The sequence below is a fragment of the Salmo salar genome, chromosome ssa13, assembly GCF_905237065.1.
Source record: "Salmo salar chromosome ssa13, Ssal_v3.1, whole genome shotgun sequence".
In the NCBI taxonomy this organism is placed as follows: Eukaryota; Metazoa; Chordata; class Actinopteri; order Salmoniformes; family Salmonidae; genus Salmo; species Salmo salar.
In genome coordinates this window covers 23,472,881-23,544,969 of record NC_059454.1, presented here as the reverse complement: position 1 = coordinate 23,544,969, position 72,089 = coordinate 23,472,881, and the positions used below count along the sequence as shown (strand labels likewise).

The 72,089-nt window shown below is 41.0% G+C and overlaps 3 protein-coding genes across 7 annotated transcripts in view; 2 read left to right on the top strand and 1 right to left on the bottom strand.

The window, feature by feature from the left end:
- Positions 1-13,893: 13,893 nt before the first annotated feature.
- LOC106566756 (transcription cofactor vestigial-like protein 4) lies at positions 13,894-27,152 on the bottom strand. Of its 2 annotated transcripts, none has more exons than XM_014135116.2 (6): positions 26,738-27,152; positions 26,249-26,401; positions 20,034-20,217; positions 16,968-17,193; positions 16,755-16,866; positions 13,894-16,623 (listed from the first exon to the last, which is right to left on the bottom strand). In XM_014135116.2, exons 2-6 carry the CDS (start codon positions 26,328-26,330, stop codon positions 16,418-16,420), a joined length of 810 nt encoding a protein of 269 aa, XP_013990591.1. In that variant the 5' UTR covers positions 26,331-26,401; positions 26,738-27,152; the 3' UTR covers positions 13,894-16,417. The 2 variants fall into 2 exon arrangements, with proteins under 2 accessions (XP_013990591.1, XP_013990592.1); XM_014135117.2 differs by having other exon boundaries at positions 20,034-20,199.
- Positions 27,153-29,315: 2,163 nt separating this feature from the next.
- Positions 29,316-44,761, top strand: LOC106566755 (synapsin-2). The gene is made up of 11 exons (XM_014135114.2): positions 29,316-30,494; positions 39,125-39,182; positions 39,383-39,474; positions 39,808-39,964; positions 40,063-40,152; positions 40,265-40,327; positions 40,409-40,551; positions 40,784-40,858; positions 41,193-41,295; positions 41,718-41,867; positions 42,196-44,761. Exons 1-11 carry the CDS (start codon positions 30,142-30,144, stop codon positions 42,322-42,324), a joined length of 1,413 nt encoding a protein of 470 aa, XP_013990589.1. The 5' UTR covers positions 29,316-30,141; the 3' UTR covers positions 42,325-44,761.
- Positions 44,762-48,544: 3,783 nt separating this feature from the next.
- LOC106566754 (peroxisome proliferator-activated receptor gamma) overlaps positions 48,545-72,089 on the top strand; it is a 23,638-nt gene continuing 93 nt past the window's right edge. The window contains exons 1-7 of one of the 4 annotated variants that reach the window (XM_045693068.1): positions 48,545-48,633; positions 54,555-55,278; positions 55,701-55,894; positions 56,213-56,351; positions 65,355-65,551; positions 66,067-66,544; positions 69,364-72,089. The exon at positions 69,364-72,089 is cut by the window's right edge and continues 93 nt beyond it. In XM_045693068.1, the coding sequence (XP_045549024.1) occupies positions 54,606-55,278; positions 55,701-55,894; positions 56,213-56,351; positions 65,355-65,551; positions 66,067-66,544; positions 69,364-69,611 (1,929 nt within the window). In that variant the 5' untranslated portion in view covers positions 48,545-48,633; positions 54,555-54,605 and the 3' untranslated portion in view covers positions 69,612-72,089. Of the gene's footprint in view, positions 48,634-48,674; positions 49,117-54,554; positions 55,279-55,700; positions 55,895-56,212; positions 56,352-65,354; positions 65,552-66,066; positions 66,545-69,363 lie in introns of those variants that run through there. The other 3 variants (XM_014135112.2, XM_045693069.1, XM_014135113.2) reach the window with 3 other exon arrangements.

Genomic DNA, 72,089 nt, shown 5'->3' with positions numbered 1-72,089 from the left:
TGACCTTAGAGATCCTTATTATTCTCTATGTTTGGTTAGGTCAGGGTGTGACTCGGGTGGGAAAGTGTATGTTTTGTATTTCTTTGGGTTTGGCTGAGTGTGGTTCCCAATCAGAGGCAGCTGTCTATCGTTGTCTCTGATTGGGGATCATATATAAGTTGGCATTTTCCTTTTGGGTTTTGTGGGATCTTATTTTCTGTTTAGTGTCTGTGCCTGACAGAACTGTTCGCTTTCGTTTTGTTGCTGTAGTTATTTTGTTTTAGTGTTTCTTGAATAAACGAATCATGAACACTTACCACGCTGCGCCTTGGTCCACTTCTACCACCAACGAGAGTCGTTACACAGGGCCACAACAGGCAGTCTCCGCAGACCAAGCCCCCTCTCCAGGGGCAGATCATCTCCAGCCCAAGCCTTTCCTAGAGCTACGCAGGAGCCAAGACTCTAATTCAGGAGCACACTGGAAACTGCAGGATAACTGGACCCACTCCAAAGTGGGGAATGGGAAGCCAGGCCAATGTTTATATTTGTATTTGTATTTATTAAGGATCCCTATTATCTGTTGCCAGGGCAGCAGCTACTCTTCCTGGGTTCCAAACTAGTTAAGGCAAAAAATACAATAAAATAAAACAGTACATTTAACATTATTACACCACTACATATTTAAAATACAACACTTTTAACACCACCATACATACGTGTGTGTAGAGTGCGTATGCTGGTGTGTGTGTGTATATGCATGGGTGTGTATCTGTGTCTATGTGTTTCCTCACAGTCCGCATTGTTCCATAAGGGGGAGTATCAGTTGTTTTAATCTTTACTGCTTGCATGAGTTACTTGATGTGGAATAGAGTTCCATGTAGTCATGGCTCTGTGTAGCACTGTGAGTTCGTTCTGGACTTGGGGACTGTGAAGAGACCACTGGTGGGATGTCTTGTAGGGGATGCATAGGTTGCTTTCAACATGTAGTCAATACCTCTCAAAAACGAGTTATGATGCAGTCAATCTCTCCTCTACATTGAGCCAGGAGACATTCACATGCATATCATTGATGTTAGCTCTTTAGTCTTTTGTTTTATTTAGGACTAACTTATTACTTGCCACCCATTCTGAAACTGACTGCAGCTCTTTGTTAAGTGTTGTAGTGATTTCACTTGCTGTGGTAGCTGACGTGTGTAACGTTGAGTCATCAGCATACATAGACACACAGGCTTTACTCAGTGCCAGTGGCAGGTCATTAGTAAAGATTGAAAAAAGTAACAGGCATAGACAGCTGCCCTGGGGAATGCCCAACTCTACCTGGATTATGTTGGAGAGGCTTTATGTGTGCTGGCACTAAAACACACCCTCTGGTCACTCTCGATCCACGCTATAGCAGGGAATGTAAAGCCATAACACATGAGTTTTTCCAGCAGTAGATTATCATTGAAATGTCATCAGCTGCACTGAAGTCTAACAAAACAGCTCCAACTATCTTCTTATTATCAATTTATTGAAGACAATCATCAGTCACTTGTGTAACTGCCGTACATGTTGAGTGCCCTTCCCTATAAGCGTGCTGAAAGTCTGTTGATCATTTGTTTACTGTGGTCAAACACCATTTTCCCCGAAAGTTTACTCAGGGTTGGTAGCAGGCTGATTGGTCAGCTGTTTGAGCCAGTAAAGAGTGCTTTGCTATCCTTGGGTAGCGGAATGATTTTTGCTTCCCTCGGAGGGCATACACTTTCCTGTAGGCTTGATTAAAGAGATGTAAAATAGGAATGGCAATATCATCCGCTATCATCCTCAGTAATTTTCCATCCAAGTTGTTAAACCAAGGTGGCATGTCGTTATTGGTAATTTGGTCAGTTATGCATGGATGAGTAGGTTCAGCATTTGTTGTTGGCATGTCATGCCCAAGTTTGCTAATCTTGCCAATGAACATTACGAGCCCACAAAGACGGACCGAATTACAATAAACAATCACTGACAAACACAACATGGGGAACAGAGGGTTAAATAATAAACAAGTAATTGGTTGAGTGAAGCCAGGTGTGTAAGACAAAGACAGAACAAATGGAAAATGAAAAGTGGATCGGCGGTGGCTAGAAAGCCGGTGACGTCGACCGCCGAACGTCGCCCGAACAAGGAGAGGGACCGACTTCGGCAGCAGTCGTGACAGAATTTCAAGTACAGATTCAACGACAAAGACCAGGGATGTTTTTCAGGGCTTCGCAAAGAAGGGAACCGATTGGTAGATGTGTAAAAATAAAAAAAAGGACACAGTGAATATCCCTTTGAGCATGGTGAAGTTATTAATTAGGCTTTGGATGGTGTATCAATACACCCAGTAACTACGAAGGTACAGGCATCCTTCCTAACTTAGTTGCCAGAGAGGAAGGAAACTGCTCAGGGATTTCACCATAAGGCCAATGGTGATTTTAAAATGTTGTGATATTAGAAAGGAGCCTAAGTAACAGAGTGAAAAGAAGGAAGCCTGTACAGAAAATGTGGCAAAGAAATGAACTTTTTGTCCTGAATACAAAGCATTATATTTGCAGAAAATCCTACATAATATACCGCTCAAAAAAATAAAGGGAACACTTAAACAACACATCCTAGATCTGAATGAAAAAAATAATCTTATTAAATACTTTTTTCTTACATAGTTGAATGTGCTGACAACTAAATCACACAAAAAGAATCAATGGAAATCCAATTTATCAACCCATGGAGGTCTGGATTTGGAGTCACACTCAAAATTAAAGTGGAAAACCACACTACAGGCTGATCCAACTTTGATGTAATGTCCTTAAAACAAGTCAAAATGAGGCTCAGTAGTGTGTGTGGCCTCCACGTGCCTGTATGACCTCTCTACAACGCCTGGGCATGCTCCTGATGAGGTGGCGGACGGTCTCCTGAGGGATCTCCTCCCAGACCTGGACTAAAGCATCCGCCAACTCCTGGACAGTCTGTGGTGCAATGTGGCGTTGGTGGATGGAGCGAGACATGATGTCCCAGATGTGCTCAATTGGATTCAGGTCTGGGGAACGGGCGGGCCAGTCCATAGCATCAATGCCTTCCTCTTGCAGGAATTGCTGACACACTCCAGCCACATGAGGTCTAGCATTGTCTTGCATTAGGAGGAACCCAGGGCCAACCGCACCAGCATATGGTCTCACAAGGGGTCTGAGGATCTCATCTCGGTACCTAATGGCAATCAGGCTACCTCTGGCGAGCACATGGAGGGCTGTGCGGCCCCCCAAAGAAATGCCACCCCACACCATGACTGACCCACCGCCAAACCGGTCATGCTGGAGGATGTTGCAGGCAGCAGAACGTTCTCCACGGCGTCTCCAGACTCTGTCACGTCTGTCACATGTGCTCAGTGTGAACCTGCTTTCATCTGTGAAGAGCACAGGGCGCCAGTGGCGAATTTGCCAATCTTGGTGTTCTCTGGCAAATGCCAAACGTCCTGCACGGTGTTGGGCTGTAAGCACAACCCCCACCTGTGGACGTCGGGCCCGCATACCACCCTCATGGAGTCTGTTTCTGACCGTTTGAGCAGACACATGCACATTTGTGGCCTGCTGGAGGTCATTTTGCACAACAGCATGTGAAATGTATTGTCAATCAGTGTTGCTTCCTAAGTGGACAGTTTGATTTCACAGAAGTGTGATTGACTTGGAGTTACATTGTGTTGTATAAGTGTTCCCTTTATTTTTCTGAGCAGTGTACATCACTGAGTACCACTCTTCATATTTTCTAGCATGGTAGTGGCTGCATCTTGTTATGGGTATGCTTGTCATTGGCAAGGCCTGGGGAGTTTAAAAAAAAAAAAAAAAAAATTTAATACAGCTATAAGCACAAGCCAAATCCTAGAGGAAAACCTGGTTCAGTCAGCAAGAGTTGAACATGGCTGTCTAGCAATGATCAACAATCAACTTGACAGAGTTTGAACATTTCCTTAAAGAATAATGTGCAAATATTTTACAATCCAGGTGGGAAAAGTCTTAGAAAATTACCCCAAAAGACTCACTCAGCTGTAATCGCCGCCAAAGGTGCTTCTAGAAAGTATTCACTCAGGGGTGTAAATACTTATGGAAATTAGATATTTCTGTATTTAATTTTCAATAAATATGACATTTTTTTCAAAAAACATGTTATCACTTTGTCATTATGGGGTGTTAATCAATTTTTAATTTAGGCTGTAACACAACAAAATGTGCAATAAGTCAAGGGGTTGAATACTTTCTGAATTCACTGTATATCGTATCTTAAAAAAAGGGGGAAATTATATTATTTTATACTAACACAATTGTTCAGAGAAAGACATATTTTTGTATTATTCTCAAAAAGATAGGGGAACAATATTGCCACCCCTGTTTTCAATATCTCACCTTGCGAGGATAACAGCACTGAGCCTTTTTCTAAAATGTTTTATGAAATTGGAGAAGACATTGGGAGGGTTCTTAGACCATTCCTTCATACAGAATCCTTCCAGATCCTTGATATCCTTTGTCTGTGCTTATTGACGGGCCCAATTCAAACTACAGTCCGGAAACTGAAATGTCCATTGTAAAATATTGCTTTTGAGGTCAATTAACCATTTCTATGTGCATTTTGATGTGTGCTTGGGGTCATTGTCTTGCTGGAAGATTCACTTGTGGACAAGTTTCAGTCTCCTGGCAGAGACAACAAGGTTTTTGGCTAACATGTCCTGTTTTTTGGGGTAAAGTTCCTGATGCCATTAACCTTAACGAAGGCCTCAGTGGAAGAGAAATAGCCCCATAACCATATTTTACAGTAGGTATTGGGTTATTTTCTTCATATGCATCCTTATTTAGACGCCAAACCCACCACTGATGTACGTGGCTAAAGAGTTCTATTTTCATGTCATTTGACCATAGCACCGGTTCTAATCCAGGTGCCAATGTCGTTTAGCAAACTCCAGGCATTTACATTTGTAGGATGACATGAAAATAGAGCTCTTTAGCCACGCACACCAGTGATAGGTTTGGAGTCAAAATAAGGACGCATAAGCAGAAAAGAACAGTGTTGGCAGTGTTGTCCATAGCGCAGGCGAAGGATATCAATGATCTGGAAAGATTCTGTATTGAGGAATGGTCTCCCAATGTCTTTTCCAATCTAATAAAACATTCCGTGCCATTATCCTCACAAGGTGAGGTATTGAAAGGTATTGAAAACAGAGGTGCCAATAATTTTGACCCCTATCTTTTTGAGAAAAAAACATATTATTTGTTAAACAAAATAATACAATTTTCACATTTTTTGGAGCATACAATAGGTAACTCAGTATTTGTATTATTTATTTTATACAGTCTTTTTTGCTCATCTGTGCAAATAATTTTGGACCTAAGTGTACATCTCCCTGTGCGGTGGAAGCAGGGCCGTCAAGTTCCTGTGGGCTGTCAAACACATCCCCTCTGCGGGCGTAATGCAGAGTGTGACGCGTCAGACCCTATCACTCTGCCTTGCCACTGACCAGCCACTTACGTATGCTGTGTGCACCACTGGATGCCAAAACAGACACTGTGAGGTGGGATAACAGCTCCAGCTCTGAAACCTTGCCCTCACCCATTTCCCCACGACCGGTTTGATGCTGCTGCACAGCCCACGGACTACAATGCACCACTTCGAGTGCCGTGTCCTGAAAAAACTTTTCCTGGTTCACCTGTAGGTACACTGCGGAAACAGCCCCCCTTGCTGAGGGCCAAAGACAACCCTGCTCTACTCCATTCAACTGGACCATTACCGCGCCATTAGAGGAGAGACTCCACATAGGGGTTTTAGGAGAGATTAGAACTGCTACCATACCACTGTTCTGTGCAGGGGATCAAATACCTTTCCTCTCCTTATGGCATATGCAAGGTTCACTGTGAGGATTCTGGAGCTCACCAATTTTAAGGTGAATGCATACTGTGCAGTATGTCAATAAAAAAACTACTACCCAAAGGTTAATGGTTGACTGTATATGCAGTGTTATTTTTTTATTTTTTATTTTACCTTTATTTAACTAGGCAAGTCAGTCAGAGGGTCTGGGTTTTTAAAAAAAAAGAAGAGAGAGACACCACAACACTACATAAAGAGAGACCTAAGACAACAATATAGCATGGCAGCAACACATGACAACACAGCATGGTAGCAACACAACATGATAACAACATGGTAGCAACACAACATGGCAGCAGCACAAAACAAAGTACAAACATTATTGGGCACAGTCAACAGCACAAATGGCAAGAAGGTAGAGACAACAATACATCACGCAAAGCAGCCACAACTGTCAGTAAGAGTGTCCATGATTGAGTCTTTCAATGAGAAGATAGAGATAAAACTGTCCAGTTTGAGTGTTTTTTGCAGCTCGTTCCAGTCGCTAGCTGCAGCGAACTGAATAGAGGAGCAACCCAGGGATGTGTGTGCTTTGGGAACCTTTAACAGAATGAGACGGGTATACAGAGATTCCCAGTTTACAGAGGAGTATAGAGTGCAGTGATGTGTCCTATAAGGAGCATTGGTGGCAAATCTGATGGCTGAATTGTAAAGAACATCTAGCAGCTCGAGAGCACCCTTACCTGCCGATTTATAAATTACGTCTCTGTAATCTAGCATGGGTAGGATGGTCATCTGATACAGGGTTAGTTTGGCAGCTGTGGTGAAAGAGGAGTGATTACGATAGAGGAAACCAAGTCTAGATTTAACCTTAGCCTGCAGCTTTGATATGTGCTGAGAGAAGCACAGTGTACCATCTAGCCAAGTACTTGTATGATGTGACTACCTCAAGCTCTAAACCCTCAGAGGTAGTAATCACACCAGTGAGGAGAGGGGCATTTTTCTTACCAAACCACATGACCTTTATTTTGGAGGTGTTCAGAACAAGGTTAATTGGTTTAACTGATTGTAACGGTCCTGTAGTGCACTGTATGTTTCCTGTATAAGTATTCCGCTCCATTCAAGAGGACCTGCTCCCTCTGAATCATGTACTGGAGTGGAAATGTCAGTTTTTTGTTGATTCTATGTCCTCTGGCGTCCTCCATGCCCCTTGGTCCCAAAAATGTGCTGCCTACATTTGCCATTGGGGGTAATATTCCCCTGCACATGATCATTATTTCAATCCTCATGAGCCTGCGGACAGGCACAGCCTCCCTGACAGCGTTTGATGCTGTTTCTCTCTCTCTATCTCTCTTCTATCTCTCTTCTCTCTCTCTTCTATCTCTCTTCTCTCTCTCTCTCTCTCTCTCTCTCTCTCTTCTCACTTCTCTCTCTTTATCTCTCTTCTATCTCTCTTCTCTGTTCTCTCTGTCTTCTATCTTTCCTCACTCTCTTCTCTCTCTTCTCTCTCTCTTCTCTCTCTCTCTCTCCTCGCTCTCTTCTCTCTCTTCTCTCTCTCTCCTCACACTCTTCTATCTTTCTTCTATCTTTCCTCACTCTCTTCTCTCTCTTCTCTCTCTCTTCTCTCTCTCTCTCTCCTCGCTCTCTTCTCTCTCTTCTCTCTCTCTCCTCACACTCTTCTATCTTTCTTCTATCTTTCCTCACTCTCTTCTCTCTCTTCTCTCTCTTCTCTCTCTCTCTCCTCGCTCTCTTCTCTCTCTTCTCTCTCTCTCCTCACACTCTTCTATCTTTCTTCTATCTCTCTTCTCTCTCTCTTCTCTCTCTCCTCTATTTTTCTATTTCTCTCTTTCTCATCTCTTTTTCTTTCTCCCTCTCTTCTCTGTTTTTCCCCATCCGTTTCTCTCCTCTCTCTATTTTTCTTTTTTCTCTCTCTCCTTCATTCCCTCTCTTTTTCTCCCCTCCCCTCCCCTCTCTTCTGTTCTCTTGATGATAAAAACCTGTAGAAATAGCAAGGGGGGAAATAGAGCAGCAGCAAAAAAGGCTTTTGCTGTGCATCAAAATTAAACTGTCTGTCTCTCTTGGCTCATACTTTTGGAGAAAATGTTAGACATGTTTATTTAGGTAAGGAAGAGTGTTTGCACGTTGAGTCACACAAGGTAACTCCTCTACAATCTCCAGAGACCATCCCTTCATTTGAACATACAGTATAAGTACATGGAAATCAATGGGAGAAAAAGACCACATGAGGAGGTTTAAGATCTCAGCATCCTAGGCCTCTTTATTACATCTCATCCTGTCCATCACGTCTCAACCTGGCTGGCTGTTTGCTATAGTCAACCTCTGATCGTTTCCCTTTTGTTCTGTTTGGTTTGCAACATGAAGGGGAATGATAGAGCATATACTGGAGCAGCCTACTGTATCGTCTCAGGATTCTGGAGTCTGATAAAACAATGTAGCGCTGGACGAGGAGAGGAAAGGAAGAAATGGGGAAGAGAGCGATGTTCTGTGGCAGATTGTTCTCTTTGATCTGGAGTGCAGTGAAAGGAGGTCATTATGTAACCGTCTTCAGCACACACATGGCTGAGTGTGTGACTGCCAAACAGAGAGAGAGAGCGAGAGAGCGAGAGAGAGAGAGAGAGAGAGAGAGAGAGAGAGAGAGAGAAAGAAAGAGAAATAGAGAGGGAAATAGAGAGAGAAATAGAGAGAGAAATAGTGAGAGAGATGGAAAGAGAGAGAGACCGACAGTGAGGCAGAGGAAGATGGAAGACATGAGAGGAGCAACATTTCTGCTCATATTGGCGTTGGGTCACTTTCCTTATTAAGGTTGTTTAGTGGAGCAGCTGTAACATGGCCCCTAATGAGCCTGATAATGAGACATCAGAATGCCCCTTAGTGATTCGTTCAACGTTAAGTCCCACTGTTTCAATACAGCATCCCTTTCTGTGGCAGTCTTTACCAAATAATAAAAGATCGTAGAATTACAGGGGAGTGCTGATCTTGTAAGACATGAAAAATATATGGTTTCTGGCTAATAACAAAAACATACTGACTGATCATGATGATTTGTTCATCTTAATTGGGGACAATTCATTATCTTGGAGGGGGGGGGGGGGACGGTAAAGGCCAAATCATGCTATTGTATAGCAGATGGGTTTCGTAATCAATCATTCAATAATAATGAATAATTCTAAATCTGAAAATTGTGTGTCACTTTTATCCTTTGGAAATGGCCTTTCCCAAACACCATATGGTCCATAAACCTCTATCAATACAGGCTGCTAATTGGCTTGTCTAATGTACACTACAAAGGAGGACAGAGATGTACAGTACACAAGTGCTGAACTGAAACAAGCTGACACAGTAAGACTTTACATTGAGCTTCTTCTCTCGGGTTGGAAATTACAAAGGTATTAATAGATCCTGACAAATCAATGTTACACTCTCACCATACAGAGAGGATAACAAAGGGAAGCTGTCTTCACTGATGGAGGAACGAAATGAGGGAGGGAAGGAGCGATTGGCAGAGTGTGGTGGTTGTGGTGTATGGTGGTGTCTGGTGGTGTACGGTGGTGGTGTATGGTTGGGTGGTGTATGGTGGTGTACGGTGGGGGTGGTGTATGGTGGTGTACGGGGGTGGTGTATGGTGTATGGTGGTGTACGGTGGGGGTGGTGGTGTACGGTGGTGTACTGTGGTGGTGTATGGTGGTGTATGGTGGGGGTGGTGTACGGTGGTGTGTGGTGGTGTATGGTGTATGGTGGTGTATGGTGGGGGGTGGTGTACGGTGGTGTATGGTGGTGTATGGTGAGGGTGGTGGTGTATGGTGGTGTACGGTGGTGGTGTATGGTGGTGTATGGTGGTGTACAGTTGGGGTGGTGGTGAATGGTGGTGTATGGTTGGGGTGACGGTGTACGGTGGTGTATGGTGGGGTGGTGGTGTATGGTGTACGGTGGTGGTGTATGGTGGTGTACGGTGGTGGTGTACGGTGGTGGTGGTGGTGGTGGTGGTGTATGGTGATGTATGGTGAGGGTGGTGGTGTATGGTGGTGTACGGTGGTGGTGGTGGTGGTGGTGGTGGTGAATGGTGGTGTACGGTTGGGGTGACGGTGTACGGTGGTGTACGGTGAGGGTGGTGGTGTACAGTGGGGGTGGGGTTGTACGGTGGTGTACGGTTGTGGTGTATGGTGGTGTACAGTGGTGTACGGTGGTGGTGTACGGTGGTGTACAGTGGTGTACGGTGGTGGTGTATGGTGGTGGTGTACGGTGGTGTACGGTGGTGGTGTATGGTGGTGTACAGTGGTGTACGGTGGTGGTGTACAGTGGTGGTGTATGGTGGTGGTGCGTGGGGGTGGTGTATGGTGGTGTATGGTGGGGTGGTGGTGTACGGTGGTGTACGGTGGGTATGTGGGTGTACGGTGGTGTATGGTGGTGGTGTATGGAGGGAGTGTACAGTGGTAGGGTATGGTGGTGGTGTAAGGTGGTGTACGGTGGTATACAGTGGTGGTGTACATTGGTGGTGGTTGTTGGTGGTGTACGATTGTGGTGGTGTATGGTGGTGTACGTTGGTGGTTTATGGTGTTGTACAGTGGGGGTAGTGGTATACGGTGGTGGTGTATGGTGGTGGTGTACGGTGGTGTACAGAGGTGGTGGTGTGTGGTGGTGTACGTTGATGGTTTATGGTGGTGTACAGTGGTGTGCGGTGGTGTATGGTGTGTACAGTGGTGTTGTATGGCTGTGGTGTGCGGTGGTGTTTGGTGGTGGTGGTGTACGGTTGTGTACAGTGGTGTGCGGTAGTGGTGTACGGTGGTGTATGGTAGTGGTGCTGTACGGTTGTGTATGGTGGTGTATGGCGGTGGTGGTATACAGTGGTGTACAGTGGTGGTGGTGTACGGTGGTGGTGTATGTTTGTGTACAGTGGTGTGAGGTGGTGTGCGGCCCACCGACACTGAGACGGCCTGACAGGTTCTGTTTCTGCTCATTGGAGGACTGTTATCCGGAGTGACCGTGTTGTCTTCCTTTCCCTCCACCGAGGTTATGCTATTGCCAGCAGTCCACATGACACAATGAATGAGTCTCCAACATGGTTGGCTGGGGACAGGCAGAGGCACAGAGAGACCCTCATCAGGTCAGCCTACTGAAGGTAATTCACAAGTCCTCTCAACCCCCCTGTACTGAACCTATACACACATCACTCATCACACATCCCAGTGACGTGGGGTTGGGATGGCGGTAAATCACAGGGTTAGATCTCCATATATTTCCCCATTTGTTTGTGACCGATAGGGACCGCTTCTGTGGCCACTGCGTTTGGAAGATGACGTGTCTTGTAATCGGGTGTGTTGGGCTGTCAGCTCAGGGTGCATGATCTTGCCAGCATGACTCAAGTCTGCCCGTGAGCCGCTTCCTGCGCTTGTGCATCTACTTCAGTTGCTTGTATGATCTATTTTAGATTCTCTAGCCCAAGGATGTGTGCGCATCCTCACAGCAGATAGCCACAGAAAAAAGAGGGGTAAGGGGGATAGATAATGTTCAAATCATCTACAGGCAATCATGCAAATTACCCATCTGTGGTGCACTCAGGGATGCAGATAGCAGAGCAGCCCTACTTCCTCATCAGCCACAGCAAACGTTTAATTATGCAAACGAGTGAGATCTCTATCAGCCCTTTGAACACGCCAACATGTAGGCTACACATATGCCAACGAGTCATTTTAACCTTTAGAATTTCAACTGATGTATGTCTTGACCATGTCTGAGAGCGGGAGTTCATGGTGGTGCAGCGATAGTAGGAGACAGGGTCAGAGGACCGGTCCTCTTTGTCTCTACTGCAGATGTCACACACTATGCAGCCTTCGCACACTGAAGCAGCCAGGCCTGGGTTTGGCTTGACCCTGAAGTGTCATTCTGATTTAGACCCTATTCTCTGTGTCTGCTACCAATGTGGCCTGATGGCTGTGCCACCATGCAGGGGCTTCGCCATACTCTGTGTGTCTGCCATTTGGGTTTTTACATAAAGCGGAGAAATGTGGATCTTCCTCTTTTTCCTCTCCTCTTCTCGCAGTAATCCCTGGGGAGCGGGCTTCCTTGGAAGGCTTGGTGTAGTGGGAGCACTGCGGTGACATTGTGCTGTTTCTATGGTTGGGTCTAATCTCGAGGAGGCAGGGGTCTGTTTTTTTTGTATTGTTTGAGGGGCTTTAGAGCAGCTTTGAGCCTGAGGGGCGAGAGCACAGAAATCCCAGGGATCTTCTCCCTCTCCCAGTAAGAAGATGTGGGTTACAACGAGGGGTGTTGGGCGAATTCAAAATTGCCATAACTAGAGGGGCTTTGGTTTCTAGGCTACATAGTACTGTCTAAATACATTGCCTCCCAAAAAACGAGGCCATCAGAAAGATGCCGCTTGAATTATAAAATTGAACAATAAATGTTCGCTTGCATCGTTGTTTGACAAAAACATCAGCTACGATTTCGAGCAAAATTAAACAATCTGTCCAGCAGCATCAAACGCAACCCCGGAGCCAGGAGAACGACACCTTCGGTTCTCTACCTTCCCCTCATGCAATTATGCTTTGTCACCTGCATTTGTTTCAGTGGAAACCACATGTAAGAATAAATAACATGGGAGATGTTTCATTCAAATCAGCCTTCCCAGTGACGTACATTTTCTTTGTTTAGTCTCTGGGGAGTGGAAGGAGTTTCATGGTGACGTCTGTATCGTGGTTAATTACTGCCATCTGGTGGGTGAAGGTAGAATGTGTGTTTGCTCAAGTCAACACCATATATATTATTGAGTCAGGAATAAAGAAAGATATCATCATTTAGAAGCAGTCATGGAAATCCTATAAAACAGTTTTACTACGATTGCCACCCGAGTCAGCGACCTCACAGGGAAAACTTATGAGCCAATTTGACCTTTTTACTGGGAAAAATCCCCCAGAGTAGCTTCTCCAAACAATTGCAAAAGACAGAACCATTAAAAGGGAGGGCGTAACCCCACCAACAGTAAGAGGATAATACAAACCAGATGTTGTGGTTGTGTGACACGCTGTTTTGGCCTTTCAGCCAAAGCCTACAGTTATACATAACACTCCTGAGATGTAAAATGTAGTCCATTTCATGATGTATGTCTCTGTGATCCCTACTAGCATTTGAAGAGGTTAGTTACACACCACAAATACTGTAATTACATAAATATAATATAGTTCATAACATTATGATATAAAGGCTTAAATTAATATTCAACAACAATTTGGTTCACCAGGAAGACTAAATTAACTTCAATTCAAATCAGTTTGCCAAAAGAGGACACAATTCTTTATTCTTGCAGTTTGAATAATAAATTCTCCTGAAAAAACCCAGCCCTCTCAGAGGACAGTGTTTGTTGAGCTCCCTCATACTCTGGCTTCCTCTGTGGCCTTTCACTTTCCACTGACTGACCACAGCTCCCCCAACGCACTGACATTTCTAAATAAGCAGCAGCATTATGTTTGCCAACACCCTGATGGTCAAATGACAGGGTTGTGATTGGACCAGCATCAGCCTCCAGACTTCACCATGGGCTGATTCTACTCGTTAATACTGTGGTGGACCAAACAGGCCTGAAACGCCCTAGAAACTCCTGCCTTCAACTGCCCCATCCCACTGGCCCAATTATTCATGTCAACTAGACACATTTTTCCTTCTTCTTGATGTTCAGACATGGGACTTGCTTTGGAGATTTATGTTCAACTTCCTAACATTATTTCACTGAAGAGAAGGCTTTTAAATGATGGGGGTCTCTTGTTCAGACAGAGATAGTATTTGAGAAAGACAGAATTATCATCCCTCCCTGCCAGCACTGAGAAACAACAATCACACAGCACAGCTGTAACTAGTTACTGTATGTTACCACCACACCCATGAGGCCAAATACAACTTTATTTATAAAAAGTAAACCCAGAGCTGCCTCTGTGGCTGGTTTCATGGCAATGGGCTGGGTCCTGTGCAAGATGTATAAATGGCCTCAAGTCTGAATGACATTGTTGGACAAGTATTAGTGACCCAAAACAAAAAAACATTCACATACTGGACTGTGATAGAGCATTTTAAAGTTTATTTAGGAGAAATCAAGTAAAAAAAAAAGTGGTATATTCTTCTGGAGAAATAAGACCAAAAATGAACAAAATACAGATTAACAAACCGTCTAAGGCAATGCAGTTTCCCATGTTAAGAGACAATGCAGTTTCCCATGTTAAGAGACAATGCAGTTTCCCATGTTAAGAGACAAATGGAGGAGTTAGTTCCTGCAACTTGTTGTTTAGAGGCACAAGCAGTCAAATACCAATTAAATAACATTGGAACATTAAACCCCAACATATCACTGAGATTCAACTCGTGATAAACCCTTACAGTTCCACTGCAGTACAGAAACAAGCAGAGAACCTGCAGCAGTAAGGTCACCCTGACATCATGCCAAGAGAGCCTTATTCATAGAACGACTGGTGTTCCTGCACTTATCAAACCTCAGACAACTCTGGAAAAAGATCAACTTTTTAGATAGATACAAATGCATGGTTAGAGGATCATGAATATTCAATGGCTACATATCATGAATACATTGTTCTGTTAAAAAAAATCTCTAGGATCATTACGCACGGCGCAATGATAGTCTTTTGATATCAAAGTAAAAAATAAAACGGGAATATGAGTTTATATAGTAATTTTCAAAACAGTGTAGAATATAGGATGCAAGTACATATAATATATTTTTTTCACAAAGAGCTGACTAAAACAATCTCAATGTACTATACAATTATCTAGCAGTGTTAACTCATATGTTCACTAAAGGAAATGGAAAACACTTCAGAAAGGTCATTCATCCTCAAACTGCCTCTATAAAGTACTTTAGATGTTCTGCTACTCCCCTTGATTCTGTTAATGATTTTTAAAGTCCCACACAGTTTACACTAAACACCACAAATGTAGGAGAACCTATCCCTCTTTCCTCAAAGCTTACTCTTACCAGATCTTATTTAAGACAAAAAAAATATTAAGCTGGGTAGTGATGGTGGAATGTTCATGCCATCGTCTCAAGACAAGCTTGAGCAAGGCTTTCGTTCAAGGCCAGCCATGATACATGTGGGTAAAGTCATCAGCATTTTAATTTAGGGGAAATAAACATTACACTTTCCAAAGTGAAGAATGTCAAGAAGACATGCTCATTGTGAGTCAATTTAACAAAAGAAAAGTTAGTCAAAATTTGACAGTATTCAACTAAACATCAGATTGGAATAAATAAAACAACAACTAATGGCATTATGGTGAAGATAGTCAACTCTAAGACAGGACTGGTCTACAGATGTTAAATGTTGACTATTCAGTAATCCGTCTAAGCCAAAGCATCCCGTACCAACCACATAATAACATAGCCTATTATACTGCATTCAGACAGCCTTGCCAGAGGCTGCGATTTGTAGATGGATGCTAGTGTATACATATTCTAATGAGAACCATATACAAAAAAATATATTGAGTACGACTGTACCAGCAGTAAGTATTTCTAAAACGGTTACTGACAAAAATAAATTCTGAGGGTAAATAGAATAACAAGGCTTATTATAATAGATACCAGCTATTTGAAACATGCATCTCTGTAAGCAGAATACTATAATTATTTCTAACTGTATCTATGAAATAAACCAGTGAGTACTAAAAGAACAAAAAGATAAAAACAAAAAATGTAAGTCCACAAAAGAGAAAGTAGGTCCAGTTCTGAATAGTTGGAGAGAAAAAAGAGAGAAACATTGGGACCAGAGGGAGACTAGAGCCTTGATAGCATTACCACTGTTAGTATTGTTAAAACAAACACAAACGCACTCTTACAAATGTACTGTATGCTCCAAATGAAACAGGTATGCTGTTACCACTACCTCAATCTAACACATAATAGTGCAAATCAGAGCCGGCCTTCCTTTTGAACTAAAAACACACCAACACAGGGTCACGTGTGGAGAGTTAACGGAGATGGCAGGAGGATGAAAACAGAAGAGAAGCAAAGCAGACTATGGCTTTTTGTTTGAAGCAGCAGGCAAGTTCTTTGGTTAATAAGAAAGGCATGAGGGAGTTAAGACCGAACAGTATGCCTTCTCAAAGGCCAAATTAATTGGTCATTTTGGGAATCTCTGTCAGGGTAAGTGTTAAAAATATATAAAATGATACACCTCAAATAAAGACAAGCTGACATCAAGGCTGCCAATACTGGTCCTAGAGAGTTCCTCAAATTGATATTTCTGCATTCAAAATGAAGAATTTGAACACTTGGACTCAAACCAAAACTACCCTAACTGAACAAATGTATCAAATCCTCCCAGATCAGTGTCAGTCATATAATAAGAGCAGGGAGAACCCCCCAAGGTCTGTAAAAGGCCAGCTTTGGTATATAATACAGTATTAAAACTGGAAATTCATTGTCTTGTCTAGCGTTGTTCTGAGCTCAGGGAAGTCAAGCTTGACAATGAATGGTATAGGGAGGTCAATCGGTGCACTTGTCTGATGCCACAGACAAAGAAATGGTTGTGGTTCACCATTCAACAGTGAGGGAGGTCCGGCCAGTGTTTCAGGAGTTGGCCTCTGGACTGTGGGGGTGTCCCCCCGGCCCCTTGGACTTGATCTGGAGCCAGGTCTTCCCCAGGGCCTTGGCAAAGTGGTCGTCCACCGAGCCTGTGATGGACACAGTGTTGGAGACGGGCTCGGGCTCCTTATAGTTCTTCCCCAGGCTGCGGCGGAAGTGCTCCTCGATCACAGGGTCGACCGCAGTATTATCTGGAATTACAGAGGAGAGGAGAATAAATCAACATTTTAATAAGTGTGGCATGGTAACAAAGATACTAATTATATCAAATGTATGCACAGATTTATCACGTTAGTAAGGTAATGTGGTGATAAACATTTACCATCGGCCTTCCTCTGATCCATGGGTGGGCTGGGGCTGTGAGACTTGTGGCAGTGAGACAGGTTGCAATTGCGATTGCTTGCAGGAGCACAGGTGATCACAGAGGGGCGATTCTATAAGATATAAACAAACACATTAACGACATACAATACGAGACTGTACGTAAGGCGCAACTGACCAATGCATGGATGTATTTCGGAATTGTCAGAATTACCTGTGGTCTGTCCACAGGGCCGGGCATGGCAGGCCTCTCTGTGCCACCCAATCCAGAGTCTATGCTGTTTTTAGTCAGAGCCAGAGGCTGGTCCATCGCATAGGAGGGGATGGAGGCGTACAAGTGGTTGCCAAGGAGGCCGTTGGAGGAGGAAGTGATGCGCTCCACAGGGCTGTGGCCGAGGATCCAAGGGTCGTTGCGGTTGTCTCCGCCGGCAGGCTGTCCCCTTGTTAAAGAGAGGACAAGTGGCAGATTACCCCAGACAGCCTGACACAGACCACCAACTGCTCCAGTTATTCATAGGCCACTTTAAATCAACCCCGCCTTGAAGTCAGGAGATTGGGCCTTACAGACTGTCACTTAATAAGGGTGCAGGGATTCAGTGCATGGATTGTTTAAAGAGCAGTCGACCGTGTTTACTTACGACACACTTGTCTCTTTCGGCACATGCAACTACGCTGAACAAATAAATATAAAAGGCAACTTGTAACGTGTTGATCCGATGTTTCATGAGCTGAAATAAAAGATCCCAGAAATGTTCCAGACGCACAAAAAGCTTATTCCTCTCAAATTGTACACACATTTGTTTACATCCCTGTTAGTGAGCATTTCTCCTTTGCCAAGATAATCCATCCAACTGACAGGTGTGGCATATCAAGAAGCTGATTAAACAGCATGATCATTACACAGGTGCACCTTGTACTGGAGACAATAAAAGGCCACTAAAATGTGCAGTTTTGTCACACAACACAATGCCACAGATGTCTCAACTTTTGAGGGAGCGTGCAAATGGCATGCTGACTAGAGGTCGACCGATTAATCGGAATGGCCGATTAATTAGGGCCGATTTCAAGCTTTCGTAATAATAGACCTTTATTTAACTAGGCAAGTCAGTTAAGAACACATTCTTATTCTCAATGACAGCCTAGGAACGGTGGGTTAACTGCCTTGTTCAGGGGCAGAACGACAGATTTTTACCTTGTCAGCTCAGGGATTCAATCTTGCAACCTTATGGTTAACTAGTCCAACGCTCTAACCACCTGCTTTACATTGCACTCCACGAGGAGCCTGCCTGTTACGCGAATGCAGTAAGAAGCCAAGGTAAGTTGCTAGCTAGCATTAAACTTATCTTATAAAAAACAATCAATCATAATCACTAGTTAAACTAGTAATATCATCAACCATGTGTAGTTAACTAGTCTGTCCTGCGTTGCATATAATCGCTTAGGTACACGTTGCTCCAACCATAAACATCAATGCCTTTCTTAAAATCAATACTCAAGTATATATTTTTAAACCTGCATATTTAGTTAATATTGCCTGCTAACATGAATTTCTTTTAACTAGGGAAAATGTGTCACTTCTCTTGCAAACAGAGTCAGGGTATATGCAGCAGTTTGGGCCGCCTGGCTCGTTGCGAACTGTGAAGACTATTTCTTCCTAACAAAGACAGCCGACTTCGCCAAACGGGGGATGATTTAACAAAAGAGCATTTGCAAAAAAAGCACAATCGTTGCACGACTGTACCTAACCATAAACATCAATGCCTTTCTTAAAATCAATACACAGAAGTATATATTTTTAAACCTGCATATTTAGCTAAAAGAAATCCAGGTTAGCAGGCAATATTAACCAGGTGAAATTGTGTAATTTTGTGTTCATTGCACGCAGTCAGGGTATATGAAACAGTTTGGGCCGCCTGGCTCGTTGCGAATTAATTTGGCAGAATTTTACGTAATTATGACAACATTGAAGGTTGTGCAATGTAACAGGAATAACGTTTTGCTTTCGAGATGATAGTTTCCGGATTCGACCATATTAATGATCTAAGGCTCGTATTTCTGTGTGTTATTATGTTATAATTAAGTCTATGATTTGATAGAGCAGTCTGACTGAGCGATGGTAGGCAGCAGCAGGCTCGTAAGCATTCATTCAAAATAGCACTTTCGTGCGTTTTGGCAGCAGCCCTTCGCAATGCATTGCGCTGTTTATGACTTCAAGCCTGTCAACTCCCAAGATTAGGCTGGTGTAACCGATGTGAAATGGCTAGCTAGTTAGCTGGGTGTGCGCGCGCTAATAGCGTTTCAAACGTCACTCGCTCTGAGACTTGGAGTAGTTGTTTCCCCTTGCTCTACATGGGTAACGCTGCTTCGAGGGTGGCTGTTGTCGATGTGTTCCTGGTTCAAGCCCAGGTAGGAGCGAGGAGAGGGACGGAAGCTATACTGTTACACTGGCAATACTAAAGTGCCTGTAAGAACATCCAATAGTCAAAGGTATATGAAATACAAATCGTATAGAGAGAAATAGTCCTATAATTCCTATAATAACTACAACCTAAAACATCTTACCTGGGAATATTGAAGACTCATGTTAAAAGGAACCACCAGCTTTCATATGTTCTCATGTTCTGAGCAAGGAACTTAAACGTTAGCTTTTTTATCATGTTTCAGCATGATAATGCACAGCCCCATGTTGCAAGGATCTGTACACAATTCCAGGAAGCTGAAAATGTCCCAGTTCTTCCATGGCCTGCATACTCATCAGACATGTCACCCATTGAGCATGTTTGGTATGCTCTGGATTGACGTGTAAGACAGCATGTTCCAGTTCCCGCCAATATCCAGCAACTTCGTACAGCCATTGAAGAGGAGTGGGACAACATTCCACAGGCCACAATCAACAGCCTGATCAACTCTATGCGAAGGAGATGTCGCCCTGCATGAGGCAAATGGTGGCCACACCAGATACTGACTGGTTTTCTGATCCACGCCCCTATAGATGCATATCTGTACTCCCAGTCATGTGGAATCCATAGATGAGGGCCTAATGAATTTCAATTGACTGATTTCCTTATATGAACTGTAACTCAGTAAAATCTTTGCAATTGTTGCATGTTGTGTTTCTATTTTTGTTCAGTATACATGCACACTCCTCGTGTGTACAATATTTATATGATTTTCATGCAAGCAAATGTTTAGATACATTTGCCATTAAAATATTGTAATGTAAAAAAATAATATTTCAAAGTACGTAACGATAGATTAAGACAGACATGTTTACACTTACAGTTGAGCAGCAAACAGTCGACTCATTTTGGTCATGTGGTTGTTGTCACAGTCAATGCAGTCGTCTACTTGCTCCTCGCCATACTTCCTTTTGCTGGGGCAGATGGGGGGAGGACCGGTCCTCATGTTGGTCATTGGAGAGGGCAGCGACGGCATCCTGGACTCACCTGTGAGAGAAGATTCAGCTGTAGAGAACACTCTCTGTTTATACTTTGCATGCAAACCAAGGTGGTCATGTCTCAATAATGTAGAACTACAGAGTATTCAGAACGTTTTAAAACACTAAATCAGTAATACTAGGAGTTTGCCATGCTCCCCCACATGATCTAGTTACCTGCTGTGACCATTACCTGAGAAATGGGGACTAGAAAAGGTTTAGCCGATTAAACTCAAATCCACGATTTACGATGGAGTTGAGCGGCAACTAGTGTGGGGGGACTGGAGCTCCGACGTAGTTCTTATCAGAAACGACTGATTTCCGCACCCAAAGAATAGCCGACAATTACACACATTGTTCTGTGCAATCGCGGGCTATTCTTTGAGTGCTGAAATCAGTAGCTAGTTTTTGATAAAAATCTTCAATAAATGTGACATTGGAGCTCCAGTCCACCCACAGTAGTTGCCACTCAAATCCATCGTAAATCGTGGAATTGAGTTTAGTCAGCTAGACAAGGTTTAGCTTTACCTTGTCTGTCAAGCCTTGCAGTCACACTAGCTAGGTTTCCATCCAATTGGCGACAGATTCATGCAAATATTCAAAAAAATGCATGAATAAAATATGCAAATGTTCCTACCAGAGATGTGTTTCCATCAAACTGACTTGTTGCAGATGACGTGATGACATAGCAATTTAACCTCAACATTTTTTTTATGTGCGCTATGCACCGAATACAAGTTAAATGGGTATCCATCTCATTTTAACCTTACTGATGGTTTTGTCACAAAAAAAATGTGTGTTATACACTGAGTATAGAAAACATTAGGAACACCTTCCTAATATTGAGTTGCACCCCCCCTTTTGCCCTCAAAACCTAAATTCGTCGGGGTATGGACTCAACAACATGTCGAAAGTGTTCCACGGGGATGTTGGCTCATGTTGACTCCAATGCTTACTACAGTTGGATCAAGTTGGCTGGATGTCCTTTGGGTTGTGGACAATTCTTGATAAACAATTCTTGACAAACCGGTGATGCCTGGCACCTAATACCATACCCCGTTCAAAGGCACTTAAATCTATTGCCTTGCCCACTCTGAATGGCACACATACACAATCCGTCTCAAGGCTTAAAAATCCTTCTATAACCTGTCTCCTCCCCTTCATCTACACTGATTAAAGAGGATTTAACAAGTGACATCAATAAGGGATCATGGCTGTGTCATGGAAAACAGCAAGTGTTCTTAATGTTTTGTATACTCAGTGTATATCAAATGTCCCCACTCTAGTATTGGCGCTCTAGCCAACAGCTTGCAGATATGGAATGCCGTGTGGGTCTTCGCGTGTCCAAAAATATATACACGTCAAATAATAATACTACTATAATACTAAGCTTTTAATTTGACACGTCAAATAACACAATTCTATTATAGAATGTTGTGTGTGCTGAATTTGCATGTGCAAGCCAAGCGCCACCACTACTATCAGTAGCACTGTCAAAGCTGTACATAAGAAGTCTGCAAACAAGCACACACCATACACGAACGATGTGTTTACAATACCATGTTGGTAATAAGGCATTTGTTCGACAGCTTTAGCTTGGTACCCATCTAGCACCAATACAACTAGCCTGAAAATAGTGAGCAGTAGAAACTGCAGTCATTTTCATTAATCTTAGCAATGATTTTGCCATCCTTGTGAGTAAGTATTAGCTAGGTAGCCACTTGTTGTTCACCTATTGACATTGAACTTCAGTTCATGGAAATACATAAACGTCCCTTTTTCAGGACCCTGTCTTTCAAAGATAATCCAAATAACTTCACAGATCTTCATTGTAAAGGGTTTAAACACTGTTTCCCATGCTTGTTCAATGAACCAGAAACAATTAATGAACATGGACCTGTGGAACGGTCGTTAAGACACTAACAGCTTACAGATGGTAGGCAATTAAGGTCACAGTTATGAAAACTTAGGACACTAAAGAGGCCTTTCTGCTGACTCTGAAAAACACCAAAAGAAAGATACGCAGGGTCCCAGCTCATCGGCGTGAACGTGCCTTAGGCATGCTGCAAGGCGGCATGAGGACTGCAGATGTGGCCAGGGCAATAAATTGCAATGTCCGTACTGTGAGACGCCTAAGACAGCGCTACAGTGAGACAGGATGGACAGCTGATCGTCCTTGCAGTGGGAGACCACGTGTAACACCTGCACAGGATTGGTACAGCCGAACAGCACACCTGCGGGACAGGTACAGGATGGCAACAACAACTGCCCGAGTTACACCACCAGGAACGCACAATCCCTCCATCAGTGCTCAGACTGTCCGCAATAGGCTGAGAGTGGCTGGACTGAGGGCTTGTAGGCCTGTTGTAAGGCAGGTCCTCACCAGACATCACCGGCAACAACGCCGCCTATGGGCACAAACCCACCGTCGCTGGACCAGACAGGACTGGCAAAAAGTGCTTTTCACTGACGAGTCGCAGTTTTGTCTCACCAGGGGTGATGGTCGGATTCGCGTTTATCGACGAAGGAATGAGCGTTACACCGAGGCCTGTACTCTGGAGCGGGATCGATTTGGAGGTGGAGGGTCCGTCATGGTCTGGGGCGGTGTGTCACAACCTCATCGGACTGAGCTTGTGTCATTGCAGGCAATCTCAACGCTGTGCGTTACAGGGAAGACATCCTGCTCCCTCATGTGGTACCCTTCCTGCAGGCTCATCCTGACATTACCCTCCAGCATGACAATGCCACCAGCCATACTGCTTGTTCTGTGCGTGATTTCCTGCAAGACAGGACTGTCAGTGTTCCGCCATGGCCAGTGAAGAGCCTGGATCTCAATCCCATTGAGCACGTCTGGGACCTGTTGGAACGGAAAGGGTGAGGGCTAGGGCCATTCCCCCCAGAAATGTCTGGGAACTTACAGGTGCCTTGGTGGAAGAGTGGGGTAACATCTCACAGCAAGAACTGGCAAATCTGGAGCAGTCCATGAGGTGGAGATGCACTGCAGTACTTAATGCAGCTGGTGGCCACACCAGATACTGACTGTTACTTTTGATTTTGACCGCCTTTTTGTTCAGGGACACATTATTCAATTTCTGTTAGTCACATGTCTGTGGAACTTGTTCAGTTCATGTCTCAGTTGTTGAATCTTGTTATGTTCAAACAAATACTCACACGTTAAGTTTTCTGAAAATAAACGCAGTTGACAGTGAGAGGAAGTTTCTTTTTTTGCTGAGTTTAGCTAGCCAGCTACTTAACCCTGTTGCCCAAAGAAAACATTATAAGCAGCCAGTTAGCTTCATCTGGCTCGTGAGGCTCAACCAGACCGGGTTGTGTTGTGAAGCTAGCCACAATAAGGATTAAGCACAACAGTGGAGTTTGAGGTTTACCTTCGAAATAAAAGTAACTCTTTGAAAGTGACGCAGAAGGTTACAATTGGTGGAATCGTGATATATTTAGACTAGATAATGTTAAACAAGGTTGGAATGTGAAGCAATGAAATGGGGCATCAGTCTACTCGGTGACACCCACAGAACACAACTGTGAAGAGTTTACGCAAATATTAGCGTTGTAGCTCTTATCGCGGGACTGTGAACGTGTGAAATCACCTCCCCAGTCAGCCTATTGTGTGTATTGACATTCATTTTGCACCGTACAGCTTAACCTAAGGATTGGGGATCAATGAAATGGAGTATCAGTCTACTCAATACCCAAGATATCTTTTCCCAAGGTCCTCCTCAGAGTTATCACTCCAAAACATCCACGCAGTATTGTTTTTCCTCTGAAATAGTGTTCAATGCACATAGAAGGTTGACAATAAATGTGGTTCAATTCACAGTTCACAGTTCAATTCACAGTTCCCACAATAAGAGCCAAGACGCTAATGTTATCTGGGTGTCAGAGTAGACTGATCCCCCATGTCATTGATCCACAATACATAGGTATGGCTGTACAGTGAAATAAGTATGCCCCCAATGCAATGCTAAAGTCTAATACATCCAGTGTGATTAAAACAGATTTGTCAAATTTAACAAATTGTCTTTTACATAACAACATTCCAACCTCGTTTAGCATGATCTATTCAATTATGTCATAATTCTACTATTTGTATTCATGTCCATCACTGTCAATGACATACTTTTATTTTGAAGGCTAACCGCAAAGTCCACTATTTGTGGCTAATCCTTATTATGGCTAGCTTCACATAGATGGGTCCGACCACCATTAATCAAATAAAAACTGTCTTACAAATTATGGTTATTTTAAATGTTGACACCTAGCTATATAGTTAGCTAGCTAACTATAGCTACTGAAACAGATTATGTTGTGTTGCTATGTTTTGGGGGAAGAATATTGTTTGCATCCATGAGCTAGCTAGCTTTTTTTATGACCAGCACTGTCGGTGTGCGAGACAACTTTACCAGCATCATATAGCATACCTATCGATGAATCCTTGTGACATATGAAATACGAGTGATAGTGTAATCAATGTATAACAACTAGGTAAAAAATGTATGAACGCATTAAATTATTATGTGACGTGCAGTCATATTCAGGTCCTGATTGGTCAATAAGCGTATCTGACACGTCAATTAGTGTTATTTGAAACGTCAAACACAATTTGACGTGTATCTTTTTTGACACATGCAAAGACCCAAACGGCGTTCCATACGCTGATAAAGTGCGGGTATAGCCTACATGAGATTATTATGGACAAAAGAACGACATTATTTTAATTTGTCAAATGGCTGCCAAGCATCGATCATGTCAGTACAATAAGACCCTCTCCTTCATTGGAAAGGGGAATAAAGATTTTCACCTTACACTTTCACCACCCATTGAAGTTGAGAATTTGTTGTTAACTGACTTGCCTAGTTAAATAAAAGGTTAAATAAGTGTTTTTAAATAAAAGTTAACCAGAACTTATTTTATCTGTATCCTAATAAACTGCATGTTTTCCCGAGTTGTAGGACCACACAACATGCCATCGCATGACTCCAAGTTTACTTCGATATGATGGTTATTATATCAATATTTGCACTTTTACACCGCCATTTCTCACATAATTAATTTTACAGACAATAATATCCCACCTTGTCATGCGTATTTTGTTTTACCTCCAAATCTGCTGTTTCCATCATCAGGCCTGTCTTTACATGTTTTATCCGACATGTACTTTACTCGAATAAGAAGGTTGGGTGGAAACCTGGTAATCATTTTTTAGTGGTTACAAAACGAATCAATACATTCAATTGTGCTTTTAATGCTAGACACACGGTATGGTTTGTTATGGTGATAATGGATTGATCAACAAATAATGGGGGAAGCCATAGCATAGATAGCTGGCTAGCTAGCAGTGGTGTAAAGTAGCCTACTTAAGTTTAAAAAAATACTTTAAAGTACTAAGTTACTTAAGTCGTTGTTTGGGATATCTGTACTATTATTACATTTATATTTTTCACACATTTTACTTCACTACATTCCTAAAGAAAATAATGTACTTTTTAACTCCATACATTTTCCTGACATCCAAAAGTACTCGTTACATTTCGAATGCTTAGCAGGACAGGAAAATGGTACAATTCACGCACTTCAAGAGAACATCCCTGGTCCTCCCTACTGCCTCTGATCTGGCGGACTCGCTAAACACAAATGCTTTCTTTGTAAATAATGTCTGAGTGTTCGAGTGTGCCCCGGCTATTCGTAAAATAAACAATAAATTAAATGAGTGCGGTCTAGTATGCTTAATATAAGGAACGTTGGCTACTGTAGATAGTTTGCCACTATTGGCCTATTTATTGCCTTACCTCCTTACTTCATTTGCACACACTGTATAGATTTTTCTATTGTGTTATTGACTGTACGATTGTTTATCCCATGTGTAACTGTGTTGTTTTTGTATTGGCCAGGTCGCAGTTATAAATGAGAACTTGTTCTCAACTGGCCTACCTGGTTAAATAAAGGTGAAATAAAAAAATAAAAAAGTTAACGTTAGTGACTAACCATCACCTAGGATTAGGCCGATAACAGATTTAGCTAGCTATTGAAAATGAGTCTCTTACCTTCGTAGTGTAGTCTCCCGATATTGTTGTTCATTTTGTCCAGGAACTGATAGTTCAACAGGTCCATTCTCGTGAAAACCATTTACGCGTACTGGCTACTTGCTAACATCAAAGTTAGCAGCTAGCTAGCCAGCTAGCCAGTAAGTGTCCGTCCTAGAATAGAATATCAAATATTAGCTAGCTAACGTTAACCAACTAGCTAGCTAGATAAAGATAACGTTCGATTATACGCGTTGTTGTACCAAATACACAACATTAGCTAGCTAACGTTATAACTAATAGTTTAGCAACCTCTATGAACTAGCTAGCCAATGCATCCATGTCAAATGGCCTTCTTCGCCTGTAAACATTGGATAACTGGCTAGGCTAGCTAGCTAACTACCGTGGTAGTAAGCTACTAAGAAGCTAAACTGGTGCAAGCAGCTAAAGTTAGCTAAGAAGCTAACTCACTTTTTCAAAGTTAGTAAAAACCAAAAAATACAAACTTACAATGTGTTCGAGGTCCAGATCAGATGATCGATAGTCAAAACAAACTGTAGATAGATGTTCCGAAAATCAGTTGGCTGGCTCCATCGGTATTATATATTTTTTTTACCGCAAACAGTTTTCAGACAAAAGGGACGTTGCGCCACATCTCAGACTCAGCCTAGCTACACAGTGAAGCTGCTAACCAAGCTAGTTAGCTAGCCAACTACCCCTGGTGACTATCTTCTCTCTCACGACCCCACTCAATTTACTACAAGGTTCTGTGCGTCAGGCCCCACTGAACCAAGGGGCCACACAAAGGGAGGACTTTGACAAGCAAGAGAGAGGTACAATCTTCGGTAACGCTTCACTTGAAGCAAATAGAATATTTTTTACTTGAAGCAAATCTTTTTTTCCCCTGAGAGATGTTTGGTTTTTGTATTCAGATTAGTCATAAACCTAGTGATTCTTGAGTTTCGACATCTGGGGGGGGAGCTGTTTTAAAACATTGTGTAATTTTCTATGTTGAGCGTTTACAGTGAATATTGAGCACAGATTTGATCTTAAAAATGTCATCTCTGATATAGGGAGTAACCATAATTTTTTTGTGTTTCAGACATTTCGCCCCGCAATGGAAAATGTTAAAAACCTCTGCTTTACCTTTATTTTTTGTTCAAAATAATCTTTATTAAAGATTTTTTTTTAACATTTTACAAACATAATAGGTTCAACCATATAAATACAAATCTGTTTTCACATTCATTCGTGGGTTCATTATTAGGCTACTTAACATGATTTACATATTTAATAGTGTCCATGTAAGTTTTTGTAGGTCAACTTGTTTTTTTGGACAGTAACCCGGCCTAGACTCCCCAAGCACATAGGAAGGATCATACTCTCTGGAAGGATAGCACCTTGAGAGGAACCACACTCAGAGGGGTCTGCACTATGGATGGTATGCAACTCATTATCTAAAACCGTTATAATCCTATGGGAATGGGATCCTCGCTACAAAATAAACGCCAGGTGAAATATGATACCATAGGCCTATGGGTCATTAGGCCTAATGATATTGTATGTTTAACTAGAGATATTGCATCACGGTGACTGGATTATGTCTTAATGAGCGTGTCTATAATGAAGACATTAATTTAGCGACAACACCTAGCGACCTTGTCAAGAGGTTCGGACCTCTTGGCGTAATTGTTGGCAGTTGCTGGACCTGGTTTTGAGTCTCGTTTAGGGCTACCCCACAAATTCGCTGTTGGTGTCAGAAGTGGGATAGCGTCTGTGAGGCCATCGGAGAGACATGTTCACGTGGGGGAATTGGTATAGAGACGCTTGGGGACACGCAGTCCTGAAGGAAAGGGGTAATGTAGTGACTTTGTCAAGAGGTTCGTAACCTCTTGGCATAACTGTTAAGGTTTTGGCTTGGCAGTCGCTGGACGCGGGTTCGAGTCCCGGTCGGGGCTACCCCCTGAATTTTCTACAATATATTGTATAATATGTTTGTAGGCTATGTGTTTATTGGGCTGGGATGATCATAATAATTTACTAGTGTTGTTTGCAGAAGTCTCTACCCTCACATCAATCACTGTGGTCCTCCTACTCATTAAGACTTGTGTCCTTCCGTTCTGGATAAATTAGGTCTGACCACAATCTCTACAGTTATCACCCTACCTGAGAGAATAGCAGATTTCTAATGCCAGTTTCCATGGAGATACATTTTCTGCCACTTGTTACAATGCGTTCTACACTTGGTGCAGCGTATAGCTTAGAGCTGTGGAGGAGCAGCATGACATTTAATGACGTTGTCTAAGGGAAAGAGCACCTCTGAGGCCAATGTGTTATGTGTGAGAACATGATTCATGCCCTACTATAATAGTGACGTAAAATACAGTACAGCGTCATCATTAGTCTAGTATTTTCCTTCGTATTTCACAGTACATCATTTGTCTGACAATGGCTTTTAAGGACGTTATCAAATACTCAAGACAGAGCAGGGAATTCATTATGATATCTCAAGTGAACAAGAAGCCTATATACAAATTGGCAGTAGGTGCAGTGACATAAAGCATTTAACCCATGTTAAGGTTTTGCATTTAATGTCTTAGGTCTATATTTTCTAGTGAATTCGTTGATCAATTCCAAGAGTAATGCATTTTCTAAATATTGACACCACAATATGTACAATTGATAAAATGGGTTACCAGCTAATACAGCAATACCATTCACAATTTTTATTGGAATCTAAGTCTTTTAATTTGTGTATTCGAACCATTTGTATTTTTTATTAACTTTTGTCAAATACTATTACAAATACTCCCCCAAATATTAAACAGTGCTGCAGTATATTGTATACTATTTGACTATACTAATTCATATTATTTTACACCATCAAAGCCATAGGCTACTGATCATCAGTCTTTTCTATCTGAAAAAAAGAATTAGATAGCATGGTATTATGCGAATTCATCTAATGGCAGCAAGAGCAATGCTCCGCAATCATACATTCTGCAGACCTCTACACACCCACATTAAAAACCATGCTAGTCATGTGCAATAGTAAAGATAGGTAAATATTTAAAAAAAATACTGTGTTTAAAACACCTCTAGTGGGAAATCCACATGGATGAATCAGAATGGCTGCATTGGATCTTCCCTCAGCTAAATTAGCTACTTTACCTGGATGGGGAGGAATCCGTCACATGGCAACGTGAAGGAGGGGGTTAACACTACAGCATGTGCTGGTGTCCCAGAGGACTGCTGCTGCCACTTGCCTGCCTCTCCTTCTGCAAGCCACACTGACAGCAGACCAAACAGCCATTTTCTCTCTCCATCCTCATAGCTGTATTAGGCACAGGCAACTGCGGACACAGAGATAACATAAGAAGAGAGAGGGTCAGGCTGTGTTGGAGGTTTCCTCTATATTACTACCTCGTGCATTTCCATTAGAAACCTTCCCCCCCCCTTATTTTTGCAGTGGTACGAAAAGACGTGATGCCTGTGAGGCAGTACGAATGGGGGAGGGGTAGAGGAGGCAGACACGACACAATACGAATGAGTGGGAGTAGGGAGGAGAGGAGGAGAGAAGAGGGAGGGAGAGAGTGAGCATTTCTTGCAGTCGTTCAGGCTAGCAGAGAGGCAGGCGATTGGCTGAGGGGGAGAATAGCATCACGGCCACAGTGAGGGGAGCTCTGAGGATGCACGGCTGAGCTCGGAGGAAACATTACATTCACTGGGAGTTTGCATGGAGAAGAGCTGAGCCTTCAACCAGCTGCACCCTGGGAAGTGGCGCCTTCTGCAAATTAATCAGTCCCTCAGGTCACATCATTTGGTCTCTACCATTCCCCCAAGGACTCTTCACATTCAGCCCTCGTTGATTCGTCTGTTCGGGCTGCTCTAACAGCCCTCCATCTTCTCCAGCCATGAACTACCTGCGCCGGCGCCTCTCTGACAGCACCTTCATCTCCAACCTGCCCAATGGCTACATGACAGACCTCCAGAGGCCTGACCCTGCTCAGCCTCCTCCCCCAGCTACAGCAGGCCCAGCCAAGTCGCCCACGGCTGGGACCACGCCGCCCGCCACCTCCCCTACCCCCTCCCCTGCCCCGGAGAGGAAACCCCAGCTGTCCCAGTCCAGTGGGACAGGCTTCTTCAGCTCCATCACCAACGTAGTCAAGCAGACTGCGGCCTCGGCAGGACTGGTGGAGCAGACCACGGTCACGACGCCCAAGAAGTTTAAGATCCTCCTGGTCATCGACGAACCACAACAGGAATGGTGAGGCAACATGCTGCGTCTTGCTGTAAAATGGTGTAATGTAATTATGTGAATTATTGTGTTGATGCATGTGTTGTTTGTGTTCTGTAACATTGGAGCGGCTCTTGGCCAGGTCACTGTTGTGAAACAGATATTCTGCTCAGGTTCCTTCTTGAAAAGAGGAGCTCTCAGATGGACCTGGCTTGTGGTAAAGTAAAGGTTAAAACAGCCTGTCAGCCAACAAGTATGGCGTCCAACTCTGCTTATAAGATTTGAACAGGTTACTGCTGTGGATGGTCTGATGCCAGTGCATGTCGCTCTAATGACAAAACACAGATGCAGCTACTCAGGAGGAGACGAGGAAACAAAGTCCACTGACTCACCATGTTAATGACATTACAGCATCAGGGAGTCTTTTTATGCCTCACACAAATACGGTGGATTCCTGAAGTAATTGACAGGCATTCAGGGGTTTATGCCCTTTTTGACATGATTCAAATTTCAAAATGACAGATTGGCCTTGCAGCAGGAGGAAAATTCTATATATTTTGAGGATGTTTGACTTGGTATTCCAAGAAACCCATGTGAATTCTGCTGCTATTTTTAATATTAGGTCAGTTTCTTGCAACCACCTGTGAGCATGCGCCAGACTTAAACCCATTTAATTGATTAGTCTGATCAACCCCTAACACGGCTTTGCATCATTGTTGAGAAAGGCAATTTCATGAATATTCAACAGCCAGTGAGAGCATGGGAAAATGCATGTGTGTTTTCTCTATTGAGTAAAGACTGCAGTGCTTTCCAGTCATCAGTGAGGTTTCCTTTCCCTTCCCGCTCAATGATAGGATCCCTGGTCACATGACCACCTGTCCACAATTACAGAGAGTCAATCCACAGAATGTATCTTTGGCCAATCATGCAAAGACAACACATGGCATCATTGTAGGAATTGGTGATACATAGGCTAGTAGTAGCAATAGAAATGGAGATAAAAGGGATGTTATGTGTGTGCTCTGCGTTACAATGCTAGTTCAGATGGACACCTCACCTTAATGCTGTGTGTTGAGGAGGCAGGCAGAAGAGAAGGCAGATCATGACATGAATCGAAAGAGTAGATGGCATATATTAAAGGCCTAAGGCAGCTGTTTTTTTTGTGTCAATATCAAATCATTTCTGGACAACAATTAAGTATCTTACTGTAATAGTTTTGCATTAAAATGGTCAAAAAGAAACAGAAATAGCTTCTTAGAAAAATAACTGTTTCTCAAGCAATAATTTTGCTTGGATGGTCTGGGAGTGGTCTGACTAAGGAGGGGGAGGGATATGTAATCAGAAAACTAGCTGTTATTGGCAGAGAGGTTTGGAACTCTCTTTGTTATTGGTCTATATAAACGTATACTGCCTGGTGATGTCACCAGTCAGGCCAAAACTCCACCCATGCAAACCCTGCTGATTTAGAAGTATGTTTCATCAGCTGTTGTACAATATGATACAAAACACAGGAAAACTACATTTTGACTGCACTGGGCCTTTAAAGGGATGGCACAGCAGCACTGACAGGTAGCTGTTGCCTTACCCAAGAGCTACTTTAAATCAAGCCTCTTTTTCCTATGTTCTGTAAAATGTACAGCAACTGCAGTGTTGTGAGTGTGAGGGTTTACTTATTATATACTATATGGTGGCAAGGCGGATTTATGCAGTAAGGAATTCTACAGAACCTTTCAGTGACAGACACAAACTTACATAACTGTCTGCACAGCATCCCACGCCAGACATCCTTCTTCATATCGCATATCCTGCTTTGAAGAGGTAATTGCGAGATATAGTGTAGATAGTAGGCCTACATTATCACATAGCAGAATCCTGAAGAAGGTAGCATGAAGATCGATGTTTTTAGATTTTGTGATTCTTGCTATGTGTTTTGTCTTGTGAATTCACATTAACTAGATATATTTGCTTGAACATGGTTCCTTAGCATCAGCTGATTTTCCTCAGACATGTGTAGCTATATACAGTAGGCTATGTGCAGTAGGCTATATAGAGTGGTCTATATGCAGATGGCAACTGTAGCCTGAGGGACACATCTGCGTTTGGATGACATGTTGCTTTCTGGAGAGTGGCTATTCCAGGAGTCCTGTGTGTATGCATGATTCATCTCACCATGCAAAATGGCTGCTGTCACAATAACAAAAGCAGAGTGGACAGATTACGTTTATTGGCATTTGACATACTGCAGATGCATTTATGATATTGATGTGTATGTTGAATCATTGCAAGCTCCTTTTAACAATAATGACCACTGTGCTTGCACTGCGGATATAACCTATAGCCTAAGTAATGCTAGATGTTTGAATACACGTCACATTGTATCACGGCTGAGGGAGCCCATTAAGGTAATAGAAACCCAGATAAATCCTAATAAGATCAGACTCATGTCATTTTAAATGATGCCATGTCTTTTGGCTCCACATAACAGCTGACAGTCAACAACCTGAGTAGAAATGTAATCATTGTATTCTTATGGGATATGGGAATGCATCTATAATCATTAAATGTACCTGGATTGTTTTCGATCTAACTTAATGCCACATACAGTAATGCGAATCATGACCGGACTATCTGCACTGACTCCATTTTGCACTGACTCTATGCACACTCACACATACTTACACTAACATACACACATACACTTACATACCCACACACATATACACACGCATACAGATGCCACACACACACACACACACACACACACTTTCACACATGTACACATTCACTCATCATATACACTGCTGCTAATTTGTTTTTTTACTATTATTATTATTATCTATCCTGATGCTTAGTCACTTTACCCCTGCATTCATATACAGTACCTACCTGAAATACCTCATACCCTGACACATTGGTGTGGTATTGGTACTCCCTGTATATAGCACCATTATTGCATGTTTTTATTTCTCTTGTGTCTTTACAAAATTATTTTGAACACTACATCGTTGGGAAAGAGCTTGTAAGTAAGCATTTCCCTGTTGTATTCACCGCATGCGACAAATAGCATTTGATTTGGCATCAAAAGCTTGGAATTTATCAAACGGTCAACAGTTATGGGAACATTGAAGACATCTGAGTAAATTACGTTACCTTTCACAAACCATCTGTTGAGCCATCAGCTGAAAGATCTGTCCAGCTAAGTATTTCATTGTTAGTCTACACTTGTTATTTATTAAGCGTGTGACGAATAATACAATACAGTTTGATTTGATTGATTTTGATTTGAAGCCTCTCCTGGCATCGTTAGCTGTTTCCCTGTTTCATGTTTCCACCACTTAGCCACTAGAGAGAACTGCCACTAGCTCCCAAAGCCTGCCTCAGGCTCAGCACCACATCTACATTTCATGTGTCTGCAATAACAGTAAGTCAGTTCTGAGGCCCTCTCAACTTCTATACTCTTTGGGATTGGTGACAACAGCAAAGTGTTAAACAATAGGAGCGCTATGTCTGTCTGATTGCCCCATTGATTGTGTAATTTCTCATTACTCTTTGGCCTTTTAGCTTGCGGTTGTATTTCATAAGGATGAGCTGTTTATGACTGTAGGTTTTTACTTTGGTGTCGACATTAGCTTGTCTTTCAGTGCCCAATAAAATATCTGTATTAGCATGTCTGGTGGTGATTCATTGTTAATTAAGTTTACTGATGTCACCATGAAGAGCATAGGCCCAATTACAGATATGGATGTGATGAATACGTAATCACTTAATTGTCTTTGAGTCTGGAATACAGGATAATCTGTTTGAACACAAACAGTATTTAACCCATAAAATGATCATATATCTACTTCAGACAATATATTACAACTTTAGTGTTTCCTGCATCACCCTCCGTTTTCAGATCTGATCATTTTTAGTCTGTAGGCCAACCTCATGTGATATCAGCTCTGAACTCTTGGCTAAAGGGGGTTTGAGGGTTGTGTTTCAGTGTGGGATGGGCGGTTTCTGGGTCAGAGATGTTGTGCCCTGTGCAAGAAATAAAGACAGGGGCTGACAAGCCGCAGTATAGTAGCCTTAGGACAGAGACTGAAATGGAATCCAACAGGAATACTTCAGACTCACACAACAGAAGGCTAAGCTAGGCTATGACCGCTGGTTTCCGGCCTAAACACAAACCTGCTGCTGATTATTGCATGGTAGCAATGCGCTAACATCTTTCACAGTTTATGTCCTTATTATTATAGTTATGAATGTTGTTGCTGACAGTCCTTGTTTCTTGGCATTATCACTTCAGGGATTTAAGAAACCTTTCCTCCCCTTCTCTCCTTCTCAACTGTCTTAATAAGACTGTTGATTAGTTGTTGCGATGGAGAGCTAGACAAATTAACTTGCTGGAAACCAGAGATGAAAACAGAGAATGTTCTGAAAATGTGATAAACTGGAGAATAGCACACCAGTATAATGACCAAAGCTTGCCTCAGTGACAGTGATTGTGCCAAATCATCCCTCCATTAGTGTGATTTATATATTTAGCTAATCTAATGAAAATGGATTTAGAAGTAATTGCTCCAAGAATGGGTAAAATAATTCACAGTGTCAGGTTCTCTGTGAAAATTATATTTGTCTTTCTGTGGCATAGCAACTGTGATATTCTAGCTTTTTGTGAATACATCCTGGCTTCTGTAGTCGTATGAAAGGGCATTTTTTTCAGCATGATGACACTCTCCCACTGTGTACCACATATATCATGCTGTCCTTGTAGGAGAGATCATGGCTCTAGGACTGACCCCAGGCCTGTATATCAGATCATCCGTCTGACACTACTGCCTTCAAATGCCTCTTATGCTAGCTTTACATTTCCATGAACTCCTCTTTCCATGTACGCCATGAAGTGTACAATTCCCTTGTCCAAATATGTATATCTGCATCTGCCTTCTATACATTTAGCGTGACTCCGTGAACGACTGTGTATAAAGGCAGTACTGTGATGTCAGAGGCTGTCGAGCTGGAGAAGATCTGTCTAAAGATGAACTACAGCCAAGGGCGTAAGACAACGCGTTATTAAAGTGTTATCTAAGGAACAGTCTTCCTTTGTGAAACCCTGACAGAAATGGGACAGCACTCACTCACAGAATGGCTGCTCAGTGCAATATCATCCTGCCTCAGAAGGAAACATCAAACAAAGCAGCACTTCTATTCCCTAGCTGCTCTTTGCCTGCTACCTGTTGGAAGTGGCATGGCAATTTCCCCTTGACTGACAGACTTTCAAATAGCTTTAAGATTACATACTCTCTAGTGGTTCTGTATTGACTTTGTGCATTGTAGGAATGAAGCATGTAGGCGAGATCACCATTACCATTATACTGGAAGTATCACAAATATGGCATGCTGAAGACACCTCTTCAGATCTTATTGATATACTAGCATGGTGAGATGAGTTGGACTACTGCTTGAGCTTCTCTGTTTCAGAGGTTTGGAGATAACGTAGAATAAAAGTAATTTCCTGAAGGCAGAAATAAACACCGATATATAGGAGATTATAAACTGGATGGTTTGAGCCCTGAATGCTGATTGGCTGAAAGCCGGGATATATCAGACCGTATACCATGGGTATGATAAAAAACATATTTTTATAATAGCAATATGGCAACTCAGGGGTTTAAAGTATATGGTCAATATACCACGGCTAAGTGCTGTATCTAGGCACTCCGCGTTGGGTCGTGCATAAGATCAGCCCTTAGCCGTGGTATATTGGCCATATACCACACCCCCTCAGACCTTATTGCTTAATTAATTAGAGTGGGAATCAGGAATAGAAGCTTCCCCTAACCTTTAATAAAGGATCTGATGGTTACGGTTAGGATTGGGTCTGTCTTGTGACAGGAATGCTGTGCTATACATCACAAGGTGGACAAGGACAGATGGAACTGTCTCACTTATCAGACAAGTGTCAGAGGTTTGCACTTGCCTCTTACAGTAGAGAGACAGCGATAGCCATTACTCATTCACTCAGTGTCGTAAAGTGGAGGTCACATACTAACTAGGAAAATTAAGACAAAATAGGCCTGTTAGTCAGATTTGCATTGCAAAATTATTATAATTAAGTTTGCCTTTGTTTGACATATTAATCTAAATCAACTAATCAACAAAGGCAGTTAGTCCCAGCCGCTCTGTCGTCCTGCCCAGCCCTCTCTTTCTCTCTCTCTCTCACATTTATAATCCGAGTCTATCTAATTAACATAACACAAAAATCCCCATAAAAATCTGTCAGTTTAAGACAGAGATGTTTTTTTGCTGCTACCCCCCCACTCACTCACTCTGTCTTTTCTGTCTCGTCTTGGACTTGAGCATAGATCATTTGAGTATTAGAGCTATTACAGGACATTGGTATGCACCATTGTTTTTTTTTTTCCTTACGAATGCTTCTTCACATAATATGTTCCTTAATATTTAATGGGTAGATTGTAATTATACATTCATAGGACTGTAATGGATGGCTGGATAAAAGCTCTCACAGACAGGATGCATTATTTGAGCTGTACTCATCTAACTGGAGTGCTCTAATACTCAGTAGCTACATCAGACTGCCCTCTTCTAGAGGACAAACCTCAACCTTCATCACAATATCAGCCTCCTTTCTCTATCTAGATCTCTAACTACACTATGGGAACCACACTGATTTATAAATAATGTAAAAATGGCACTACCTACACAGCACCTGTTGTTCTGAGCACAGGTAGTTTTCCAGACATTTTACATGGATCACTTTGGAATATCTGGCAACTGTATCGCTATTATTAATAGACACATTATGGTCCTACACAAGTGGCATGTACTTCATTCAATGCAGGAAGGTGTTATTCGCATGTGCAGTGGTCAGGGTGCAGAGCAAAAAAGCAAAGATCAATCAGTTGATTGTAGGTTTAATAATCTCTGTGTCAATGCATAGGCCTATGTAAAGTAACCAACTGCGGTTTGCACCTGGGCCTCCTGGGAGCAATAAAACTGTGTTAACTCGCTGAGCTAAAGCCAAAGCATTAGCTAGGGAAACTAATGCAGGTACTCAGGAGAGCGAAGGTTACTCATCATGTGAGTGTGATTCTGAACCACCTCCACTATACACATACATTCAGTACATCCTCCACAAGTAGGGACTGAATCAGGGAGACAGTCGTGATACCCATTCCTTACACCAACACTGACCTATCTCAAATGACAGGCATTGTCATTGTGGTTCTGTCTCTGAGTCATGTCTTTGGCTGCCCCACATATATCCATGTATCATAACACAGATAATCTACAGGCTTTTCATTCCCTGTGTCTCTGCTGCTGTGACTCATATTCAGATGATTGTTTTCCTCCACAGCCACAGATAAATCCCAGACTCAAATTAGATCAGCAATAAATTATTCAGCCAGTCCTCACTAGGGTGTATTTGACATACGGTACTGACGTGAAACAAACAAGTAGAAGATATATCAAATCATTTTTCCCATTGTATTTTTCTTCTGCTAGTAGACTTCGCTGCACACTACTATATGTCATTTCAATAGAAAGTGGAAAATATGCTGGTCATTGAAACCTTGTATGGCTCTACTGTAGGCCTAATTCCAGCACATTTTGATTACTTTGGCCATTGAACTATACAGCAACATTTTAGAGAAGTTTTGTCATAGGACTGTTTGGGTTTTTAGACCTCCATAGAGAACAGCCATTTTGTGATCTTTAGTGGAGGAATATCCCATTAAAATCTGTACACTTCTCTACAGCACGGTTCCAGTTGAAGTTTTGGCCGTTGAAAAGCTTGACATAGTTCATTGGCTAAGAGCAACACCATGGCAACACTGAGGAGAGGAGAGGCAGTGCTTTCAACAGTCCCCTGACACGTAGTTTGTTTCAGGTCACTAAGTTTGTCTCCATTGATTAACCTCCCTTCCCCTCATCACTTTAAGAGCATGGCCTCCTCTCTTTGTCCGTGGTTCAATTCAATAAATGCACTGTGTGTGGGTTCAATAATGGCCAGCCTGCCTGTCTGCAGAGAAGGAGTGCCAGTACCTCTGTATAGACATAGCTCGATGCTAAGCTGATATTAACACTGGATGTGCTCAGTAGACTAAGATCCACCAGACTAAGATCCACCAAACAAACACTTTTTTCTTGGACAAAGACCATAGCTATTGAACCAGATCATTTCATCCATTTTATGGAATTGTAAAATGTATCTTGTTCCGAGGGCTTTTGACTACAATGCACCATTCAGTAACGATCCACTAGATGGAAGCAAACGCTGCAACACGGTGGACTACTTACATTTCATAAAGGACAAAAACAAATCAAAACATCAAGTGATTAGTAGTGGATATGTCACTACCTTGACTGTTTCACTTTAACAATTCTCCATGACATGTTTATCTGAGGGGAATGTGTCACAAGACAGAATGTTTGGGTAAGGGTGTGGTGTGAATTTAAAGTCTTTGCTCCATAAAATCCATCTTGATGCATTTTAAAGTCAATGAAGTGTCTTATTCAGTATTTGTGATTGTAAATTGATGGAAGGCGTTCACAGAGAAACGTGATCACAAGGACTCAATAGCAGAAAGATCTATCAGTGTTATCTCATCATGTCCTCTAAAGGTTCATAAATTATCTTCCCTGTTGTCTAGGGCCAAACTCTTCAGAGGGAAGAAAGTACACAGAGATTATGACATCAAAGTCGAACAGGTAAGCCTCATTTGGCAAACTGCATCGATTTACTTTTGGCACCTGTCTCAGATGGAGCTGTCTACATAGAAACTTTTATTCCATTCCAGACAATACTTATATAGCTCCACCCACCAGCCTCCTCTGATCTATGCCGTATTCATGACTATTAATATACATTCAGTTATTCAGATGGATCTGTATGTTTTTCTACCATGCAGGCTGAGTTCAGTGAGATTAACGTCATAGCTCACTCCAACGGGTCCTGTAATGTGGACATGCAGGTTCTGAGGAACGGTACCAGGGTGGCCAGGTGAGACACGTGCAGATGCGCACACACACACACACACACACACACACACACACACACACACACACACACACACACACACACACACACACACACACACACACACACACACACACACACACACACACAAACAAACACAAACCACACACCCACAAGCCAAACAGCATTATCTGAAATCATTGGCACTTCACCAGTGCCCTTAGAGACAATTTTTCATAAGCAACACAGTCAATACTCCAACATCGAATCTGAAAATGTGCCATGGTTCACTTTACATGTGAAGGTCAACCCAGTTTTCATTTCTCTCTGAAGCATCTGTGTATTTATGTTTTACAGGTCATTCAAACCTGACTTTGTCCTCATCCGCCAACACGCCTTCAGTATGACCCAGAATGAGGACTTCCGTAACATGATCATTGGTCTGCAGTATGGGGGCATCCCCAGTATCAACTCCCTGGAGTCCATCTACAACCTGTGTGACAAGCCCTGGGCGGTAGGCAGACAGAAGCCTGGCTGCGTGCAATGCATGAGACTTGTTTATTTGTGTCTTAAGTCAGTGGCATAACTTCACTAATAAATGTCTGTCTCTAGTTTGCACAGCTAATAAGCACCTACAGGAGGCTTGGTGCAGAGAAGTTCCCTCTGATCGAACAGACCTTCTATCCCAACTACAAGGAGATGGTAAGAACCTAATCATGTCTTCTGAAATGTAGCCATTAATGTGGACTTATTTTTCTTCATTGTATCATGAAACCAGACATGAAACAGTAATGTCTGACGGTTTATCACTCAGGTTACCATGCCAACGTTTCCTGTAGTTGTGAAAATTGGACACGCTCACTCAGGAGTGGGAAAGGTAATAATGTTATTAAGGCTTGATATTGTTATTCTGTAGACTGTGGGGCTGCTAGTGGAATGTGCTGTGTGTTGTGTCCAGGTGAAGGTGGATAACCACAGTAAGTTCCAGGACATAGTCAGTGTGGTGGCTCTCACCCAGACCTACACCACCACAGAGCCCCTCATCGACTCCAAATACGACATCAGAATTCAGAAGATTGGCAATGACTACAAGGCATACATGTACGTACTATTCCCCATTTTGTATTTATGATTATTCCTCTGTTGTAAGCAAATGTAAACATCTGAAAACCTTTAAATGTTCCACATTTAGCATAAGGATCTGCCTTTTTTTCAAATAATCCAGAAGTGTAATCGAATTAATCTAAGACTATTGAATTTGTGAATCCTTGAATTAACAATCAACAGGGACTTTAATATGTATACCATTTGTATAATGTCTCATATATTATAGGAGGACCTCAATCTCTGGCAACTGGAAGAGCAACACAGGCTCAGCCATGTTGGAACAAGTGGCCATGACTGACAGGTATGAGTCCTTAACAACAGCAGTACAGCACCACTGACAATGCTTCCTTTCTAAAAGGACAAGACAAGAGAATGTCAGATAATTGCCTGTCTCATTACCAAAGTCAATTATCATTCATGTAGCTCGTTATGAAACAATGTAAATGTCTGTATTGATACAAGTTAGCACTCTGTACTGTGTTCTCTCTGAATGATACAAAATTGATAAAAGCCATTTGAGTAATTACACTCCTACATGCAAATTATCTCTATTAAATAGCGTCACACTTGTCCTTGACTGTGACACTATGTAAGACCACTTAGTGTCAGATCTGTACTCCTTGGCCTGTGTTCAGGTACAAGCTGTGGGTTGACACCTGCTCAGAGATCTTCGGAGGGTTGGATATCTGTGCTGTCAAAGCCATTCATGGAAAGGACGCAAAAGATTACATCACTGAGGTAGGTGTTTCCTAGTAAGTGTAAAATATTTCACAGCACTTGAAATATTGCAGGAATTTTCATGATTAATTATTTATTTATTTAATTATTCAGCTGCTCTCAACACACTGAGGCAGTTCGCTTTTTTATATTTTGAAATATAATATTTTGAAATATTCAACATCTTTGTTAACCAATGTATTGATGTATTCCATATCCTTGTTAGGTCGCTATCTGGTTGTTATGGGAACAGCAGCCTAGACATGTTTCACAGATGGCACAGCTGTTGAGAACATGGGATGGCATTCAAACATAGTTCCGAACCATTCAGTTAAACCTTCACTTTAACCAAATGTGACACACAATCTACTGTCCTTCCTTCATAACCTACTTCACGTCCATCTTCTCTTCCTCTGGTAATATTACCATCTTCTGTGTGTCAGGTGGTGGGGTCCTCCATGTCGCTGGTAGGAGAACATCAGGCAGAGGACAGGCAGCTCATCACTGACATGGTGGTAGCCAAGATGAACCAGGCAGTAGGACGGACACCCGCCGGGTCCTCTAACAGACCAACCACCATGCAGCCATCACAGGTATGGTGAAGTAGGCTAAATACACCACTGTATGGGAATATGATCAGTCATAATCTCACAGATAGGCTTTTAGGAAATCCTGTTTGAGAGCCTTCACCTTTATTAGAGTTTAGTGTATAGCATCCATATTACTGTGTCTTAGTAACTAGTGTATAGCTAGATTTGTGTATAGCCTTTGTGTATTGCCAGATTTGTATAAAACCAACATTGGATCCATATTCTTGTTTGAAAAGTACATTATTTAAAGCAGTATGAAAACAGAACTGTGTCATAAGGACATTTAACTGTAGTGTCTCTGGGAGTATCACTTAGTTTTATGTGTTTGCAGAGTGGTGGCCAGAAGGAACTGGTGGTTGATCCCAAGACTGGCACTACACACCCTTCTCAAGGTTGTCTGCAGTACATTCTCGACTGTAATGGCGTTGTAGTGGGGCCAAAACCCGTCCAGGCCAACTAATTAGCCCGCCAGAGAGGAAGTCTATGTAATATTGAAATGATGATGACGTGCATTAGCTGAACACAAAAGCAGAGAGGAGGGGAAGGGGTTGGGGAGTGGAGAGAATGTAGACGGACTGAGATGTGGCTGGTGTTAGTTTGGTCCAGAGTGTACTGCTGGCCTGGACTGTGTTTTTCCTCTATGCAATGTCAAGATGTGCTGTCCACTTGTTTCCCTGTTGATTTAGTGTGCTTGTAACGGTCGCCTCTGTTTCTCTGTAGCCGTGGTTTTCTTTGGGGCTGTTGTTGACGGTGTAATAAGCAGATTGTGCCTACACTGAGTCCAGTGCTACTGTGTGCCACATGTTTGATTCAGTCATTATTCATCATTTGACCTCCCTCTAAACCCCCCTGTTTATTTCTCAATTGTGGTTGGTGTGTACTTTTAGATATTGTCAAACTGGTTTATCGTGCAGTTTGACGTTTGTGTATATGTCAATATGTAAATGTGGGTGCGTATGACTGTATTGGTGATTATTTTCATACATATACTAATATAATAGGTATTTCTTTTTGGTTTTGCATGAGTGATACGAAGGAAGGTCACTGTATGTTTTAAATGTCAGATGATCAATCGGGATGTTTCTTTAGTGACATCACTGGTATAGTTCCAAACTATTGTCCCTGTGATTTATGCATTGTGAATGTGTCATAATATGGAATACATATTGTATAAGTTCTACAAAATAGGTTGTATAAGTTCTACATAAACAACCAAGTGTTAGTGCCAAGAAAGCAGATGAGCACAACAATACAGCCAGATAGATCACTTCTAAGTAGGCCTTCATTGATTAAAAGGAGGTTTGAGACATATGAAACGTAGTTGCTGTTCCTTTGTCCATTATTAGCAGATATACTACCCATACTTCGCTCAGTGAATGTTGCTATACAACCGACTCCTAGAAAGACAGTTCTTTGACAGGTTTATAAACTGTCTCTATGCACAGAACACAGCCATAGATGTCTTCATGTGTATGAGGACAAACATATTAGATAACTTACCAAATTACAATAGACTACTCTATCTTTTTGAGAGAAATAATAAATATTTGACTTTTGTTATCACTCAGCACTTATAATCACAGTCCCGCACTGTAAATATATGGGACTGGTTTGTTGGCAGCTGCAGTTGGATCAGGAGAGAGGAGAGCTTGTGGTAGAGTTAGAGTAACTGTGATAATAGAATGCTCTCATTAAGATTTGTTAACAGAATGACTCTAGAGGTGTGTCCATTATCTAATAAGATTACAGTAATAACCATTTCCTCTTAGGCCTATGATGCATGTACATGTATTTGTGATATTTCAGGAAGTGAAGTAGTCCAATTAGTCCTTTCACTTTCAATTATGTTGTCAAGTAGAAAAACTAAATTGTGCTTCAGTGAAATAGTCAAGGTTTTACATAATATATTTAAATTACTAGGTATAAGGTTTCTGATACCACCATACACATACCGTCCATGCTTAATATCAATGACCGTAGTGGCGTTGCCATGACGGCGGTGATGCCGCTCTGTCTTGCAGTGATGATATGCGTGGAGTTATGCTTATGTTACTGCCATTTAAAGATTCTTTGACATATTTGCCTTATCATACTCATACTGAGTTAATGGAGAGTGCAATATATATGTTTTTAACTTTATATTCTTTATATTTTTAGTACCAGATCTTCTACCATAATTTATTCATAGAGCTATGTTCACAAGTGGGATACAAACATTTTCCCATAGCTAACACTGTTGTAAATTAAAAACACTTGCATTAAGTAGTAGTTATTAGAAGTCATGCATGTGTCCTATTTGGTGAAATGGTCGTACAACTAAGAATACATCTACATGAAAAGAATTGTAAATGCGTGTCCCATTCTAAAACACTTTGTTACTAACAGAATTGTACAAACAAACTATGTTTGGCAAGCTCAGTGTACAAGTTCTTTTCCTAGGTGTATGAAATAACATTGTGTCTGTGCAGATAGCCTAACCCAGAGAGTAACCCTGTAAAAGCCTTGCCTGTGGCTTTATGGTTTTGTGTTTTGATTTGTGGAGTAAAATGCCATGACGTATCTACAAAAGGGAGGATAGAGGGGCGGCACCAAGGTCCTTAATAGTTGCATAGTCACATATTTGTTGTGTAACTGATTGATTAAAGGAGTTATTGTCGGGGGAAATTCAAAATCAGCTATCCTGCCCAGGTGAAAATCCTTTGCTGGTTCAGTTTTTCAAACCTGTTGGGTTGCAGCTATTTGGGACCAAGGTTGCTACTACCTGTTAAGTGTGCACTCTTGGAACTAGTGTTGAACTGTTTGAAAAAATCCAGTACAGATAACAATACATTGTAGAAACATAGCCCAAATTGATATTTTCCCCCTGTCACTGGCAATAAAGCTTCCTTTGCAATATATATGTTCAGTCTGTGTTGCCGTATTTGTTATGGTTGTATAAAAAAACTAGGCCTATATCAACGAGAAAATCAGCCTATATTGTGTCACTATGTACAGTATTTATAGTGGAAAGGGAGACTCCTTTAAAATGTCAGTTTATAGAAAGATATGTGGAGCAAGAAGACCAACAAACACAGGCGAAGAAAGGCCTCCTAATGGTAGTCAAAGTATGTATTTATCTATCATATTATTAAAGTTTGGAAAACCAAATAAATGAGCAAACATATTGGTTGGTCAAAACCCCTCCATCTATACCCTCATGAAGCATGTGCACCCCACATTGCATTGCTTCTAATGCATGACAGATATCTGCATTATTGTAATATCGTATCCTCCCTGCTTTGTGTTTCTTTATTTTGTTACTTTTACCTCCTCCATTGACCAGTGTTGATTTTAGACTGTCTACTGTTATTGTCACATGGTTTTGGGGACAAAATTACCCATACAAATGTGAAAAGGGTACAGACTAAAATTCAAAGCCTTTGGTACATGATTCAATATACTCTCTCCACTGCAAAAGTGTGATAATATCATAAAGTATTTCTTGTACTAAAAGTAGGGGGCTGTATGGAACCCCAAGGATCCCTATCACAAAGTCCCAGGCCTGCTCCAAAGTCGTCTCCTAAAGCTTCTGCTAAAGACTCAAGCCAGAGGCCTACCCCAACCACACAGCAGCCCCAACCCCAGTCAGCGAGTCAGGGCAAGCCCAGACCAGGAGGACTGGATGCTCAACAACCACTACCACCTCCAGCGCAGCCTGACAAGCCTGCACAACCAAGACAGCTCAACTCAGCACCTCAGGTCCAACCCGAGTCCCAGGCTCCTCCACAGGCCTCAGTCCAACCCCAGCCTGAGCCACAGGCCCAACCCCAAAATGAATCACCAACTCAGGCACAAGAGAAGGCCACCAGTCCTGAGAAGAACCAGCCTCCAGGGGTAGAACAGCCAACAGTAGAGGAAAAGGCACAGGCACATCCACCGCTGAAGTAAGAGCACATTGGCAGCAACACTTTGAATATACGTAGTTTTGACGTAATTACAAGTTTAAACCAAACATAATAGCCTGTATCTAATAACTATAATGCTCTACAGTCAATTGGTGAGGTTTTTTGGCCTTCGGCTTACTACTACTTCTGATTATAATCACTACAAAAAAAATGTTCTGTAAATCTCAGTCCCTAACCAATGCCTTTGGCCTGAAGGAAACGTCCTTCTTTCGCACAGCCAGTGAAGACGTGGCCAAGGCCGAGACCATACGCAATTTGAGGAAGTCTTTTGTAGGTCTGTTCTCTGACTAGACACAGTGTAGGTTGACTAACCCTGAAACAGAGGGAATGAAAAGTGGTGTACCGAAACCAGTCTCTGTTTCATTGACCTCTGTATCACAAAGTGTTACAATAACCTTCTTCCTGTTTATCTAGATACATACGTATATGCTATTTCATTATAGGAATATTGTGCTCAGAGATCAGGTAAAGCAACATAGTGATGCAGGCTAAGGCTACAATCAATGACATGATTTAAGGGGTGATTATATTTGTCCTGAGATGTACACTACCGTTAAAAAGTTTGGGGTCACTTAGAAATGTCCTTGTTTTTGAAAGAAAAGCACATTTCTTGTCCATTAAAATAACATCAAATTGATCAGAAATACAGTGTAGACATTGTTATTAATGTTGTAAATGACTATTGTAGCTGGAAACGGCAGATTTTTTATGGAATATCTACATAGGCCTTCAGAGGCCCATTATCAGCAACCATCACTCCTGTGTTCCAATGGCATGTTGTGTTAGCTAATCCAAGTTTGTTATTTTAAAAGGCTAATTGATCATTAGAAAACCCTTTTGCCATTTTGTTAGCACAGCTGAAAACTGTTGTTCTGATTAAAGAAGCAATAAAACTTGCCTTCTTTAGACTAGTTGAGTGTCTGGAGCATCAGGATTTGTGGGTTTGATTACAGGCTCAAAATGTCCAGAAACAAATAACTTTCTTCTGAAACTCGTCAGTCTACTCTTGTTCTGAGAAATGAAGGCTATTCCATGTGAGAAATTGCCAAGAAACTGAAGATCTTGTACATCACTGTGTACTACTCTCTTCACAGAACAGCGCAAACTGTCAGAATAGAGAGAGAAGTGTAAGGCCCCGGTGCACAACTGAGCAAGAGGACAAGTACATTAGAGTGTCTAGTTTGAGAAACAGATGCCTCACAAGTCCTCAACTGGCAGCTTCATTAAGTAGTACATGCAAAACACCAGTCTCAACGTCAACAGTGAAGAGGCGACTCCGGGATGCTGGCCTTCTAGGCAGAGTTCCCCTGTCCAGTGTCTGTGTTATTTTGCCCATCTTAATCTTTTATTTTTATTGGCCAGTCTGAGATATGGCTTTTTCTTTGCAACTCTGCCTTAGAAGGCCAGCATCCCGGAGTCGCCTCTTCACTGTTGACGTTGAGACTGGTGTTTTGCGGGTACTATTTATTTAATGAAGCTGCCAGTTGTCCCCCCCACATTCTGATATTGCATTTTTGCCCCCCCAGTTTTATAATTACAAAACAAGGCAACAATGTGCTTTAGGACCATGCGGACGCATCCGAGCGGTCAGGTAGACTGGAGTGTTTATCTGACTGAAAAATAAAATAAAAAATGAATAAATAAATGATGTCCCCCCCACTTCTAAAACCAAAGTTGTGCCCCTGATATTTATATACTATACTATTCACTGTAGTGTTTTAGCAGACTTTACTGTAGTATTTCCTGTAGTGTTTTTGCAGACATGACTGTAGTATTTCCTGTAGTGTTTTTGCAGACATTACTGTAGTATACTGCAGTATTTACTATAGTGTTTTTGTTTTATTATCTTTGACATAGAAGTGGCAGCTTTCTCCTTGAGGAAACCTACTGGACAAATACTAAAATAGCAAATAGTCTGGGTAGCCTTTTGATTAGATGTTCAGGAGTCTTATGGCTTGAGGGTAGAAGTTGTTTAGAAGCCTCTTGGACCTTGACTTGGCACTCCGGTACCGCTTGCCGTGCAGTAGCAGAGAGAACAGTCTATGACTAGGGTGGCTGGAGTCTTTGGCAATTTTTAGGGCCTTCCTCTGACACCGCCTGGTATAGAGGTCCTGGATGGCAGGAAGCTTGGCCCCAGTGATGTACTGGGCCGTACGCACTACCCTCTTTAGAGCCTTGTGGTCGGAGGCCAAGCAGTTGCCAAACCAGGCAGTGATGCAATCCGTAAGGATGCTCTCGATGGTGCAGCTGTAGAACCTTTTGAGGATCTGAGGACCCATGCCAAATCTTTTCAGTCTCCTGAGGGGGAATAGGTTTTATCGTGTCCTCTTGGTGTGCTTGGACCATATTAGTTTGTTGGTGAGGTGGATACAAAGGATCTTGAAGCTCTCAACCTGCTCCACTACAGCCCCGTCAATGAGAATGGGGGCATGCTCGGTACTCCTTTTCCTGAATGCCTCGTTGCCTGCTTTATATAGCAAGCCACGACCATGTGACTCACTGTCTGGAGCGATCCACTTTTGTGAACCGGGTGTTGTACCTAATAAAGTGGCCGTTGAGTTTATGTCTACTGTAAGCCTATGGATTTATATGTACTGCTGCTCTGAAAACAGTTATTTACTTCAACATTCATATGAGAATCATACAATCTCATAAACTAGTCTACAGTAGCCTACATCATTCTACTATTCCAGTCTACCTATGAAATCAGATAATCCCTCAGTGCAACAGGTTTGTGCCCAGTGTTCAGTGAATAATTACTCCAAAGTCCAACCCCAACTGAATAGTGAAGAACGAGTTGATGTTTGTGTTGCAGATCAAGACAGGTAGGCTAAGCTACATTACCCTTGAATAATTCTGATTGCGTGAGAATGTAAGATGTGCTCCGGCAATCTAATTTCAAAAGGTGAACAAGTGCAACTGTCTGTCAAGGCTATTCATGAACACAGACTACAGTCTATATCTCATAAACTATTCTACGGTAGCCTACATCATTCTACTATTCCATTCTACTATCTATGAAATCAGATAATCCCTCAGTGCAACAGGTTTGTGCCCAATGTTCAGTGAAGAATTACTCCAAAGTCCAACCCGTAAATGGAGGCGGGAGGGAAGATGGGAAGCCATGCAGTTCGCAAAGGGAACTTCTGTTATTCAAACACTGGTTGCGTGACCCAAATGTAACCTGTCCTATTGTTAAGCAACCCCGTGATCGAGAAAAAGGAAGACATATTGCTGAATATGTGAATTAAGCTTCATAAGTGAATAGTGAAGAATGAGTTGATATTTTGTGTTGCAGATCAAGACAGGTAGGCTAAACTACATCTGCCTTGAATAATTCTGATTGCGTGAGAATGTAGACTGCTATCTAGTTTCAAAAGGTGAACAAGTGCAACTGTCTGTCAAGGCTATTCATAAACACAACTGATAAGGGTTTTAAATCCATCAAAGGCATTCATTTGTTTCATTTGACAACTTATCTCGACCTATTTGCATAGCCATACAAAACCTTTATGGATTATAATAAGGATTTATTTTGTCAATTTAAATGCTAGCTTGTCTGTAATTCGAACAACATATATGCTACTGACAACTTTTGACAGTTTGATAAATGTTTAATTTATTCCACCCAAGTTGTCAATTTATACTATTGTATTTTTAGTATTACTATTCTATTGTTATAAAGTAACTGCCTAACTCATTAAAGAAATGGTGTAGTGGTTACTCAAACATCTCCAACAGCCAGTAGAACTCAAATCATAAAAGTGGTACTACAGTGGGGGGGGAAAGTATTTGATCCCCTGCTGATTTTGTACGTTTGCCCACTGACAAAGAAAGGATCAGTCTACAATTTTAATGGTAGGTTTATTTGAACAGTGAGAGACAGAATAACAACAAAAATATCCAGAAAAACGCATGTCAAAAATGTTATAAATTGATTTGCATTTTAATGAGGGAAATAAGTATTTGACCCCCTCTCAATCAGAAAGATTTCTGGCTCCCAGGTGTCTTTTATACAGGTAACGAGCAGAGATTAGGAGCACACTCTTAAAGGGAGTGCTCCTAACCGCAGCTTGTTACCTATAAAAAAGACACCTGTCCACAGAAGCAATCAATCAATCAGATTCCAAACTCTCCAGCATGGCCAAGACCAAAGAGCTCTCCAAGGATGTCAGGGACAAGATTGTAGACCTACACAAGGCTGGAATGGGCTACAAGACCATCGCCAAGCAGCTTGGTGAGAAGGTGACAACATTAGGTGCTATTATTCGCAAAAGGAAGAAACACAAAAGAACTGTCAATATCCCTCGGCCTGGGGCTCCATGCAAGATCTCACCTCACCTCGCAATGATCATGAGAATGGTGAGGAATCAGCCCAGAACTACACGGGAGGTTCTTGTCAATGATCTCAATGCAGCTGGGACCATAGTCACCAAGAAAACAATTGGTAACACACTACGCCGTGAAGGACTGAAATCCTGCAGCGCCCGCAAGGTCCCCCTGCTCAAGAATACATATACATGCCCGTCTGAAGTTTGCCAATGAACATCTGAATGACTCAGAGGACAACTGGTGAAAGTGTTGTGGTCAGATGAGACCAAAATGGAGCTCTTTGACATCAACTCAACTCGCCGTGTTTGGAGGAGGAGGAATGCTGCCTATGACCCCAAGAACACCATCCCCACCGTCAAACATGGAGGTGGAGACATTATGCTTTGGGGGTGTTTTTCTTCTAAGGGGACAGAACAACTTCACCGCATCAAAGGGACGATGGACGGGGCCATGTACCGTCAAATCTTGGGCGAGAACCTCCTTCCCTCAGCCAGGGCATTGAAAATGGATCGTGGATGGGTATTCCAGCATGACAATGACCCAAAACACACGGCCAAGGCAACAACGGAGTGGCTCAAGAAGGACATTTAGGTCCGGGAGTGGCCTAGCCAGTCTCCGGACCTTAATCCCATAGAAAATCTGTGGAGGGAGCTGAAGGTTCGAGTTGCCAAACGTCAGCCTCGAAACCTTAATGACTTGGAGAAGATCTTCAAAGAGGAGTGGGACAAAATCCCTCCTGAGACGTGTGCAAACCTGGTGGCCAACTACAAGAAACGTCTGACCTCTGTGATTGCCAACAAGGGTTTTGCCACCAAGTACTAAGTCATGTTTTGCAGAGGGGTCAAATACTTATTTCCCTCATTAAAAGTCAAATCAATTTATAACATTTTTGACATGCGTTTTTCTGGATTTTTTTGTTGTTATTCTGTCTCTCACTGTTCACATAAACCTACTATTAAAATTATAGACTGATGATTTCTTTGTAAGTGGGCAAACGTACAAAATCAGCAGGGGATCAAATACTTTTTTCCCCCACTGTAACTCATATGTCAATACGATTTCTTATCTTTTAACATTTTTGAGTACTGTTAACAAATATTAGGTTATTGAGTAAATACATCTTTATTTATTTGTGTTCTGATATTCTAGTTATTGAGTTTTACAAGTTATGATTATTTAATATTTTAAAGTCAATCTAACATCTATTAAATAAGTTGTTCATACTTGATTCTATTATGTTTTACGTCTTTACTTAAAATAATAAAGTAGTAATAAGACATTGATATTTATGTAAAAAACACTTGATTATCTGTGTTGTGCTGATATAGAATTATTACGTTTTTACAAGTTATTTACATTTGAGTCATTTTACATTTTACATTTTAATTATTAATTCATAATAGTGGCACGTGGCTCTTTTTTTAAAGAATCGTGGGTATTTCAAAATGTTTAGACTTCATGGTACTTTTACACAATGTTGTATTAATGTTTGAAGAAATAAAAGTATATTTCTAAAATAGTATTAAGCAGTTTGTTGTGCTATGAGGTGTAGTTGATCATGATGAACGGATATCAAACTGACGTTCAATAATGAGACAAAGCATTCCCAGCATCAACTAGGTAATGTTCACCAGTCTTAATGACAGAGGATAATGCAGCATCCTGTAATGCTTACAGCTCTACCTCCAGTTACTGCTAGAGGACTGATCACCGTGCTCAACAATGCCTGCTAAGGCAGGTTAAAATTACAAATTGTCAAATACCTAAAACAATGTTAAACACTAAGACATGACCACTGAAAATGACTAATCAGAACTACTTACTATTTGAGATTTTTGTTTTTATGAAGGTTAACAATTTAAGTAGAAGGGACCCTACATTTGTATGTTCACTACAACAAATGTTCCTCTTCAAGTAACTTAAATTGTACATAATTTAATTTAGTTGCAAAAAGCTCATAAAACACATAACAATTAAGTATTTACAACTTTAAAAGATAATCATATGGATGGAGATGTCACTGTATTACTAGAAAGTATTGAATACTGAAATACTTTGAGTTAGGTTACTCGAATGGTTCTAAACAACGTGTTTCCCCAACAAAAAAATTGTTAGCAGAACTAATGACTTTTTACAATGTAGTATCCAGACCTCAGTATGATCACTGTAATTCTCAGGTGTTCGCTGTTTACCAACTTCTAACACACTAAACTTTTCAATCATGCCACTTAGGTAACAATACTGTTCCACAGGACTTTGTCAGTCTTCTGTTAAGGTATGTGTAGATAATTTATCAGCACTCATCATTAGGGTTGCAAAGGAAGGGTATATTACTGGAAACTTTTCAAGTTTACCAATAAACTATTAGAATTGTTGAATTTTACAAGGATTTTTTGCAATCTGTCAGAAGACATCTAGTGGCCCCTTTGGGTACTTAAGACTTTTAATGGTGTCTGTAATTATCTCTGGCCTTCTGTGTATCCTGATCATATGTCAAATATTTGATAAGATGATTTTCAAATAAAAAATAGGATGACAAAGCAGTAAAACATTATCCTAAATATAAACCATTAACTTAGTGAATACCATTGGTGTTTAATAGGAGGGTTTCAGCATTAAATATCCTTTATACATTATGCAAAACATGTACATACGCACGCAGATATGCACGCACACATGCTGCCTATGAAAGTTTTCTCATTCATTTTGAAAGACTCTAGCTACAGATGACAGGTGGCCATTTATCATCCTACACTCAGATATGTTTAAAAAAATATATATTATCTTGATTTCTGCAGAGGGAGAGAGGGAGAGAGAGGGAGACAGACAGACACAGAGAGAACAGTGTAATGTTTACTGTTCAGTCTTATTGTAACGGGCGTCTTAAGGATTAGACCAAGGTGCAGCGGGAACGTGTATACTCATCTTATTTATTAAATCAAAAGAAGGAAAAAACAAACAAATCACGTATACAAAACAACGAACGACACAAAACAGTCCTGTCAGGTGCACAGACACAAAACAGGAGACAACTACCCACAAATCCCATAGAAAAAAAACACCCCTCTTAAATAAGACCTTCAATTAGAAGCAACGAGGAGCAGCTGCTTCCAATTGAAGGTCAACCCCATTAACTAAACATAGAAATGGAAAGACTAGAACTAACATAGAAATAAACTAACAAGAACATAGCCCAACAAACCCCGAAACACTTTAAACAAACACCCCTCTTACATAGGAACATAGCCCAACAAACCCCGAACCACATAAAACAAACACCCCCTGCCACATCCTGACCAAACTGCAATAACAAATAACCCCTTATACTGGTCAGAACGTGACACTTATTGTTTATTTCACTTTTGTATATTATCTACTTCACTTGCTTCGGCAATGTTAACATACGTTTCCTATGCCACTAAAGCCCCTTGAATTGAATTGAATTGAATTGAGAGATAGGGAGAGACAGAGAGAGAGAGAGAAACAGACAGAGAAAGAAAGAAAGAGAGAGACAGAGAGAGAGAGAGAGAGAGAGACAGACAGACAGACAGACAGACAGACAGACAGACAGACAGACAGACAGACAGACAGACAGACAGACAGACAGACAGACAGACAGACAGACAGACAGACAGACAGAGGAGTGGAAAGCACATTTTCTCTCTCCTCCCCCTCTCCCAAATTACTGTCTTTACTGGTGTTCTATGAGTGAAGTGCTTGAAACCAGCTAATTATTGTTCTGACATACAGAGGCTGGTTTGTTTTGAATTAAGATACTGTAAATATGTATCTTATCTTGATTTCTGCAGAGGGAGGGAGGGAGGGAGGGAGAAAGGTAGAGAGAGAGAGAGAGAGAGAGAGAGAGAGAGAGAGAGAGAGAGAGAGAGAGAGAGAGAGAGAGAGAGAGAGAGAGAGAGAGAGAGAGAGAGAGAGAGAGAGAGAGAGAGAGAGAGAGAGAGAGAGAGAGAGAGAGAGAGAGAGAGAGAGAGAGAGAGAGGTAGTTGTACCTGTCAATTCTAAAGGTCTTTCTTCGAGTTGAAGTGAACGTGGCTATGTTCACCTTTCTCACATAATGTCTCTAAAGTGGAGAAATGTTCTGAAATGGTACAGTACAGAAAGTTGTGTTGACTTACTGTGGGTCTTATCTCTTAAACACTGCAATAAGCTGAATGAAAAGTGCATTCCTGTGTTTGCCCTGAATCTAATGTACAGATCCAAATGAGTGCAAATGTAGAATTAGTCAAATTATTTATCTTAGTTTTAACAGGCTGAAGTTATAATAATTACACCCATTTATAACAGCACTGGTAATGAATGGTTTGCCTCTTCAGTGGTCTCCTTGATAGCTTTATTTATAGTAAATTGAGAGATTCATACTGTTAGTTGACCTCTTCACTGCTGTCTTCTTATCCAGAGATGGTGGCCCATAATAAGTTTTGAGCTGGGCACATTGGACCTGGCAGAGATGGACAACAGGATGAATAGTTCTGATATGAAGACCCTGTCAACCCTGGACCACCCTTACCTCTCCTCCCTAGAGCACAGCCTCAACAGTCCCCACCACCACAGCCCAGACAGAAACCACTCATTCAATCACAGCCCAGACAGAAACCACTCATTTAACCACAGCCCAGATATAAACCACTCATTCAACCACAGCCCAGATATAAACCACTCATTCAACCACAGCCCAGACATAAACCACTCATTTAACCACAGCCCAGACATAAACCACTCATTTAACCACAGCCCAGATATAAACCACTCATTCAACCACAGCCCAGACATAAACCACTCATTTAACCACAGCCCAGACATAAACCACTCATTCAACCACAGCCCAGACATAAACCACTCATTCAACCACAGCCCAGACATAAACCACTCATTCAACCACAGCCCAGATATAAACCACTCATTCAACCACAGCCCAGATATAAACCACTCATTCAACCACAGCCCAGACATAAACCACTCATTTAACCACAGCCCAGATATAAACCACTCATTTAACCACAGCCCACACAGAAACCACTCATTCAACCACAGCCCACACAGAAACCACTCATTCAACCACGGCCCACACAGAAACCACTCATTCAACTACCCATACAACTACACATACAGCGAGTACCAATGTAAGTCTACTGTAAGGGACTTTTACTAAATCTGGCATTTTCTAAAGTGTAATAACTTAATGAGCTATAAATGTAATCTTATGTTAAAGCAATTGCCACACAGTCTTTTCTATTGCCTGTGATGCTATGTATACAGATGTAGGATCACCCTGTTGCAAGAGAACTTTCCAGCAATGCAGGAAATGTAAAACACGCAGTGTATTTAAGGTTTTAAAAGGCTTCTGAGGTTTGAAAGTTTGACATTTCAGACTTGATTCCCCTACGAAAAATGTATCAACCCCTACAAAAATGTCCATTAATTATAATCCACATAATAATTCACATTTCCTGTTGCTGCAGGATTATTTTCCTGCTGTAGCAAACAGGCTCAAATAAAGATCCTACATCTGCGTCTCATTGTGTTCTCATTTGTCTTTCTTTAGGTTCATTAAAAGAGGAGTCCATGTCCTCTCTTTGGTCTAGCAACTGTAGCGTTGTCAGCCTGTCCAGACCCCCTCTTCACTCCAAGTCCCCCAGTTACACAGACCCCAGCACTCTGCTCTACATTGACTGCAGAGTGTGTGGGGACACGGCCTCAGGCTTCCACTATGGAGTCCATGCCTGTGAGGGCTGCAAGGTAGGACTGAGACCTACCTACTGAGGTTCTGGTGGCTTGACAGTATGTATGGCTATTGTGTTTGCTTGGAGCTATACAAATGCATTGTTACACGTTTGAGCATAAAAACAAAACAAACGTCATGCTATTTAACCTCCAGGGAGTCATATATTAGTAAGGATTTAACCCTGACACATAAACACTCACCGTAACCCTTGTATTCATGTCAAGCTCACTGTTTTCATTGATCCCATTTCTTTTTTTAAATTCTGTAAAATAATTATAGTCTGTTGCTGCTTTATGATTCTACAATCTACGTGTTTTCTGCCTTTCTCTTAGGGATTCTTCCGCAGAACCATGCGGTTAAAACTGGTGTATGACCACTGCGATCTGCATTGTCGGATTCACAAAAAGAGCCGGAATAAGTGCCAGTACTGTCGCTTTCAGAAATGTCTGCTTGTGGGCATGTCACACGATGGTAAGTGAAATTGTTGTGAAAAGTATATTTGCTTAACAAGATTTTTAATGGTCATGATTTGTCATATACAGTGCATTCGGAAAGTATTCAGACCCCTTGACCTTTTCCACATTTTGTTACATTACAGCCTTATTCTAAAATGGATAAAAAAAAAAATTTCCCCTCATCAATCTGCACACAATACCCCTTAATGACAAAGTGAAAACAGGTTTTTAGAAATGTAAGCACATTTATTACAAATAATAAACTGAAATACCTTATTTAAATAAGTATCTTCACTGTTGACGTTGAGACTGGTGTTTTGCAGGTACTATTTAATGAAGCTGCTAGTTGAGGACTTGTGAGGTGTCTGTTTCTCAAACTAGACACTCTAATGTACTTGTCCTCTTGCTCAGTTGTGCACCGGGGCCTCCCACTCCTCGTTCTATTCTGGTTAGAGACAGTTTGCGCTGTTCTGTGAAGGGAGTAGTACACAGCGTTGTAGAGATCTTCAGTTTCTTGGCAATTTCTCGCATGGAATAGCCTTCATTTCTCAGAACAAGAATAGACTGCCGAGTTTCAGAAGAAAGTTATTTGTTTCTGGACATTTTGAGCCTGTAATCGAACCCACAAATGCTGACGCTCCAGATACTCAACTAGTCTAAAGAGGGCCAGTTTTATTGCTTCTTTAATCAGAACAACAGTTTTCAGCTGTGCTAACATAATGGCAAAAGGGTTTTCTAATGATCAATTAGCCTTTTAAAATAACAAACTTGGATTAGCTAACACAACGTGCCATTGGAACACAGGAGTGATGGTTGCTGATAATTGGCCTCTGTAGGCCTATGTAGATATTCCATAAAACAATCTGCCGTTTCCAGCTACAATAGTCATTTACAACATTAACAATGTCTACACTGTATTTTTGATCAATTTTATGATATTTTAATGGACAAAAATGTGCTTTTCTTTCAAAAACAAGGTCATTTCTAAGTGACCCCAAACTTTTTAACGGTAGTGTAAATGTCATATTTCAGTTTTATTTTTTATTCATTTGTAATAACATGGACTCTTAACAACGTAATGAAACTTTGTTGCTCCAAGAATGTATAGAATGGGTTTGGAACCTCTAATCATGGCAATTTGACTGGTAAACTCATGGGTACACTCGCAATGGCTGCATGGTATTGGGATTTATACAACGGGTGGGTCTAATCCTGAATGCTGATTGGTTAGTTAAAACTGCATTCCGGGCCGATCTCTTTTCCACAAGTTGCCACCGGCTAAATCTATGATGTTAAAATGCCTATTTACTCTGTTCCATCTGACTGTGTAATCCACAATCTCATCAACCCAGCCAAGCAACATATAAACTTGATCTCCACTATAAAAAGCATCTAGACATTATCTCACATTTCTTTTAGACTAACATTTCATTTTCAACAGCGGAGATTTGTATTAACCTTGCTGTCTGTCTCTCCGACATTTGCAAAATTGAAAAAATATTACAATTCCATCTCCAGCTGTCCCATAGTAATGAACGTCTCGGGAGTCGGGACGAAACAGACAAGCAGGCAGCGTTTCTCAGCCAGTCGAAATCATGAATAAGCTGGCATCATCATGTTACTGTAGCTGTGTTGTTGGCTAGCTCCTTTGAACAACAGTGTCCTGGCGAGTTTTTATCCACCCCTAAAAAATATTTTAAAATTGTGGAAACAATGTCAAATGAAACACAGCTAATTTGAGGTATTTCCAGCTTCAGTTTGAAGTGATCATGTTACTGTAGCTGTGTTGTTGCCTAGCTCCTTTGATCAACAGTGTCCTGGCGAGTGAGCACATTTTCTATGCCAGGCGAAGTCGTGCCTCATTAGCTCATTGTTATGGACATATCCAAATAAATGTCTCTAGAAAACAGGTTAAACAAATGAAAAATGTTGACTTTGTCTCAGGCCTAACAACAATATATCCTCCAAACACCAACTTCTCTAGCATTATCACTTAAGCAATCATTTGAATGAACATTCTACATTTCCATGGGAATTATTGCTTAAGTGATAATGCCCTTGAAGCCGATGTTTGGAGGATATATTGGCACGGTTTGTCGGCCCTCAACGAACAACACCCGTGCCAATATATCCTCCAAACACCGGCTTCTCGGACATGATCACTTAAGCAATCATTTCCATGGTAATGTAGAATTTTTATTTTTATTTTTTTAATTTAGGGGTGGATCAGCTTAATATTGTGGAATGAATATTGCTTCCATCAATGTAATTGTCTGCATCATTTCCAATCCCCCATATATTTTTTGGGTAAATATATATATCCATACACGCATGCATACATATCCACATATATGCATATACATACCTATATAGACATACATAATTTTACTATATAGACATACATACTTTTTTAAAGAATATACCTTTATTATTATTCCCTGCAAACCCTACCACCGATCCCCCAATTGGAGTAAACTAATAAACACTTCGGCTTTTACCTTCAATTTATTCATCTTATACACATTTTACAGACACAGTCTATTTCAATAGTTATTTTTTGTTTGTTTTTAGTCCTTCCTCTATTTCTGATGTCCATCCAGTTTGATTTCTATTTGTAACTGTGCTATTTCACAAAAGTTCTGAACCTATATACATTTTACAGACCCCGTATGTTTTACATTGTTTATCTTGTTATTAGTCCCACCCTTCAGCTCCATTCAACCCCTCCCATCTATCTCTCAACATCATCCATTTCGGATTTCTATTTGCCATATATTTTTCAACTGTGCAGTGATGCTTCACAAAAGTATTGAACCTTTCTATTCTCATAGCTTCTACAGACTGTAAATTAAAAATAAACATTTTTGCTAAAATAATTATTATGTTATTGATTGATTGACTATGACTTTTCAAATCACCCAGTATTGCTATCTACAGCGTTAGTTCTAGGCAAATGTTGCAATTCTTCAGCCATTCCTGGACCTGTGACCAAAAACGAGCTACATATGGACAATACCAAAATAAATGATCTAATGACTCTGCCTCCTCACAGCAGAATCTGCAGAGCTGGGAAGATTGTATCCCCATATATATATATATATATATATATATATATAACATTCTATTAGTTGCAAGAATTTTGTATAGTAATTTAAATGGAAAAATTCAAAGTTTTGAATCCGGCGTTGTTTTGCGTATCAATTCATAAACCATGTGCCATGGAATGGGTACATCGAAAATCTCTTCCCAACTATTTTGCAATTTATATGGCACAGCTGTCAGTTTTTTGGTCCTTAAATGAAATTGGTGTATGTTTTTATTTGTCACACTTTTCTTTAACCATTTATGTTCTTCAATACAGGGCCGACTTTCAAGTTCCTTACTTTTTCCCCTTCTACTTGCCTCTTCCATTTTTGTGGTAATGCTGCAATTAATTGGTTGTAATTTTGGGTAGAGCAGACATTTCCATATGTCTGTGTTAGCTGCATGTGTGACATCACTCCACCAGTCCTATTTTTATATCATTCACTAAAATTATACCTTTTTAAACATTTCTTCGAAAAATACAGTTTTTTTGATCAATTACTATATTTGAATTTAACCACAATATTTGTTGTATTATTTGTTCTGTCTTTTCAGGTGGATTAAACTGAAATTGCAACCAACTTTCTAAGGCTTGTTTAAAAAATAAAGATATTTTGGAGATTATTTATTTTTCAAACAACCGAATGTGAGCAGGTTTTATCTGAATAAAGGGAAAAAAGGCCCTTCTTGAACATAGGATGAGACATTATTACCAATTTACTAGAAAACCAGTTTGGATTTAAGTATAACTTTGGTATGACTGATGCCTTTAGTGAGAGGTCTAATGCTTTAATATTTAAACATTTCTGCCCTCCGAATTCATATTCGTTATATAAATAGGCCCTTTTAATTTTATCTGGCTTGCCGTTCCAAATAAAATGGAATATTTTTTGCTCATATAATTTAAAAAGCTGGTCACTAGGTGTAGGCAAAACCATAAGCAAATAGGTAAACTGTGATATGACTAAAGAGTTAATCAGGGTGATTTTTCCACAAATAGAAAGGTATTTTCCTTTCCATGGTAGCAAGATCTTATCTATTTTTGCTAACTTTCTATAAAAATATATTGGAGTGAGATCATTTCTTTCTTTTGGGATTTGTATACCGAGTATGTCCACATCTCGTCAGACCATTTAATTGGTAAACTACATGGTAATGTAAAATTTGCATTTTTTTGTGATCCAATACGTAATATAGTACACTTATCATAATTTGGTTTTAATCCAGAGAGGATAGCAAAAGTATCTAGATCCTCTATGAGGCCGTGGAGAGACTCTAATTGTGGTTTTAAAAGAAAGCATGAATCATCGGCGTACAATGACACCTTAGTTTTTAAGCCACGGATTTCTAATCCCTTAATATTATTTTTTGATCTAATCTTAACAGCTAACATTTCGATGGCAATAATAAATAAATATGCCGATAGTGGACAACCTTGTTTTACTCCTCTAGATAGTTTAAAACTTTCTGAGATGTAGCCATTATTTACTATTTTACACCTAGGGTTACTATTCGTAACTTTAACCCATTTTATAAGAGATTCCCCAAAATTGAAATATTCTAGGCATTTGTATATAAACTCCAGTAGTGCTTTATCAAAAGCCTTTTCAAAATCAGCTATGAAAACCAGGCCTGGTGTCCCCGATATTTCATAGTATTGTATTGTTTCCATTACTTGTCTTATATTTACATTTACATTTAAGTCATTTAGCAGACGCTCTTATCCAGAGCGACTTACAGAGACAGGAGAGGTCAATCAACCTGTATAATACACCTGTATAATACACCTAACTAATCTACAGAGACAGGAGAGGACAATCAACCTGTATAATACACCTGTATAATACACCTGTATAATACACCTAACTAATCTACAGAGACAGGAGAGGACAATCAACCTGTATAATACACCTGTATAATACACCTGTATAATACACCTGTATAATACACCTAACTAATCTACAGAGACAGGAGAGGACAATCAACCTGTATAATACACCTGTATAATACACCTGTATAATACACCTGTATAATACACCTAACTAATCTACAGAGACAGGAGAGGACAATCAACCTGTATAATACACCTGTATAATACACCTGTATAATACACCTAACTAATCTACAGAGACAGGAGAGGACAATCAACCTGTATAATACACCTGTATAATACACCTGTATAATACACCTAACTAATCTACAGAGACAGGAGAGGACAATCAACCTGTATAATACACCTGTATAATACACCTGTATAATACACCTGTATAATACACCTGTATAATACACCTAACTAATCTACAGAGACAGGAGAGGACAATCAACCTGTATAATACACCTGTATAATACACCTGTATAATACACCTGTATAATACACCTGTATAATACACCTGTATAATACACCTAACTAATCTACAGAGACAGGAGAGGACAATCAACCTGTATAATACACCTGTATAATACACCTGTATAATACACCTGTATAATACACCTAACTAATCTACAGAGACAGGAGAGGACAATCAACCTGTATAATACACCTGTATAATACACCTGTATAATACACCTAACTAATCTACAGAGACAGGAGAGGACAATCAACCTGTATAATACACCTGTATAATACACCTGTATAATACACCTAACTAATCTACAGAGACAGGAGAGGTCAATCAACCTGTATAATACACCTGTATAATACACCTGTATAATACACCTGTATAATACACCTAACTAATCTACAGAGACAGGAGAGGACAATCAACCTGTATAATACACCTGTATAATACACCTGTATAATACACCTGTATAATACACCTAACTAATCTAATATAATCTATTATATAGATTAATATTTATATTATATATTATATAATCTCCAATGTATCGTCCATGTAAAAAAACCTGTCTGATTAGGATGAATAATATCTGACAATACTTTTTTAATTCTATGCGCCAAGCATTTTGCTAGGATTTTTGCATCACAACACTGAAGTGTAAGAGGTCTCCAATTTTTTAAATGGACTGGATCTTTATTTATACCATTTGGGTCCTGTTTCAGTAATAATGATATCAGGCCTTCTTGTTGCGTGTCTGATAATCTACCATTTATATAGGAGTGGTTAAAACATGCTAATAATGGTCCTTTGAGTATATCAAAAAAAGTTTTGTATACTTCCACTGGTATGCCATCCAGCCCTGGAGTTTTCGCATCCTTAAAGGCTCCAATTGCATCAAGCAGTTCCTCCTCTGTAATTTGACCTTCACATGAGTCTTTCTGTACAGATGTTAATTTTACATTATTATTAGGAAAAAAATCCATACAATTAGTTTCAGTTAGTGGAGATGGAGGAGCCTAAAACGAAAACATATTCTTAAAGTACTTTACTTCCTCTTTCAAAATATCATTTGGTGAATCATGCTTGACTCCATCATTTGTAACAAGTTTTAATAAAACATTTTTGGTAGCATTTCTATATTGAAGATTGAAAAAGAATTTGGTGCATTTTTCCCCATATTCCATCCAGTTCGCTTTATTTTTATAATATATTACACTGGATCTTTCTTGAATAAGTTCCTCCATTTCTTTTTGTTTTTCCTCTAACTCATTCTGTGCCTCTATGGTACCGTTTTTCTTGCTATCTAACTGTACTGTTAGTCCTTCAATTTCCTTTGTTAATATGGACTCTTTTGATCTAAATTGCTTTTGTTTTATAGATGAGTACTGAATTGCATGGCCTCTAAAGGCACACTTAAAAGTGTCCCATACAATAAGGGGATCTGCTGTACCTATGTTATGTCTGAAAAAGTCAGTTATAAATTCTTCTGTCCTAGTTCTAAACAATTTATTATCTAGTAGGCTTTGATTAAATGTCCAATATCCTCGCCCACATGGAAATTCTGTAAGAGTAATGTATATGCCAATTATGTGATGATCCGACCGCATTCTGTCCCCTATCAACACTTTTTAAACTTTTGGTGGCAGAGAGAATGGCATAAGAAAGTAGTCAAGACGACTAGCTTGATTAAGCCTCCGCCATGTATATCTCACTAGGTCAGGGTATTTAAGTCTCCATATATCCACTAATTCCAATATATCCATGACATTCATGATTTCCTTAAGTGCCTGAGGGTGATAGTTTGTAGTGTGATTTCCTTTCCGGTCCATAGAGGTATTTAAGACCGTATTAAAATATCCCACTATAATAACAGAGTCTAGTGTTGCTTGTAGAGTTGATACATTCTTATATATTTTTTCAAAGAAGCTTGGATCATCATTATTCGGACCATATAGGTTAATAAGCCATATCTGTTTATTGTCCAATAACATTTTTAAAATAATCCATCTACCTTGATAATCTGTTTGGACAATTTGCACATTTGGATCAAAATTACTATTAATTAAAACCATCACCCCTTTCGAATTTCTTTGCCTATGGGAGAAATATATTTCGTCACCCAGTTCTTTTTCCACAAAACTTCATCTAAAATTGTTGGATGGGTTTCCTGTAAACAATAGATATTATATTCCTTCTCTTTTAGCCAGGTAAATACTGATCGTCTTTTCTTATTATCTGCTAGGCCATTACAATTGTAACTGGCTATACTTATTTCACCACTTATCATAATGAGATACAACTTTAAATTCTATTTATGAAATATATGTTTGTAAACGTACCATTAAAAAGTAACATGATGATTGAGTGTCTATATAGCTGTACCATGATATTTGCATTGCTACTAAGTAAACCTCCAATTGGTCCCTACTATTCCACTGCTAAAAGCCTTCCTCATCCCTAGTTGGGTTGTCATCCCAATGCCCGGCAGACCACCCCCGATCCCCCGTATCCCATAGCCCTGAACAGACTGGGATCCATCCTTCGAAAAGAGCACACAGTGCCATTTACCGAATTGAAGTAAATCAATTGCCAAATGCATTTCCATTGCCCTCACCTCGATTTGTATTATATATAGCTGTGGCTCATCCTCTATTGTCCCTAACATCTTTTACTCCTTCGCAACAGTTGTGGGATACACACATACACCCACACACACTCAACCCTTTCCCCCAACACAACCATAAGCTCACATTCTCAACAGTTGCATCCCAGAGCCCAACTCAAGAAAGGTCTTGATTTACAAATGCATTTACAGTTGCAGCTGCATTAGAAGGCCTGCAAGACCGCGCAAAAAATGGGCAGAAATTGAGAGATTTTATTAACCATTGTCACATCCTAGATGATGGAAGTCAAATGTATACCTTTTCCCTGAAACACCCACAATACCCCCACCCAAATGTTTTTTTTTTTTTAAGTTTAATGTTCATTCAAATGATTGCTTAAGTGATGTTAACTGATGTGGCTCATGCAATGGAATGTATTTTTTCTAATGTAAGTTGAGTTTAATCAACAAATCACAGCACATATTGATGGGTACACTTTCTGCTTTGACTTCCTGCTTTGCTCCTATGTGTGCACTCGCAATGGCCGCCAGTCCACCATTATGCCATTATTGACATGAATGGGGACACCCGTTTTATTAATTCTATTTCTATGGCAGCACAGTCAGGAGCAGAGTAGAGGAGAAAATGTGCGTCTTTATTTTTTGTTGCGTCTTTATTTTTGTTGTTATAAAGGTGACTCAGTCATTTGGCTGACCAATAACCGTCATCCAAAATTCCATGACTGTCACAGCCTTAATCAAGGGTTTTTAACATATTCAATGTGAACTGTTTCAACAGCAGGTGTCTGTCTGAAACTGTGCCTTAAGTCTTTGGAAAGGTTTCTACACAGCAGGATGAAGTATATTCCTTCTTTAGCCAACGTCTTTGTCATTGTCTTGTTTGGACAGCCAGTGACGTGTAGCATTATTCAATACAGAAAGAGTCTGACTGGCACCCAGGCTAGAATATAATGATTTTGATGTCCCCACGCAGCCATCCGCTTCGGCCGGATGCCCCAGGAGGAGAGAGAGAAGCTGCTGGCTGAGTTCATGGGTGTGTCCCCCAGGAGCCCAGAGTCAGCGGACTTGAGAGCCTTGTCCAGACAGCTGTGTCTGTCCTATCACAGACACTTTCCCCTGACCAAGAGCAGGGCCAGAGCCATCCTGTCTGGGAAGACCCACGGAAACTCAGTAAGGGCCCAATTCTTACTTGAGATACTGTACAACTACATGCACATAATCTTTAAAGTTTTGCATAAATTATGCATTGATGTCAATGGAACATTTGTTATATGAGTCAGAACAGAGCCATTGAAAGCCACTTTACCTCTTTCTGTCTCACACACACCAGACATTTGGTTCTGTATATTTGAATATCACAGTTTTTGGTAAATGCACTCTGTCCTGATTAACTGGTAGCAAAATATCAGTCTACAGTTGGAAGCAGTAATATTGGGTCATCTCAGCTTGTCTAAGAGGAAATAACTAATAGACAGTTATTTATAATTTAGAGAAGCAGATATATTTTCACTAACCTAAAAGTCAGGCTTTTAATTGATCGTTTATTTCCAAGTTAGATTAACCCGTTGTGCACCCAGCAAGGGGCCTAATACTGAATCACTACAAATTGCCAAGAGAATGAATGGCAATGGATGGCAATGCTTCATAATACATTGTTTTTAAGGGATGTCTCTCTTTCCTTCCAGCCGTTTGTCATCCATGACATGAAGTCCCTGACAGCGGGACAGGACTTTATAAACAGTAGACAGTTCCCTTTCCTGGAGCACCAGAGGTCTGTCCTGCCCCCTCAAGAGCCTGCCGGGGAGCTGGAGCTCTTCTTTTTCCGGCAGGTTCAGTTCCGCACCGCCGAGGCTGTACGAGAAATCATAGAGTTTGCCAAGAGCATCCCTGGATTCACAGAACTGGACATGAATGACCAGGTGACCCTGCTGAAGTACGGGGTCATCGAGGTCATGTTGATCATGCTGGCGCCGCTGATGAACAAGGACGGCACACTGTTCGCCTACGGAGAGATCTTCATGACCCGGGAGTTCCTCAAGAGTCTGAGGAAGCCCTTCTGTGAGATGATGGAGCCAAAGTTTGAGTTTGCTGTAAAATTCAACGTGCTGGAGCTGGACGATAGTGATACGGCGCTCTTCCTCGCTGTCATCATCCTCAGTGGAGGTGATGTTTTTCCGTTTTACATTTATGCATTTACAGTTGAAGTCGGAAGTTTACATACACATAAGTTGGAGTCATTAAAATTAGTTTTTCAACCACTCCACAAATGTATTGTTAACAACTATAGTTTTGGCAGGTCGGTTAGGACATCTACTTTTCCAACAATTGTTTACAAACAGATTATTTCACTTATAATTAACTGTATCACAATTCCAGTGGGTCAGAAGTTTACATACACTAAGTTGACTGTGCCTTCAAACAGCTTGGAAAATTCCCTAAAATTATGTCATGGCTTTAGAAGCTTCTGGTAGGCTAATTGACATCATTTGAGTCAGGAGGTGTACCTGTGGATGTATTTCAAACTCAGTACCTCTTTGCTTGACATCATGGGGAAATCAAAAGATATCAGCCAAGACCTCAGGAAAAAAATGGTAGACCTCCACAAGTCTGGTTCATACTTGTGAGCAATTTCCAAACGCCTGAAGGTACCACGTTCATCTGTACAAACAATAGTACGCAAGTATAAACACCATGGGACCACGCAGCCGTCATACCGCTCAGGAAGGAGATGCGTTCTGTCTCCTAGAGATGAACGTACTTTGGTGCGAAAAATGCAAATCAATCCTATAACAACAGCAAAGGACCTTGTGAAGATGCTGGAGGAAACAGGTACAAAAGTATCTATAGTCACAGTAAATCAAGTCATATATCGACATAACCTGAAAGGCCGCTCAGCAAGGAACAAGCCACTGCTCCAAAACCGCCATAAAAAAGCCAGACTACGATTTGCAACTGCACATGGGGACAAAGATTGTACTTTTTGGAGAAATGTCCTCTGGTCTGATGAAACAAAAATAGAACTGTTTGGCCATAATGACCATCATTATGTTTGGAGGAAAAAGGGGGAGGCTTGCAAGCCGAAGAACACCATCCCAACCGTGAAGCACGGGGATGGCAGCATCATGTTGTGGGGGTGCTTTGCTGCAGGAGGGACTGGTGCACTTCACAAAATAGATGGCATCATCAGGATGGAAAATTATGTGGATATATTGAAGCAAAATTTCAAGACATCAGTCAGGAAGTTAAAGCTTGGTCGCAAATGGGTCTTCCAAATGGACAATGACCCCAAGCATACTTCCAAAGTTGTGGCAAAATGGCTTAAGGACAACAAAGTCAAGCTATTCAAGTGGTCATCACAAAGCCCTGACATCAATCTTATAGAAAATTTGTGGGCAGAACTGAAAAAGTGTGTGCAAGCAAGGAGGCTTACAAACCTGACTACGTTACACCAGCTCTGTCAGGAGGAATGGGCCAAAATTCACCCAACTTATTGTGGGAAGCTTGTAGAAGGCCACGTGAAACTTTTGACCCAAGTTAAACAATTTAAAGGCAATGCTGCCAAATACTAATTGAGTGTATGTAAACTTTTGACCCACTGGGAATGTGATGAAAGAAATAAAAGCTGAAATAATCATTCTCTCTACTATTATTCTGACATTTCACATTCTTAAAATAAAGTGGTGATCCTAACTGACCAAAAACAGGGAATTTTTACTAGGATTAAATGTCAGGAATTGTGAAAAACTGAGTTTAAATGTATTTGGCTAAGGTGTATGTAAACTTTCGACTTCAACTGTATATTAGATAGATGCGGTAAAGAGGTCAATGGAACTCATCCCAAACGCGTGGGGGAAAGATGCCGTGGGGAAAATGTCCAGAATCTTCTCATTGCCCCTAGCAAAATTAGCCTACCTTAAGGCTATTGTTTATACAGTTTGTGTATTTCAGACTATGTTGAGGTAAACATCGGAGTATATTGCTTGTATGCATGTCAACCCCAATACATGTTCATGTCATCGTCACCAATCAACTACATTGCAGTTCAAAATTACTTTTGCTACCACCACCGATTTCTGTATGCTAGCTATTCTACCAGCTTATACAAACCGGATTTAGCATTTAGCAGTCAATTTTTCTAAACCTGAAAAGGAACTTCTAAATGTTATGCAACAAAAACAGACATATATCAAAATCAGACTTTGGTAACCACATTGTGGGCCTGTTACAATACATCAATCATGACGGATTTGTGACGGCTGTCGAAAGGATTGGACCAAAGTGCAGCGTGGTTGTAGTTCCACATTTTATTAAATTCGTGAAACTTTGCAAAACATAAATAACTGAATTTACAAAACAAACCGTGACGCAGAGAGAAACAAACACTACTCAAAAGATAATCACCCACAAAAACCCAGGAAGAAAAACCCCTACTTAAATATGATCTCCAATTAGAGACAACCAGGACCAGCTGCCTCCAATTGGAGCTCATCCCAAACAAGCCAACATAGAAATACAAAAACTAGAACCTAAGAACATAGAAATAGAAAACATAGAAAAACACAAAACACCCCCTGTCATGCCCTGACCTACTCTACCATAGAAAATCACATCTTACCATGGTCAGGACGTGACAGGATTTGACGAATATACACTTTGTTTGATCAGATTTGTTGAGTGTGCGCCAATATGGCATCCTTCTTCTATCCCCCACGGTCTGCGTTCAACTGACCTCAACTGCAGGATTAGGTGTTTTATTGCTCTGAGATGGCTTGATTGGCCTTGAGACCAGATATAAAACAATGGTGACCTATTTTATGCTGTATCATTTCGATTGACCTTGGACTTTGCTCATCAGGACATTGCAACTTCAGATCATTTGATGTATACTGTATGTCCAATCTTCCTCTATTTCCCTCTCTCTCCTCTTGCACTTTCCACTCTCTGGTGACCTCTAACCTTGACCTTGTTGTGCTCTACTCTAGACCGTCCAGGCCTGGTGAATGTGAAGCCCATCGAGGACCTCCAGGAGGCAGTACTGCAGGCCTTGGAGCTGCAGTTGAAGACCATCCACCCAGACTGCCCCCAGCTGTTTGCCAAGCTACTGCAGAAGATGACCGACCTGCGGCCGCTGGTGGCTGACCACGTCCGCCTCATCCACCTGCTCAAGAAGCAGGAGCTGGAGATGTGTCTGCACCCCCTACTACAGGAAATCATGAGGGACCTGTACTAGAGTAGTGGGAGACTCAGTTTAACAGCTATGAAGAAAAGAAGACTATACACTGTACAGCAGTGGAGGCTGCTGAGGGGAGGACGGCTCATAATAATGGCGCAAATGGAATCAAACACATGGAAACTGCATTTAACCCAACCCTCTAAATCAGAGAGGTGCGGAGGGCTGCATTAATCAACATCCACGTCATCTGTGCTGATGGACCAGTGGGTTAACTGCTTTGCTCAGGGGCAGAGCGACAGATTTGACTTTGTCAGCTCTGGGATTCAATCCAGCAACCTTTTGGTTACTGGCCCAATGCTCCTACCCGCCAGGCTACCTGCTGCCCATATTGGTGGTAACACCAACCTCCTGTGCTATACAGTACAGTTTTATCCAACTAGTGTGTTTATTATAAAAAATATGTAGAACCTTATGGGTCTTTATCTAGCCAGATCTGTTGGTGCTTTGGTCAACTCTTCTGTGTCATGTATATCATAGCAGCAATAGTCACTGAGACCAGGCTAGTTTTCATCAGGCTCTCAGTTAAAGCAAATGTCTGGCTTCACAGGTGACCTCCATGACAAGTGAGGGTTAAGTCTGTTTTCTTGGGACTTGTTGTTTAATAGAAGGATCTGTGAACTATATTTAAACAATAACGCATGAGGGGGTGTGGTTTATGGCCAATATACCACGGCTAAAGGCTGTTCTTATGCACGATGCAACGCAGATTGCCTGGATACAGCCATTAGCCGTGGTATATTGGCCACATACCACAAACCCCCGAGGTCCCTTATTGCTATTATAAACTGGTTACCAATGTAATTTGAACAGTAAAAACACATGTTTTGTCATACGGTCTGATATATCACGGCTTCCAGCCAATCAGCATTCAGGGCCCAACCACCCAGTTTATAATACATTATGAATGATTCATTACTGAGCTTCCTACCGTCTTGCTCTAACTGCAGCTATTCTGTCTTCTACCACGCTTTTTAATTAAAGGGATGAAAGGAGAATTGATTTTAATTACAGGACATTTATTGGTGCAGAGATGGATTTGTTGTATGTGCAAGAGGATGCTGTGTACATGCGTGTGCTTGTAGATAGTGGATAGTGTAACCCACTTATAGTTCGCTGGATCTGCTACAGCCCCCATTGTGTAAGGAGGGTGAATCTGAAGCATGTGTCAAAGCTACGTAGACAGCAACTTGATCGCAGCATTCCCACCAGGTGGAGCTCTTGTCACCATAGGGCCAGATCAGAATTAGATCTTTGTATTCTATTGCTTGTCTTATTTTAAGGAGTCGCTCTCTATGGCCTGTCAGAAAGCAGAAATAGAACAGTTAAACACACACGCAGCAAAACTCCACAGAAATAGAAGCCAAGAGGTCAGAAGACAGAGATGGTTTTGGTCTTGTGTTTCACCACTTTTGATGACCCCAGGGCTATTTTTCCCTTCACTGAACTTTTCTGAGACACACATGATTCATAAGATACAGGAAAACACATTACTAAAACTTACGCCCCGTCATCAGTCCCCGAATTAGGTCTGATGACCAACTGAAAGGAAAACATCAGGGCCATCACACATTATAGAACACAAAAACATAATGGTCTATGACTGTAAAAGGTGTTGTGAATTTAACATAAGGAGCTTCAACTTAAGTGTTACCCAATAACTTTGTTGAGATTGTTATCATTTAGTCCCATCCTCTCTGCCAATAGCTGTGGAGCACCTAGTGCCCTTTCCCAATGGTGGAATCCCCTAGTGGCCTGTCTAGACGGGATCCACAGTGAGATTGCGCCACACTGCTACTGCAACAGCAAACATTGTACCCAGCTACAAAGTCTTGCACATGTATCCTACTGAGGTGCACAGAGTCTAATGGTGGAGATCAGTGTCTCAACGTCTTTTGTACCTGCCTGGGACAATTTACATTAAAACAAGCCCTTTACAGCATACACAATCAGTGTCAGGGTTATAATTTTTGTGTTATATAAATGTCTATCTTTTGAATTTTTATGTAGATGGCCAAAGTCTGTGTCATCACAATTTTTTTTTTATAGCCAACCAATGCCTGTGTTCGTGCACAGGCAACATACACTTTGATTGACAGTTATTGTTTTGAGTGAACCCAGTCCTTTTACCAGTCAGTAGCAACAAAGAACGGAAGGTGTTGAACACTTACGCAAATTAGTTTAACTTAATTTTATTAAAATAACATGAAATAAACAACATTCGCACGTTTACAATAAAAAAAAATGTACCTCCTGAAAGAGACATGGCAGACAAAATGCAAATTAGATTTCAAATCATTTTTTAAATATTAAAGACAATTGCCCAATATCCAGCTCATGATGGTTTACCCAAAGAGAAGGCTGATTAAAATGTGTGGGTAACTACTGATCAGAACACTCTGCAAAGCCATGAACCAATCACATGGACCGTAGAAACATAGCCATTGCGTTTGTTAAAATGTCCAAAATAAAAATCAA

What these genes read in the sequence shown, in the direction of transcription:
- LOC106566756 (XM_014135116.2), bottom strand. Translation starts at nt 26,330, where the DNA reads ATGGTTTTCACGAGAATGGACCTGTTGAACTATCAGTTCCTGGACAAA. An exon ending in GCCCTGTGGACAGACCACAG is followed by an intron (nt 16,867 to 16,967) that starts GTAATTCTGACA and finishes TATATCTTATAG; the next exon opens with AATCGCCCCTCTGTGATCAC. An exon ending in GGATCAGAGGAAGGCCGATG is followed by an intron (nt 16,624 to 16,754) that starts GTAAATGTTTAT and finishes CTGTAATTCCAG; the next exon opens with ATAATACTGCGGTCGACCCT.
- LOC106566755 (XM_014135114.2), top strand. Translation starts at nt 30,142, where the DNA reads ATGAACTACCTGCGCCGGCGCCTCTCTGACAGCACCTTCATCTCCAAC. An exon ending in AATGACTACAAGGCATACAT is followed by an intron (nt 40,552 to 40,783) that starts GTACGTACTATT and finishes CATATATTATAG; the next exon opens with GAGGACCTCAATCTCTGGCA. An exon ending in CAAAAGATTACATCACTGAG is followed by an intron (nt 41,296 to 41,717) that starts GTAGGTGTTTCC and finishes TCTGTGTGTCAG; the next exon opens with GTGGTGGGGTCCTCCATGTC.